The 72089-nt window shown below is 37.0% G+C and overlaps 2 protein-coding genes across 2 annotated transcripts; one reads left to right on the top strand and one right to left on the bottom strand.

Moving 5' to 3' along the window:
- Positions 1 to 31529: 31529 nt before the first annotated feature.
- On the bottom strand, positions 31530 to 34399 carry LOC149233248 (fructokinase-like 1, chloroplastic). The gene is made up of 6 exons (XM_089382132.1): positions 34306 to 34399; positions 34007 to 34142; positions 33453 to 33568; positions 32613 to 33248; positions 31836 to 32360; positions 31530 to 31714 (listed from the first exon to the last, which is right to left on the bottom strand). Exons 1-6 carry the CDS (start codon positions 34397 to 34399, stop codon positions 31530 to 31532), a joined length of 1692 nt encoding a protein of 563 aa, XP_089238258.1.
- A 1336-nt stretch (positions 34400 to 35735) lies between these two features.
- On the top strand, positions 35736 to 44064 carry LOC149233247 (putative anthocyanidin reductase). The gene is made up of 6 exons (XM_089376687.1): positions 35736 to 36023; positions 36319 to 36488; positions 36588 to 36788; positions 36903 to 36983; positions 43401 to 43696; positions 43792 to 44064. The coding sequence occupies exons 1-6, from the start codon at positions 35882 to 35884 to the stop codon at positions 43931 to 43933; spliced, it is 1032 nt and encodes a 343-aa protein (XP_089232813.1). The 5' UTR covers positions 35736 to 35881; the 3' UTR covers positions 43934 to 44064.
- Positions 44065 to 72089: the final 28025 nt, after the last annotated feature.

The raw sequence follows: 72089 nt of genomic DNA, 5'->3' as shown, positions 1-72089 counted from the left end.
TCTACCTAACAAAAACTCTACTCTAAAAACCTTGATTCATTTTTTAACGAGCTTGACACAAGACAAGGAACTATGCTCTTAAATCCTTGATTCATTTTTTAATGAGCTTGACACAAGACAAGGAACTATGCTCATGACTACTATCTACAATCTACCTACTTAACCTACCCTTGTTTCATTTTTTAACGAGCTTGACACAAGACAAGGAACTATGCTCAAAAAGTTCGCATGCCCCCAGCATAATGATGCAAAGCGAGGTACATGCCCCCCAGGCTTCATTGCATTCAACCGGCTGGACGAAATGAAGTTTTACTTTCAAAATTTAACTTGAAAAGGGAGTTGTTTCATTTTTAAAGAGGTTGACACAAGAAAAGAACTATCCTCATACCTGATTCATTTTTTAATGAGGTTGACTCAGTAACAGGAACTGTCCTCAAAATCCTACTTTCTACCTACTTAACCTAAAATCTACCTGATTCATTTTTTTTTTTTTAATGAGGTTGACTCAGTAAAAGAACTGTCCTCATGCTCACTGATTCATTTTTTAACGAGATTGATACAAGAAAAACTATCCTCGTACACACTGATTCATTTTTTAACGAGGTTGACACAGTAACAGGAACTTTCCTCGTACCTGATTCATTTTTTAACGAGGTTGACTCAGTAACAGGAACTATCCTCAAACACACTACTTTCTAAAATCTACTTGATTCATTTTTTAATGAGGTTGACTCAGTAAAAGAACTTTCCTCGTACTCCTTGTTTCATTTTTTAACGAGCTTGACACAAGACAAGGAACTATGCTCGCAACATCCTATTTCATTTTTTAACGAGGTTGACACAGGAGCAAAACTATCCTCGCAACACCCTATTTCATTTTTTAACGAGGTTGACACAGGAGCAAAACTATCCTCGCGCTATCCTGTTTCATTTTTTTAACGAGGTTGATACAGGAAAAAATTATCCTTGTAACTCCTTGTTTCATTTTTTAATGAGCTTGACACAAGACAAGGAACTATGCTCATGACTTCCAGTTTCATTTTTTAATGAGGTTGAGACTAGAAGAAACTATCCTCACCACATCCTATTTCATTTTTTAACGAGGTTGATACAGGAAAAAATTATCCTCGTAACTCCTTGTTTCATTTTTTAATGAGCTTGACACAAGACAAGGAACTATGCTCATGACTTCCAGTTTCATTTTTTAACGAGGTTGATACAGGAAAAAACTATCCTCGTAACATTGATCATGGCTTCCAACTGGAAGAAAGACATGTCAATGGACACACCTTGATCATGGCTTCAAAAAGGTCTTCATCCGAAGGAAGAGCATTTCTCTGGAAAGAACACATGTCAAGGGACTCAAAAGGGATAAGAACATCGTGTTCAAATAATCCCATAGAGTTTTCCATGTCAATTACCGGATCTAAATCAACAGTGAGAGGCTCACTTACATCGGTAACTGAAAACATGGGACCAGTTGCCACATAATTAACCCGTGGCAGGGTAGATACCACTTTAGACTCAGGAACATTTAGGGCTGTCATATTATTGGTAGTTGAGACAAGACTAGGGAACGAAAGCTGGTCTACAGTCACAATACTGCCATTGTGAGGGAAAGACATCACGCGAAAGAGTGTCGATACGATAGCTTTCATTGCATAAACATAGTCTCGCCCAAGGAGTAAATTGAAATCCAAGGGACCTCGAACCACCATAAGATCAATACAGACAGTTTTACCTTCCAAGGTAATAGAAAACTTAGGAAGGATCCCTAAAGGTTCACTAATGGTTCGGTTAAAAGCTTTCAGATTCTGCGTGATAGGCGCAAGCTGAGGGGAACCCAAAGCTTTCCAAACAGTTGAGGATAAAATACTAACAGAAGCACCTTCATCTACTTGAGTACGATGTATGTCCCTACCACCCGCCTTGACAATGATTTGGAAAGGGATGGAGGAAGGAAGACGAGGTTCTGTCAGTCTATTCCAATCAAAGGAAAAGACCTCAGTACTTGGAGGGGGTTCTGTAGAAACAGGTGAAATGCCCCCCGGCATAGAAGAATCCGATGTAACAAGAAGAACATCAGCGGTATGAAATTTACTCTCGAAAAGGAGAGTGTGATCGACCGAATGTGAAATTGAATCGACCACTTGATCAACTAATGGATCATCAACCTGAGTGACATGAGTTTCACTCTCCAATGGGAGAGTGTGATCGACTGTACTTGAATTTAGATCAATCACTCCGTCAGTTGACGGTAGGTTGGGAGAAAGTTTACGGTAATCAGTTGGAAATTCTTGCTGTGGAACAGTAAGGTTTTCCAACAATGTTGAGGCTTCATCCATGTGAGGGCAAATGTGAGTTTGATGACTCCCTTTGCATAACTTACAAGGAAACCTAACTTTACCCTTTTTCCCAGGAACCTGACTATCACTGGTAGATGGATCAACGGAAAGTTGATGAGATTTTTTTGACCATACTTCCAAGACCTTTGGAATACCAGTACAATTGACAAGGAAGTGGTCACCCTTACAAAGCCTGCAAGGGTATTTGGGTTTACGGTGCATGTCGGAATTTTCCTCAACACAACTAACACTTACAACCATGGTTGGTTGGTTGACTTCTTTCTTATCTTGCTTCTTCTTCTTCTTCTTCTTCTTCCCTTTCTTCTTCTTCTTAGCCTCCTGGTTACTAGCATCAAGGCTTTTACCAGGCGAAGAGGAAGAAATGGAGGAAGAAAAATTAGGCGAAGAAGGTAAAGGGTCAACAGAAGGTTGGTGATGTTGAGATGGTGAACTCTGTTGAGGTGAAGCATCCGGTTGAGGTGGAACAATTGGAGTATTTTGGGCCAACGAAGTTGAAAATAACCATATCGGTAAACCTATTGTAAATCCAGGTAATGACAAAGTAGCCATATAAGGAGGACCAACATTCCCAAAGTAAGGAAAAGTACTAGGATTCTCATTAGGAGGGGTTCCTAGGTTGATAAATTCTGGAACATTTGCCATTATATTCAACTTCAGTGAATTTTATTAACAATTTTAAACTAAAATTAACAATTCACAATTTACACCTAACAATTAAAATTCACAATTCACACCTATGGTCTCTAAAAGTAAAAACAAACAAATTAACACGCGCTATCAAATCTAGGAGTCAAACCACACACAAACAGTATTCTTCCGGACCAAAAACGCTAGTTGGTGATGAAGCCCAACCTCGCTGGATTCAGTACAGAAATGGCGGGTGGAACAGTTACCCCGACAACCTGCTTAATGAATAGACTGGACCAAGTTCCTCCACTTTAACCGTCTCGAGTGAAGTGAACCCCCCAGAAAATCCAAGTGAGTATAGCCGACGTCTGCTCCAGGTACAGTGGGACCTTCCCTCCACCGTCACCTTGGGTAGAATCCTAGAGATTATGGTCACTAAGGTTACCAACAGCCACAAGTACACCTGGGGGAACAGTCTAAACTCCGACAGCACGCAAGGGCAGAGTAGCAAGCTCAATCCCCTTACCGGCTCCTTGACAGTAATCCAAGGTTTACCGATAAGTGACCCCTAGCTCCTCGACAATGGTTAATCCGAGGTTTACCGTTTGTAATACGTACTGTCTGGCGTCGTTCCCAACGAGGGGGGAATGATCCCCTCACTGGTTCGGACACGAGCTCGTGCTTCTCCTTTAAGAGGAGCTTTCCCAGAGTGTAAATGTAACAATTGGATTTGATTCTATCACAAGATCGACTACTTGTTTGGTTTTACTGTCTTGGAGAGTTAAGTACTCACCTACTCCAAGACACTAGCCTAAGCTATGTTGGTGCTTCAGAGCCCTAGAAATGTAAAAATTACTAGATGAATTTTAATTAAGCGCTGTGTTATTAAGGCTATTATTACTCAAATGGATAAATGGAGATGAAACCAATGGTGTTATGACCCGACTCAACTGAATGCAATCGAATATGATAATGTAATCGTTTCAATTCGATGAATCCTAACTAGAGTAAGCAGAGAGTTTCCATTCACTTCCAACAATGCAAAAAATTGATCACTAAGAGAAAATATAACAAATTCTCTAATGCACTAATTTCATCAAGAAAAACTAATGCAAATCAATTCCAAACCATTTTTTTTATCTTTATTTTTGTGTAAATTCAAATCAAAGAAAGCTGATCTAAATCTACGATTGATTTTTTCAGAATGTAAACTATGCAATTGTAATCTATGCACAATTCACTTGAAAAGTATGCAAATGTAATCTATGCACATTTTTCAATAGTATTCTGAAAATGAGAATTCTAATTATGCAAATGTGATCTATGCAAGAGAATTCTCAAACACAAGATGATTCTAATGTAATCTAAGAACCAATCAAGTGCAAGTTGAGAAAATTGGGTGAGAGTTCCAAAGATCAAAACATAAAAACACTCAAAGGCGATTAACACTCATACAAAATTGTGCAAAAAGATGCAAAATTGTGAAAGAACTGAGAGAAATCTCCAAGTAATGACCAAAGGAAAATAAATCAAGAATTTCTCAAGAAAGAGACTCAAAACACCCAATTGATGAAAGCTAAGAGCAGGAACAAGCTCAGGTGAAAATTTTTGACAGGGTACTAAAGGATCTGGGCAGAAAACACTAAGTAAAATCAAAATCTAAAAGCAATTTAAAGCAAAAATGGAATTTTCTTAACTTTTACAGGAAGACGCAGGCCACCCGTTGTCACAGGTGCGGGCCCGCACTGTGCAGACGACAACAGCGCGTCCAAGGACGCACTGTGCAGTACACAGAGAGTGCGTCCTTCTGGAAAAAGGAAGAAAAACTAAAGCTAACTAAATCTACAGCTAAGCCACCCAAATACTAATTCTCACAGTCAAAAACCAGAAAATAAAAATAATTTTCTCAAAGCAAAGTTCATATAAAGGAAAAGACTCATTCATTAATGGAGTCCCCAGCGGAGTCGCCAATTTGTCACACGGAATTGGTCAAGGGTGCGGACACGGCTGACCTTCCTAGAAGTCTAAGACATTCTAATGACAAACAAGACAAAATGGAGTGATCTTTCTCTAAATACACCTTTTACAACATGAAAACTACAAGTGTTTAGGCTTACCTTATTCCAAAACGCTGTTGTTGAAGTCGGTTCTTGACGATCCGGATGAGCTCCTCCTTCAAGTCAATTCCTGCAACCACAAACAATCAAACAATTACCAAGCACTTGTATTTCATATAATAAAACATATATTCAACATGCAGACCAAGGAACACATGAAATAACTCATTAACACAAGCTATTGAGAAAAATAAACCAGTTTGTATTAATAACGAAACAAAGAAACTCTTACAACCTGGCCTTGGTGTTGTGCAAGTTCCTCCCAGGGTCCATCAAGGGTTTTCCTCTACTTTGACAAAGCTCACCCACTTCCAAGTAGAATCAAGCAAAGACAATCTCTCCTCACAAAGGCTCTAATGGAAGACCTAAATCCTGCAGCATTTACCCAAAGAAAATGTATAGCTCCAACCTCCTCTCCCTCTGGCTCAATGTCTTTATTTATAGTGCTGTAAAGAGGTTATTCAGGTCCACCATCAATGGGATAATCCCCCTCTTTGGGTGGGATAGCTCCCTTATTGATGGGATAAGTTCCTCCTTAATAGGGATAAATGAACCAACTGGAGGCGCATCCATTTCATCAAACCGACCTCTAGAAAGTTCTAGAAGTAACCACAAGTAACTTTTTTAAGATGAAACTTGCGCATTTTGCCTTTTACAGGAGGACGCACCTGTCCCTTAACATACAGAGCGTCCAAGGACGCAGCTTTTGTGAACATGGTCAGCGTCCCCGCAGGTAAGGCTAGAGAGAACCTGCGACCCCAGAGATAAACATAGTTTTTACAAGACTTTCTCTCTTCTTCGAGTTTGAGATGGATAACAGAGGCATGAGACTTGCCCAAGAGGGTAGCATGACTGTTGATTTGAGCCATACTAACTGTAAGTAGTCAAGGTGACATTTTTTAGTGTAACAAGTCTTTTCCTGCTTTCATTTCAATTCCGCATGTTCATTTTAGCGAGATAGTTAGTTGCAGTTCAATTTATTTCAGTTTTGCAAGTAGAAGTAGAAAAAAGCAAAAATCAAGCAAAAAGATTTCATTTCATGCCTTGTAGGAGTAGAGATAAGTTAGAAAAATGATTGCAAAACACCCCCACTGCTTCACACAGCCTTCTCTCTTCTTCGATGGCTGTGATTGAAGAACCCCTGGGTGGACATCAAGACATATTTGAAGAACCTCTAGGGGAGAAGAAGAAGAAAACATTCCTCTGGAGCAAATGGCTACAAGTAGAAATGTTGGGAGCAACATCTTGTTCAAAGATGAATTTGAAAATCAGATCAAAGATTTCAAGAGTGATATGAGGCAGTTTCTTGCCATGCAAGTGGATACCTTGCGAATCCAAAAGAAGCAAGAAGAAGCCAAGAGGGCTTTGGCCATTTTTTGTCCTAGGTGCACTAGAAGGCATCCAAGGAACGAATGTCCAATGCACTCCCTAGAAGTGTGTTTCATCTGTGAAGAATACCATCCTACAGATCAGTGCCCTTCCTCACCCAGATTCAAAGCTGCATATCAGAGAGCCAAAGGAACCACTGAATCACTCTATTACATGAACCAAAGTTGGCCACATGAACCTAGATCTTATCAGCAGGAACTGCAAGGGACACCCGAGACCTATTATGACCCCTATCAAGCCACTTTCATGCCTTCTTGGGGTCCCCCTGCTCATCCTTCCTGGTCTACACCTCCTCCTTGGTCATATCCGCCTTGTTCCTTCACAGATCCATATTATGCCCAACCAGCTGCTCATTCATTTCACTCTTATGCTCAGCCACAGCCTCAGTGGAATGCACCTTATCAGGAGTGGAGGCCCCAGTACAACACTCCTCCCACTTCGTTTCCTCCACCACCTGCTCATCCACAACCATCGCCTCCTCCTCCACCAAGGCAACCCCAAATGCCTACCCAACCACAATGCCATCCATCTCCATCTCAATTTCACACCTCCGCTCAACTACCCGTACCACCATTTCCAAAACCATACAATGGAGTAGCTCAACCCAATTGCAAATCTAAGGCACGACATGTGCAAATGACTCCTTTTGAGCTTAATGATGTTCACCAAAGCTCAGGAAGAGTGTTGCAAAAGAGAGAATCTATTGACAACATTGTAGGACCAAAAGAAAAAGAAGATTCAAAAGAGGAGATCACAGAACCATGGGCTGCACTTGATGAAGAGAAGGCATCAAAATCAGAGATCAAGAGAGTTCCCTCATGGTTACCATCAAATCCTCCATGTACTCAAGAGAAAGATCAACAAAAAGAGGAAGATGAGAAGGTCATGATAGAAGGTGACGTGAAGAATGATCCAGATCAGCAAAAGAACCAAGGATATCAAAGCTATATTGAGATATGGTTTCAGAAGGTCACTAAGTTGCAGCGGTACTTTCTTCCTCAGTTTTGTTTGATCCCTTCAACGCTAGATCATTTGGTCTCTGAGATCTGGATACCTGTCAGAGCATGCATTTCGAGCCTTCACATCATTTTTTCTCTAATCTCGATGTGCACATGGCTCCATTGGAAGTATTCTTATACTTGAGAACGATTTTGTTTTTCAAGTAGGGTAGGGTAGAAAAAAGAAAGAAAAAAAAAAAAAGAAAAAAAAAAAAAAAAAAAAAAAGAAAAAAGAGGAAAATAAAAATCTAAGGTGAAAACCTCCTCGAAGGCGCCTTAGATTGGCTCATTGATTGAAAAGCTCCATGAGGCGGTCAATGGGTTGGAAAAAAAAAGAGAAAAGAGAAAAAGATCTTTGGGTGAAAACCTCCCTTGGAGGCGCCCAAGGCAGGCAATTATAGTGAAAACCTCCATGAGGCGCCCTAGTTGTTTTTAAAAAAAAAATGAAAAATAAATAAATAAATAAAGATCCTTGGGTGAAAACCTCTCTGAGGCGCCTAAGGCAGGTAGTAGGGGTGAAAACCTCATTGAGGCGCCCCTATTGTCTTTCAAAAAAAAAGAGAAAAGGTTGAAAAAGATCCTTGAGTGAAAACCTCTCTGAGGCGCTCAGGGCAGATGGCAAGGGTGAAAACCTCTATGAGGCGCCCCTGTTATCTTTCAAAAAAAAAAGAGAAAAAAAAAAAAACAATAAGCAAAATATGGTAAAATTGCATGCAGGTTGCAGATGCTCTACGGAGGAGAGGAAGCCTTCAACTCAAAGCCAAGGGTCCTTACCATGCTGTCAAGGAACCTCACCAGCACCTCCTCCAAGAGTACCCATGTTTTTTTCAAGGTATGTGCAATTTTATCATGGTTTGAATCTTCTACAGGAAGATGCTGTCTTTCTACAGGAAGATGCAGTCTTTCTACAGGAAGGCGCGGATTTTCTACAGGAAAGTACAGACTTTCTACAGGAAGGCCGAACTTTCTACAGGAAGCTCTTTGTTCTATAGGAAACTTCCTGTAGGAGTTTTGGACGGCCAGAATTCATCTTAAAAGAAGATTTAGCGACTATGGATTGGTATGGATGCATGCAAGCCTCTGTTGGCACCCTTGCACATTGCTGTCACCTTGCTCCACCATCCTTGTCGACATGCGACCAAGTTCCCTGCACCAACAAAGAAGATCGATGAGTTCTCGCGGGAAAAGCCATTTTCAAAGTTAAACAAATGTTGGGATCTCATACCACATGCATCAAGAGCTCCGGGATCGTGATTGAAATGCCAGAACCTCCGTCGTGCAGCATGCAACCAAGGAGAAAGGACTGTTACGAGACACCTCGCGGGCATCCGGTAACAGTTCAACCTGCTCGAGTGGATACCATTCACAGCACCGCCATCTGAAATGCAACGCGGGCGCATGCAAGCAACACATCCACTCCATCTTTGGCAGCCCGTAACCACGAGCCTCCGGGTCTGTGTAAGTCGCATGCAGCAGGTAGATCCACTCACCATCGTCCAAGAACTGGAAAAATCGTGTGCAGCCACGTAGGTAAGTGTCTCAACCCTTCCTTCCATCAAATCGCATGAATTTTACTTTGAAATCGTTTGCAAAGCGTAAAATTGAATGGTTGAGCGGCCGTATGGCCAGTCGACTAGCCACGTCGGCTAGTTAAAGTGTAATCGGATGTTTGGGTGGCGGCCACGACAAAGAGAATGAACGGCACGCACGTGAGAACACTCTCGTCAGAGCATGAGTTTAACAGGAAAAGACGGCGGTAAATCTGTGGGAATGGATGCGGTAGCAAGTGAATACGCAGGCGGATGATGGATGACGTCGCCCAACGGTCCGGCGGGGACAGCTCATCCCCCGCGCCATGGATTGCGCCGATTCAAAATCTAATCGGCGAGATCATGCGCATGCATTTATCATCCAACACTTCAAACTCGGGTGGCTATTCTGATCTCCTCTGCACTTTGATACGCCGAGCTGTTGGCTACCAGAACGCCGGTAAAGCACCTTTCGAGCACGGGCCAACTACAGTCCTCCCCGAGAATTGCGCACTGCTTCTAGAGGAACGCAGTTCTACAGGAACGCAGTTCTACAGGAACGCAGTCTACAGGAACGCAGTCTACAGGAACACAGTCATCTACAAGAAAGCGGGTGCCTCACGAAAAAGGTGGCCAATTAAAGAGGTAACCCTGAACTCTTCATGCATCTGGTTAGTAAAAGTGGCAAGACCATCGTCCACAGTCGGGTTATAAAGATATTGGTGGAATTGTTGTTTGCTGTGCCTATTCTGTCGTTCTACAGGATGTCAGTTTAGGTAGACTGTGTTGAATTTTGTGGATTATATGCATGCTCTGTCTTAATAGACCAAATCTCTTTTGCATTTGCCACCTTTAATTAAACCGACCGTGTTCATCATGCTGGGTGGGTTTATAAGACGGGAACCCACTGATTCAACTAAACTAAGGAGAAACCCGGCAGTGGTAGAGCTCTTCACCAGAGCACAATGGATGCCTTTTTGTGATAAGCTGCAGGGTTACGATGATGAGGTGGCCGAAGAATTCTTGCAGGCTCTGAAGCCTAAATCTCAGACACTGGCCACAGTGAACTTCAGAGGTCTAAGCCTCAAGCTCACCCCAGAACATATCAGTCGGATCACAGAGCTTCCTATGGATCTGCCGTGGGATAAAGAGGAGAGAAAGCTGAGTCAGCAGGCAAAGAAAGAATTCTTTCCACCTGAGGAAGAATTCTCGGAGGACAAAAATGGGATGCGAAGAACGAGCCTGTTGCCACCTTGGAATGAAGTCAGTTTGCAAATAATGAAATATATTACTTGTGAAGGTCGTTTCAGCATCGTGTATGCATATCACTTTCGGCTGCTCACTGAGCTGAGGCACCGAATTGACCTTCCTGTAGAACAGAAGCTGAGCATCCCTTATTACCTCCTGCAGTCTCTAATGGAGTGTGCTACAAAGCTGAAAGAGGGAATACCAGATCAGATAGCCCACCATGGGTTGATCAAGCTTCTTGTGGAGGATGCATTGCATTCATATAAGGTCCCCCTCTCATGGGAATCCTTCCGGAATTTAACAAAAGATGGGGACATTAAAATGTTGATCGAGGAAACGGGTTCCTCCAGCAGTGAGGAACAAGAAGCAGTGGCCGAGGAACAGGAAGAAGAAGGCCAAGAGACCCCGACAACAGTACAGAAGAAGGAACCAAGGAAGAAGCATGAGGAAAAGGAGGACCAAGAAAAAGGTGGCACACCTATCTTGTCAGCAAGGGAAAAGAGGATGAAGAGCAGAATGGACAAAGCTGAGGTGGTCCACGTCAGCCCAAGTACCTCAACAGCACCTGCAACCAAAGCAAAAAGCAAAACTCAGGCAGGCAAGCAAGCAGAGGTGGAGACACCTGTGTCTACAGGAAAGCAAAAACAGGCTTCTACAGGAAGCCCAAAAGCAAAAACAAAGGCTTCTACAGGAAGCCCGAAGATCAGTGAGAAGCAGGCTTCTACAGGAAGCCCAAAAGCAAAGACCAAGGCTTCTACAGGAAGCCCGGAAATCACAAAAACAGGCTTCTACAGGAAGCTCGAAGACAGAGACAAAGGCTTCTACAGGAAGCCCGAAATTGGAAAAAGGGGTTTCTACAAGAAGCCCGAAAGTCATTGAGACACAGCCTCCTACAGGAGGTCTGAAGACAGAGAGAGGGCCTTCTACAGGAAGCCCGGGAGTGGATAAAGCCGGGTCTTCTACAGGAAGCCCAAAACCGGGAAAGAAAGAATCTTCTACAGGAGGCCCGGAAGTGGGCAAAGCAGGGTCTTCTACAGGAAGCCCGAAATCTGAAAAGGAGGGGCCCTCTACAAGGAGCTCTGAGAGAGCGAAACGCAAGAAAGAGAAGGCTGGCATTCTCGAAAAGGAGGCAGTAGCGGCGCTGGCCGCCCTCAGTACACCTCCAAAACCGAAGGAGAAAAGGGAGAGGGAGACCCCTCTACCATCTGAAGCCAGGAGAAGCAAGAGGATGACCACGGGCAAGCCACAGCCTCCACCCAGCAGCCAAACCATTTCAGGGGATGTCCCTACTTCACCCAGTGCAAGAACCCCCTCTAAAACATCAGCCACCCCCGAAAAGGGGAGCCCAAAAATAACTTCCTGGACACGAAAAATAGGCCAGTCGCCTTCCGAAGCCCGGCTCAAGGAAATAGGAAAGGGGGAAGAAGCATCACCTTCGTCACCACTAGAGGCAGCAAAGGCAGGGCCGCCGAAAACGGGAAAGGAAGAAGCGCCACCCTCGGTAGAAAAGGCAAGGCCACCAAAAACAGGGAAGGAAAAGCGTGCTCCAGGCTCTAGTTCTCGGCCAAAGACGAGGAGCCAGGGCAAAGTTTCTCAAGGATGAGCAAATAGTTTAGCTGGGGGGTGATGATGAGCCCCAATTTTTGGTACAATTTGGGCTCATTTGGCCTACTTGCTCTGCTCAAACCATTCATTTTTTATTGCTTATGCATTCATTTCTTGGTTTATTCGTGTTGTTTGTAGGAAGAAGGGTAGGCATTCTATCTACGTGACTAATGCATGATGCTTTCAGGTTTTTGGCATTAAAAGGGAGAAAAGACCACGAGAAAGGAGACAAGGAGACAATGAGGTGGCACTGCTGGTTTTTAGGAGAGGATGTCCACGGTCCTGGGGACCTTCCTCGTGATTCCCACCATAGCTCCGAGCTCCAATCCATCTCCCCACCGAGCTTAGAAGCAGCCAACTGTTCTACAGGAACAACAGCTATAACTATTCTACAGGAACAGCAGTTATGACTGTCCTACAGGATCAGCAGTTTAAACTTCAGTTGGACAGCCGAGCTCCTAAAATCAAGGACACCTGTTGGATGATCATTTGGCATAAATACTGAGGCCGTAGCATTGGATAGAAGCTTTTTTAACTTTGGTATTACTCTTGTAATTTGGAAGTACGAGCTCTAGCTCGGTTTTTGTTCCTTTTGTAAGCCATTTTGGCATGTCATCAGACTTTCGTTTATGAATAAAGGCAGGCAGATCTTGATATCATTCTGAGTTTCTAAGGGAGCTATAGCTCTCAGGTTAGGGCCCAACTTGAGAGCAATAGATCTCCTCGGTGTTGTAATGTGTTTGCATTTCGTTCCAGCACTTTGAGTTTTTACTTTCACATGCAATTCGAATTTACAGCTTGTTAATTTAGTCTTTTTCATGAGCTTAGATAGGATTAGTTTATGGTGAATTTGTTTTAGTTGCTTAGATTCGATAGGAGGATAGTTATAAATTATTGGAGCTCCAGCAAAAGGTTGTTAAGGCTCACTGCCATCTCTCTTAGGGATTGGGGTGCAGCCCATAACCAACCACCAAAAAGAAACGCAATTCTTCTCACTTCCATACAAGCTGCAACATAGAAATTTTCGTTGAAGATCCATCCATGCACTTTTGACATTGAACCATACTTATACATTTCACTTCCATGCACAAGTTTCATTTCTTGGTTTTCCATTGTTGTTCATAGGTTTCATAGCACAGTTATCATAGGTTAAGGAATTTCTCGTTTTTGGGTGCATAAGTCATTTGTTTCATTTACGCTTCTCCTTATCATTCCACTTTCTTCTTTTTCTTCTTGATCTCTCCTCAATCCACCTACTCAGCCTCTGTCCAACTCATCTACCCTCCAACTCATCCATTAATCACTTAGCTCCATTTACTTACCCTTTCGTTGATCCCATCCTTCCAACCATCAAACCACTACATGCACTCTTCCTCCATCTGATTTCTCTGCTCCTGAGCCATCACCAGCTCCATCTCCATCTCACCTATCCTTCCACACCACTCCAACACTCCACCATCTCCCAAAACTTCCACGGCCAAACATCCTGTAGAATTGCACAGACTTCCTGTAGAAACCCCTGAGTTTCCTGTAGGATCCCCTACAGACTTCCTGTAGAAACCTGCAAACTCGTTTGCTGAGCATCCGAACGTGGTAGGCTTCTGTGGACTGATGCTGGAGACCCTCTGGGACCTCCCTTAGCCATCCTGACCTTGCCCATGCTTTCCTTCCATTCCAACCGCTCCTGCATAACCAAACCCTAATCAAAAGCATCATCACAATAAATCCAACCACTTAATGAAAAAATACAAAAACATGATTTTTCAGATGCAAGTAGCTTAGATGCATGTATTTCAGTTCACTGCAAGTAATGGCATTAGTGGTAGTAGTTTCATTCCCAGTTTTGCATAGTTAGGATCTAGCCTAGTCAAATTAGGGTTTACTAGGGTTTTCATGCTTTGTTGGCTTTCAGTTCCTTTCTGCAACTAGATTAGTCTTCTTTCAGTTAGCTTTCATCCATCATTCATAAAGCTTCTTCTGTGAGCCTATAGAAGTTGGCTTGAGCCCTAGCGGACTTGTGCCAGCTGACCAAGTGACAGCTGCGACAAGAGCTAGTACTTGTGCATACAGCACCGTCGCTTCCAAGTTTGTACGAACTACTGGGTTGATAAAATTAGAGATAGGAAGCTCCAGGAGTTGTAGCATTATTGCTACAATACTGGAGTCCACCAATCATGTGGAATTTAAATTATATTATGACACCTTCCTTAATTTTGGTAAAACATTTTGGAAAAATTCACTTCCTCCTTCCACTATCCACGAATATCCCAAATTCTATATGCAAGAGAAAATCATGAATTATTTTACCAAAAGAAATGCGTTGGTGGTAAAAAATGCGATCATTGTGGAAATTTGACTTTATTTCACGATAAATATCCTATTGATATAAATGATCAATCATTGTCTAGCATAAAAGTGAAATGGAAGAGATATGAATATATTCATAGATCGATTGGTTAAAGTAGTAGTACAAGTGCTAAAAGGATTGACTTAGAAGAAGAAGAAATTTATGTGATAGAGTTTTTAAAGAAGTTTGAGACAAAAATTTATAATACATGAATCATTCTCATAGAGCTCGATGGTGGGACCTGCAATTCAAAAAATACCATAAAAAGTTTCCACCAAGGACTATTTTGTCAATAGAAGATTTTGTAGAAAATTACACATTTGTTGCACAAAATGAAATAAAGAGTGAATACTATCATTCTAACTAAGTCTCTATGCTTGTACATGTTCTATATAGACACACTGAACAAAATATTGTTCATATAGAAAGTGCCAGTCGGAATCGGCATGTTATTAAAGAATATCACTTTTATATCAGCGATGATTGTACGCACGATACACATTTTGTACAACATTGCTTTGATAAGATTTATGACTCATTTAAAGGTCGTGGAATAAAATTCAATGAACATTGGATATGGTCAGATGGATGCACATGTCAATTCAAATCTTCATGATCATTCTTTTGATTGTGTCGTCTTCATATGAAAACCAAAATTAAACATTGTTGGAATTTCTTTGTGCAATACCTCATGGTGTTCCCCTTGTATTTCGCCCTCATGGATTCCCTGTATACTACATGTACATGTATATATTAAAAATTTAAAATTGCACATGAAAATACATAAACTCACAATATTAAAAAAATTCTTAGACAACTTTTTCAAATTGTTTAGACAATCCTATACCCATCGCTGACTCCATTGCTTAAGACCTTAGAGAATAGAAACCGTCTCCACATGCCTAAAATTAAAAAATTTTAAAACTATAAGATAAAGATATTATATTTTAATGAAAATTTCTTCAATTTATAACAAAACAAAAGTGAAATAATAATACTTGTGACAAGTGAATATTTGACACATCTCCTAATAGGGAGGAAGAGGGTGGCACTATGTTGAAAACGACAGATGGAATTAGAATCTGTTAACTTATATATGTAATTATTTCTTTTAAAAATATACATATTCACGATACCAATATAATATCAACTTGAACTCTTAAAAAAAAACTAACATCTCTCAACATATATATATATATATATATATATATATATATATATATATATATATATATATATATATATATATATATATATCTATATATATATATATATATATATATATATATATATATATATATATATATATATATTGGAACTTGAACCTCGGACCGTGATATTATCAAAATTTTCATTCAACAGACAACTTATCTTCAAATGGTGAACATATGACACACTTGTGTTAGATTATATCTAAAAAAATTAACAAAATCTATGCGAATCAACATTAACACATACATTACATTACATTAAAATATCCAACTTAACCATTGACACATACTGATCCCATGCCCTCTTCCTCATGACAAATTAGGTCTTGCCAACCATCACAACAACCCTTTGCATATGATTTAACCTCTTCAATATTCATATTATCAATCTCCTCATCTGTTTTATATAAAAAATTAGCACGTGCACCAACTGATGCTCTTTGTCGATTTAGACCGACATCAATTACAGTCAATGCAGTGTAGATGTTGTCTATAATGACATCCCTTGCTTCTCAACCAATTTGATAAGTGGCATCCTTCTACGACCATAAACATACCAGATGAGGAGGTTGAGGTATCAAAGGTGGCGAAGGGTGGGACAATTTTGTATCCCTTAATGCACCTTTATGTTCATATGTCTTAGCTCTCCTAGTACCATAAAATTCAAATGGAATGTCAGTATAATCAGCTCTAATACCCAAAAAGAATTATGCATAAAATAATTTTTCAAAATAATGTGGAACCTCATCATTCCATGGCATATTTACATACTCTGTAAGGAACCTATTATGCAAATGGTGGGCTATTTCAGGGTGCTTGAAATATTGCACCTTGAACATCTTTCTTTTCGACCCTTCTTTGAAATTAAGCATAGATTTTGCATGTACTTTTGTAACCCTTCTACTTACCTTGGCCCATTTATCGGGATCCATCATTGCTTCCTTTCTATGACTCAACATATCTATAAATCAATCAGTTGTTGGCCCAATTTTCTTGTAAATATCAAGAAATGAGCTTAGAGAGTGCACAACTATTTCTAAGCTTTGTCGACTCTCTCCAAGGAGCTCCAAACCCACAAGATATTTCTTCAATTTTGAATAATGACATATGCACCTCTGTAATGTACATTGTTGCATCTTTGTTTCCCAAGGAATTTCATGAGGAATATTAGATAGATAGGTGATAGTTGGTTTCTAGTCTTCTTCTAGAATTGCCCTGCTTCACCTACGTTTACTTCGATCAACATTTTCAGCCCCTACATTAATATAATTACATAAATATAAAAACATGTTCAAATGTATTTATACACATGCAAGATAGACATGTACATGTATATGTACATACAATTCATTTACATATAAAAATTTGTTTTAACATAAGCTTTTATTATTATATAATTTACGAAAATGATGAGAACCATGATGATCCGATTGAGATTGATAACTACCAAAAGATGGTCGAGCGCCATCATGCCAAATTACATGAGTTTATTGAGCTTTTTGACCACTGGGAGAATGTTGACCACCCTCACACAACGACATAGTGAGAGAGGCTTCTTAAAAAAAATAGAAATTATAATAAATTATTTAAGTTTAATTGACAAAAAACTATTCAATATATGTATGCACATATAATTCTACCTATTTATCATTTAAGTAAATTAACATAAACATATATATACCATACCATGATGATGTGAATGATGGATCTCCATTAATTGATTTGATACTCTCTTCTACCTATTGAGAGATGCTCCTAAAAAAGATGAAATTTATTATAAATTGATAAAGCTAAATCGAAAAAAAATCAATTCCATGTGTATGTACATATGATTATTAAAATATCATTTCAAACTTTCACACACACACACACACACATATATATGTATATATACCATGCTCATGATGTAATGAATGATGGACCTCCCCCGATTAATCTGATAATCTCCTTGATCCATGACCAATACCATCAACATGCATAGAAGGTCACCCTCTGGTTGATGCATGAGACTGAATTGATGCTCGCCTTAAAGAATAAGTGGAAAATGTTCATGTGATGATCCACTTCGTCGATTCGTGAAATATATATATATATATATATATATATATATATATATATATATATATCTATATATATATATATATATATATATATATATATATATAGATATCATCTTAGAAAAAACCATTGAAGTTACTTCATGCATTTAAAATTCTTTTAAATCCCTATTTAAAAAGATCAAGAACTCGTAAAATTAATGTAACTATGTGAGGGTTTCTTCAAAATGATTTGGTGTAAATTCTTCATTTAAAATATATTCAAGACTAAAAACACAAGCGTTGAAGTGCACATTTTGAGATTTAAATATAAAATTTTCTAAAAGATGTCAAGTTCACCAAGTTGTGCTCACATAGTTGGGGCAAAGTTAGTATAGTATTGAAAAACCACATGGTTATTAAAAACACTGCATTTATAACTAAAACACACACACATATCAAATATATATTACAACATCCATCAATAAATCTTGATGGAGAGCTTCTTAACACCAATTCATCTTTCACACACAAATATTGAATTGGCATTTCCCCATACAATATATCACTAGACATCCTATTAACATTTGCAGAATGTCTTATGTTAAATGATTGAAATTGACTAACAATATTTTTTTATTATCCGTGTAGTTGTTTTAACCTCTTCTTTTTTACTTCGTACCATCTGGTTGCACACAAGTTCAGAATTGGTGAAGACTACAATTCCATTGGATCTATACTCCCTAGTTGTTCCTAAGCCTTCTATTAATGCAATATAATATTCCTCATTGTTTGTTGTCCTTCTAGGTACATTCCTTTTCCTTTGGAGGACTTTGTTCGTCGCAATATTCCATAGCATATAATTAATCACTGCTTGCCTTGGATTGGGATAATAAGAAACTTCTATGCATAATGTCCATTTTTCAACCATGTTTAATGGGTTTTTTGACCTCTGTAAAAATCAAATTCAATAAAATGAATAATATATTTATTTATTGCAAATTCCTTAGTTTATGAGAGAACAATGAAAAATAAGTATCTATTGTGATTGAATGATTGAATATTACAAGAAGGATTTAGCCTAGAATTTTATATCTGACACTTGGATATGATAATTAACACCAACAAAGGAATATGATGAGGAAGAAATCATTATATTGACTTATGTGGGCGCATCAACTTTGGTATGCAAAATGGATCCTTAGGACTTATTTCCCAAAGTTTCCTTAGATGCATATCAGATCTTACTGTGTATATGTAAAGTCATATTTGATTTTCTAGTGGTGATAATTCTATATATAAAATATTACTCATTTTAAAATATTACTCATTTTAAGCAAGGATATAAAGTATGACATATTACATCTCAAGGGATAACTACTTGAAAAACCACCCCAAAGAGTTATGTTATTAAAATAATTGAAATTTCTTTACTTACATACTTACGCATGATGAATGATCACTTGAATAAATCCAAATAGTAGGTAATTAAATGATATTGAAGAATGGAAGCTTAATGCTCTAATCTTCCTTAAAATTCAATTGGAAGTGAAATATACCCGTAATGAAGCGTGGGACAATGTTTAATGGTTAATTGTGCAGGCATATCCGGTTTCCAAGACGCTTGGAGAACAGGCAGCGCTGCAATACGGAAAATAATATCTAGGGCTGGATGTGGTGACCATCATTCATGTGCTAGTAGAGGGACCTACCATTATGCCCAACGTGCCCTACTCAACTAGGTTAACCCTTTCCCTCCTCACCGGTGACCAACAAAATATACAAGCTTTGAAGGGTATAGAGATGGCATACTACAACATTCGATTGGTACACGTGGAGGACTTATCTAGCGCTCATGTTTTCTTCATGGAAAACCCCTCTGCACACCTACGACATCTTCTTCCCTATAATCACCACCGTCCCACAGTTGGCAGAATACTTATCCAAACACTATCCATAGTACAATGTGACAACCCAGTGAGTGTGACTATCAATAAAGTATGGCATTTCTATATTAGTATGGGTATGAATGTCTATATAATTACCAAATTCTAATGGAATTGCTTGAACAGGTTTGAGGATATGCCACCGGTCCCAAAGGTATACCCTTCGTCGGAAAAATTGGTGGTTCAAATTTGGCATCGACGGGATTTTCGATGATGGTGTGGAATACCTGAAGAAGAAGGGATTGATTGATTAGTTAGTGAGCTGTGTTTGCTCGATTATCAAGGAAATTATATGGTCATGGTAATCATAAGATCAAAATGTTCAGTCCAGTGGGTGCAAGGAGTTTAAAATAACAATTGATATTTACTCAATTTAATATAATTGAGTGTTAATTTATACTTGGTTATTTGGTCCGTATGAATTCAATTTAATATAATTGTTAGATTGATTGGGTTTGAATAAGTTGAGATTTTAAAAATGAATTCAATGATATGCTTTTGACTTTATTGATGGTGATAGTTGAAGAAGCAAGCCCTAGCCTATGGACCCCATGCAATGGTGCACCCGGAGCTATCGGCAGGACATCAAGCATGCAAAAATTATGCAAGTTTTAAAAACATCTTGATACTGAATTATATTAAAACCAATTATATTAGTTTTAATACATAGTATGATGCATGTTGATTAATCGAATACTCTTACACCGCATGGTATATAACATTTAAGAATTTGTGCAAACTTTAAAACATTTTACGTCATTATATAATATTTGATTCAACGTTAAATGTAAATTAGCCTGTTTGTTTATCAAAAACTTTTGCATATTTATCATAATATTCCGTTAGTGCTACAAACAAAAGATATAATGACCACCACAACGTCAAAGTCTATGTACAACTTGAATGGCTGATATTCCAATGTCAGAAATGGTAGGAGCCATAAGAGAATTTCATAGTGAATTACAGCACATCGTAAAGTCGTAATCAAATTTCGCGGATACATTGAATTACAGGATAGTGTAGAGTCCCAATCAAATTTGGTGGATACATTTGAGTGAATTCACCATGGGCTGGCTTGGTGAAACAGGAACCATGCCGAGCAAGCCTAATATTGATCAAATTTTGTTTGTTTTCGCACAAAATGCTAACTCCTGACCCTTTCTGCGGGAGTATTATATTTACCATGGATATATTCATTCGACATAAATGTAAATATTATTGGAAATTGTAGTTACTCAAGTATTTAAGAGCTGGTTAAATTTGGAAAGTCAATTAATGTAGTCAAGTTTATTGAGTTCAGAGTTAAGTTATATTTTGGGAAAATTCAAATTTAGTTAAGTTATATTTTGGGAAAATTCAAATTTAGAATGTGTATTTGAAGTTATTTTGAGGGAGTTGCTAATTGAAAAAGTTTAAATACCACTAAAAGGTTCATTGTAATGTGTGAAATTTTATGGTTTTCTTCTCTTCTCTTTCCAACCAACCAATTGATATCAAAACAAAATTAAACCAAAGCTTTCAAAGAGTCAGAATATGTCAGAATATCTGCAACCACAGCTTGGAGAGCCGATTGGTAAGTGAGTCTAAAATTTCTTAGCCACCATAGCCGAGTTCGTTTGCTCTGCGGGCAATGTAAATAGAGTTTGTTGAACAAGTCCATGAGATTGAGCATCCGCAGCTCTTGTAAACAACCCTTGCGTGGTTGTGAGCGTTTTGAAATTGAAGAGTCAAAGCCACATTTCAAAAGGAAAAGGTTTATTCATAAAAAATTTACAAGGAACATGAGAAGGTGGGAAAATTTATTTGGTGGGCCACTCGGCATGAATACAGATTTATCGGTGGGGGCGTATAAACTGTATTCATCGGTGGGGGCGTATAAAGGTTGTATTGTTTTTAAGATTCATAAAGTTATCCATTAAGTGTGAGGCCCGAGGGTTTAAAAAGTTTGATGCCTTATATTGAAGAGGCATTTTATTGTTTGAAAAGAGAAGGTTTATAAAGAGATTAAAAGGGTATTTTATTTTAAAAGTTAAAAAAAAAGTGTTTATGGTTGATAAGATTTGGAAATGGTTATGCAAGTCCATAACCATTTCTAAATCTTATCAACCATAAACACTTTTGCACTTTCAAATTTTGCAGGGATCCAGTACAGCGGCAGCGGACGAAGCACATAGAGATCCATATGCACTACATCAGAGACTTAGTACATGATCGGGTCATTGATTTGCAGTTCTGTCGTTCAGCAGAACAGACTGCGGACATCTTCACCAAGACATTCACTGAGCAGAAGTTTCGCTTTTTGCGCGATCGTCTTGGAGTGAAGGACACGATTGCTTAGCAACTGTATTTTTCTTCCTCTTTTCTTTTGATTACATTGTATTTTGAGAGGGGGGGGGGTTCCCACGAGGTTTTCCCTCTTTCCTCAATTTTAGTACAAGTTGCACTGTATTTTGGGTGACCTTTGGCCTTATTTGCCAGGGCCCATTTTCTATTTTTCCCCATAGTGGTGTTCAGGGGGGGTGTTGGAACTACTACACACCTACATGCAGACTCTTAGTTAGAGCATGGGACTGCATGCAAGATTCCTTTTGCATGTTGGAACTACTACACACCTACATGCGGACTCTTAGTTAGAGCATGGGATTGCATGCAAGATTCCTTTTGCATGATTTACTCCTTGATTTGCTCCTTCTTTAACTCCGCAACTGACTAGTTATCTCCGGAACTTGTTGTAGGTGTTGAGTCTTCTCATTGATCACCACTATAGTGCATTACCTTGGGATCTTCACCCAGTGATGCTATATCATGAGCATTGTAACATATTTTCGAATGTATCATTCTTTTCTTCTTTCGATTTTCTTTTAGTGTTTTTGCTCTGCAAAGCTGTGTGTTCAACCTTTACTAGCTAGATTCATCTGTGCAGGTTTTCTAACACATTTACAGCTACCATACAAGAGGCAGTGAGATTAACCATAGTGAATAGTGAAAGGTTAAAAGAAAAAACTAAATTTATATGGTAATAAACTAGCAATTGTCCCAAAAGCTACAAAGAGTGGCCGATAAGATTATTAAATTGGGATTGTTGAATTTTTCTAGAAAAGTTAATTGGTTTGTGGAAAACCTTGTTTTCTTGCACTGGATCATTGTGCAATTACTTTTTTTTAGATGTTCTCTTTATATCTATATTACAAGGAACACATTGAATGTCTTATTTCATTTCTGCTATCCTTACTAATATCCTTTCCGTGCTTTTTCTTGATCAATTTGATGAAATATTCTATTATCCTTTGGTCAAAGTCTTCACCTACATATTAGTGTACATCCCGTAAGTTCAAAGCTCGAAATCCAAAAAGTCAATGATAACCATATTCAAATTCGTCAGACAGATTACCTCCAAGATGGGTATCACCATTTGTAGCCAAAACCTCAAAAACTCCGTTGTCAATAGTCAGAACGCTGACATCAAACGTGCCACCGCCAAGATAAAAAACAATAATATTTTTCTCTCCACCCTTCTTGTCCAAGCCATAAGATATCGTTTGTGGGTTCGTTGATAATACGAGCTACATTCAAGCCAGCAATAACACCAGCATCCTTCGTTGCTTGGCGCTGTGCATTAGTAAAATAAGTTGCGCAAGCCCACAAGTTAACAGTCACAATGCAGTCAACAATGGGTTACCCACAAATTTGACTTGGTATGTCTGGGTGAGTCAACTTGGCAGACCCACAGGCCATCCCCTCAGACCCAATAGACCCACAGGCCATGCCCTCAGACCCAACAGTTACAAAATCATTGAAAAAACAAGCACAAATTTCACTCACTGAGTCTGAACAAGTCGACTTGGCAAACCCAGCACCTCAGACCCAACCAAGTCTTGTAACAGATTTTCTTTTCTCCAGTGTTTTAACAAACTCAATACAATGCATTTTCAATAAGATAACTACAAAGACTCCATTAATGCTAATGCCTACACATTGAAACCTAATTTTACAAAAAGTGAAATAATTATAGAATGACTAAAAACATCATGCACAAATCTAGCAGACTTGCTGAGATCTAAGAAAAGGAATGTACCTCGAAGAACATTATAATTACAGATGACTGATAGTAGCGGATTCTTATGTGTTTCGTAACTCATTGTTTAATTGTTGGAAATAATACTGAGAGGGGGGGTGAATCAGTATTATCTAGCAATTTACCAAATCTTCCTTATTTGATCTTTTGAATTATTCTTGCATATCAGTACCATAAAACAATGAGCATGAATAAAGAAAATAGACAGTCACACCAAAGAACACAAGATGTAAGGTGGAAACCCAATGCGGGAGAAAACCACCTGCTGCAATATGTCTCTATCTTCTTTCAAGAAATTCTTTTTACAATGATTTTGTACTGGTGCAGTCCTTTACCAGCACGCAGGCTGCAACCTGCAGAGAGCTACAACTCTCTCTCGTTTTCCAGTCTCTCCTGGAAGGGAGCTACAACCCCCTAATTCTTTTCATGAAGAATCAAATGATCAACAAGTATACAACAGATATAGTCCACTACAGATATCAGATCAGTAATTGCAGAAATAACCCAGAACACCTTACGAATAGAAATATACAGTCAACAGATCATCTCAAGACAGGGACGCATATTTTATTTCTGTGGCCTGCGACTGGACGCAGTCTACCTTCCGCTGCTCTGCGTGCAGACGCACTGTTCCTCTATGCTTAGCTGCGACCGGCGCACCCAAAGACACTGTTGCGCCGCGTCGTTTTCTTTAGAGACGCACCCAATAACACAGTCGCGCCGCGTCTTTTGCTCCAGAGACGCACCCAATAACACCGTCGCGCCGCGTCCTTTGCCTCAGAGACGCACCTGAGCCTTTACTGTACTGCGTCCCGGCGCACTTTCCCTTCACTGAATCTGCGTCCCTTCAGATATAGAAGATAAGAGGACTTCAGAACCAACTCAAACACTCAGATCCACAGATCTGATCATGCGCCATAGAGATCACAGTCCATTAGAAGATTCGCCTTCATAGATCTGGACTAGATCTCACCAAAAGATATTCAACTAAGATGATTGCTAATCCAAATGAACTCCTTTGCTTTATATAGGCAAGCTTCTCCCCAAAACATGGAACAAAACCACGAGCCGACACCATAGAAACACAAAACCGTCGGCTAGATACCACACAAGAAACCCCCACGTGCTTTTCTCTGCCTTGAAATGTGTGCACTGGGCGGACGCACCTCCTGAACGGCTGGCCTGCGTCCCTGGACGCGGGTTCTGTATGGTATACCTGCGGGGACGCACTTGCTGAACATATTTCCTGCGTCCTTCTTGATTTATCTCCTGAATGGGTTTGCCATCAAGGACAACACCTGAATCATAATGCCAACAATCTCCCCCTTTGGACTTGATGGCAACCACATAATCTTCAGCTTCATTCTCCCCCTTTGACATCAAGGGCAAAGGGTATGCTCCCCCTATGCTCATGCATTGCCAGATCTGTAACCAGAAATCCATCATGAAGGAGATAGAGACATATTGCAGCTATTTCCAAGATCTCCTTTTCCATAAGGCCAACAATGCATTATGTGCTCCCCCTGAGCCTATACCACCAATAGGAAGATGATCAACAGTAAGATGATGCATCAACAACCCCCAGCTTTTGCCTGAGGTATTCAAAAGTGTCCCTGGGCAACGGTTTGGTGAAAATATCAGCAACTTGTTCCTTAGAAGGAACATACTCCAACTTGACCTTCTGTTCAAGTACTTGTTCCCGGAGAAAATGGTACTTGATTGGTATGTGCTTGGTTTTTGAATGCATAACCGGATTCTTTGAGATGCTGATTGCACTTGTGTTGTCACATAAGATAGGGATTGGAGGAGTACAAGTGATTTGATAATCCTGCAAATTCTGCATCATCCAAAGGAGTTGGGTGCAACAAGATGCAGCAGCAACATATTCTGCTTCAGCTGTAGACAAGGCAATTGAACTTTGTTTCTTGCTGAACCAAGAGACCAGTCTGGGACCCATAAAGAACGCACCACCACTTGTGCTTTTCCTGTCATCCACGCTTCCGGCCCAATCTGCATCTGTATAGGCATGAAGAGTAAGATCTGTATCTCTAGGATACCATAAGCCATAATTTTGAGTCCCTTGAAGATATTTGAAAATTCTCTTCACTGCTTGAAGATGAGTCTCCTTCGGATTTGCCTGAAATCTTCCAACTATTCCAACTGCATGCATGATGTCTGGTCGGGTACCTGTCAAATATAGTAAACTTCCAATCATAGATCTGTAGGTTGGTTGATGTACTGCTGCAGAATCATCATTTGCACTGAGACTACATCCTGTGACCATGGGTGTACATACTGGTTTTGCATCTTCCATGCCATATTTCTTCAAAATCTGCTTGAGATACTTGGTTTGAGATAAAAGGATTCCTCCTTTCTTTTGTTGGATTTGCAAACCAAGGAAGTATGTCAGTTCTCCTAGCAAGGACATTTCAAATTCTTTCTGCATGACTGAGGCAAAGCTTTGGCTCATAGCTTCTTCATTGCTGCCAAAAATAATGTCATCTACATACACAACAAGTATTAGCAATTTGTCATTTTCAATTTTTATATATAGATTGCTATCTGCTGAACCTTTTGAAAAACCTTGTTGATGAAGATATTTGTCCAACCGGTAGTACCAAGCCCTTGGGGCTTGTTTGAGACCATAGAGAGCCTTTTTCAATCGGCATACAAGATTTGGATCATTTCCAAGAATGAACCCATCTGGCTGTTCAATGTACACTTCTTCTTCCAAGTCTCCATTCAGAAAGGCTGATTTTACGTCCATTTGAAATACTTTGAAGTTCTGAGAACTTGAGAGAGCAAGGAACATTCGGATGGCCTCAAGTCTTGCAACAGGAGCAAAAGTTTCTTCAAAGTCTATTCCTTCTTGCTGTGCATACCCTTTACAAACAAGTCTGGCTTTGTTTCTAATTACTTCTCCATTTTCATTCAATTTATTTTTGAAGACCCATTTTGTTCCGATAACATTCTTATCCTTTGGTCTAGGAACCAGCTCCCAAGTGTTGTTCTTTTCGATTTGCTCAAGTTCTTCATCCATTGCTTTCACCCAACATTCATCTTTGCATGCCTCTTTCACATTTTGTGGTTCAGTAGAGGAGAGTAATGCCAAATAAATTGAAGCTTCTGCAACTGTTCTTCTAGTTTGTATACCTGCTTCTTTTTGTCCCATGATCTGAGATTCTGGATGGTTCTTTTGAACATATCTGGATGGAGTCTTTTCTTCTATTCTTGTTCGTTCTTCTGCTTCTTCGTGAGGTTCTTCTTGAGATTCTTCTTGCGGTTCTTCTTCTTCATCATTCTGTCTTTGAGGGTAGCTTTCATCTTCTTCGATGTCTTCACGATGTATTTGCCTAGGAATATATCCCTTTTCATCAACCACTACATCAATGCTGTCAACAATTCTGCCAAGTCTTTTATTGTAGCATTTGTATGCTTTGCTATGTGGAGAATAGCCAAGAAGAATACCTTCATCTGCTCTAGGATCAAGTTTGCCAAGCTGCTCCTCAGTATTCTTGATATAGCATTTGCTCCCAAAGATTTTGAAGTGCTTTACCGAAGGAGTTTTACCACTCCAGAGCTCATGAGGGGTTTGAGTGCTGTTCACCCGGACATTTGTCTTGTTGAGAATAATAACCGCAGTATGTGCAGCCTCACCCCAGAAGGTTGCGGGGGTTCCTGATTCATCAAGCATAGCACGAGCCATTTGTTGGATTGTTCTGTTCATTCTTTCAACAACTCCATTTTGCTGAGGCGTTCTAGCTGTAGAGAATTCTCTCCTTATCCCATGTTCATCACAGAAATCGAAAAATTCATTTGAAGTAAATTCCCCACCTCTGTCAGATCTGAGGCACTTAATTTTGTGACCTGATTCATTTTCAGCCAAGGCTTTGAAGGTTTTGAATTTTTCGAATGCTTCATCTTTGTGCTTCATAAGTCCTAACCAAACAAACCTGGAGAAATCGTCAATAAATAATATCAAGTATTCCTCTCCTCTAGGTGTTCTTTTTCTGAATGGTCCACATACATCTGTATGTACTAGCTCAAGAGGCATGCTAGCTGATCCTTCTTTCTCTGGAAAGTTAGTCCTGGTTTGTTTTCCAAACTGACATGATCTGCATATGGTGTTGTCAGGAATTTTGATATCTGGAAGATCGCGAACTGCCTGATATTTACATGCTTTCCTTATTTGTGGGAAGCTTAGATGTCCCAACCTTCGATGCCATAACCAGTGCTCTTCATCCTTGCTTAGATAGCATTGTTGTTGTCCTTCTTCAAATATGTACAAATTATTTGGAGTTCTTTTCCCTTTGAGAACTGTTTTCCCTGTATCAAGATCACGAACAAGACATCCATTTGATCTGAATATAACCTCGGTTTTTTTATCACACATTTGGCTGACACTTAGTAGATTATGCTTCAATCCATCAACAAATAAAACATTTCCAGCCTTAACATCTTCTTTTAAAGGAGCAATACCTTTTCCTTTTATAGTTGCAGGAGTATCATTTCCAAAAGAGACTTTCTTTCCCTTTTCTAAATTAGAATAAGACTCAAGTTTTTCTTTATCACCTGTCATATGCTTCGAACATCCACTGTCAATGTACCATAGATTTTCTTGTCCTTCTGCATAAAATGCTATCCCACATCTTTCTGTTTGAGGTTCCTTTATTCTCCATGTTTTGGCGCCTGAGGCTTGTTCCTTTTTCTGCTCTTGTACCTTTCTTTCCGGAAACCTGCTTCTGCATTCAAAGTCTTTATGTCCAAAATTATTGCAAATAGAACATTCAACTTCATTTTCAAGAGCTGAAAAGTTGTTATAGGTCCTTTTTGTAATCCCTGTCATACTTCTTTGTTTTTGAGCTTCCCTAGTCATGATTGTTTTATACGCAACACATTGAGCTGCTTTGTGACCAAAGTTATGGCAAGAAAAGCATTGTCCATTGAAGAAGCTTCTGCGATTATTGGATCTACCATCCAACTGATTGTAATTTCTATTTTCATCTATTCTTGAACCAAATTGAGAAGATTTTACCTGTGGCTGGTTGTGGCTTTTGTTCACTCTTGAGCTGGATTGCCCTTGATAGTTTCTGTTTGACATTTGTCCCTGCTTTACCTGATGATCTTCCTTGTGCTCTTGCTCATTTCTTCTTGCTGCATCAAGATAACTTTTTGAAGTGGATGCTTGAGAAGTTTCTCCATTATAGCCCAAACCTGTCTTATTTAGTGGAGACCGCTGCACACTGATAATCTCATCCAAAGTTTCAGATCCTTTGACAAACTTGAGATTAATAGTTTTTGTTTTCTCAATTTCTTTTCTAAGACCAACAATTTCACCTTCTAATTTTTCAAGATGTTTTTCTTTTTCATCAATTTGGAATTGTAGAGTATCAATAATCATGTTCTTTTCTTCTATGCATCTCTTGAGTCTAGTAATTTCATCATAAAGGTTATCCACATCTACAGCATCCTCATAATCATCATCTTCAAATGCCATTAACAACCTATATTTATTACCTTGTTCATCTTCATCACTGTTTGATAAGCCATCACTATCTTCATGGGTGTAGTAGCTTTTCTTATTTGCACTCTGTTTCTTGTTCCATCTAACTGGTTCCTTTCCTTTATCCTTATAAGAGCATTTTGCAGCATAATGACCTACTCTTCCACAAGCAAAGCATTTGAAAGGTAGCTTACCTCTGAACCTTCCAGAACCCCTTTGAAGATTTCTGACAAAATTTGATTCTTCTTCCTCTTCTTCTGGAACATGACTTGCTTCATAGTGATCTTCTTTGCCTGATGCTTTAAAAGCAGCTTCCCTTCTGTCTGATGGACCTCCCTTTCTCATTTCATAAGCAGTTAGAATTCCATGCAGCTGAGACATAGTGAGAACACGGAGATTTTCCTTTTCTTCTACGGCAGATACTTTAGATTCAAACTTGGGGGATAATGATCTTAGAATCTTTTGAACTACTATAGTCTCTTTTATTTCTTCACCCAAATTTTTCATACAATTAACAATCTCATCTACCCGAAGAAAATAATTAGCCACACTTTCATCATTGTACATCTTGAGAGTCTCATATTGAATCCTAAGAGTTTGAAGTTTAGCTTCTTTTACCTGTTCATCTCCTTCATAGCTAGTGATCATTTTGTCCCATATCTCTTTTGCTGATTTGAAGTGCATGACCTTCATGAACTCTGTTTGGGATATACTTCCTAATAGAGTACTGACTGCTTTTGCATTTGTTTCATACTGCTTTTTCTCAGCTGGATCTGTAGGAGTAACTGAAGGAAAGGCATAGCCTGTTTCTACAATGTTCCAAACTTCTGTACCAAGAGATTGAAGATATGCAGTAATTCTTACCTTCCAATAATTGAAGTTTGTCCCATCGAAGACGGGTGGCCTGATTGATGCTTCTCTCTCGTAGTGGCTCATGATGAACGATCTACCTTCAAGCGATCAAGCTTTTCTGAAGGACCTGCTCTGATACCAATTGTTGGAAATAATACTGAGAGGGGGGGTGAATCAGTATTATCTAGCAATTTACCAAATCTTCCTTATTTGATCTTTTGAATTATTCTTGCATATCAGTACCATAAAACAATGAGCATGAATAAAGAAAATAGACAGTCACACCAAAGAACACAAGATGTAAGGTGGAAACCCAATGCGGGAGAAAACCACCTGCTGCAATATGTCTCTATCTTCTTTCAAGAAATTCTTTTTACAATGATTTTGTACTGGTGCAGTCCTTTACCAGCACGCAGGCTGCAACCTGCAGAGAGCTACAACTCTCTCTCGTTTTCCAGTCTCTCCTGGAAGGGAGCTACAACCCCCTAATTCTTTTCATGAAGAATCAAATGATCAACAAGTATACAACAGATATAGTCCACTACAGATATCAGATCAGTAATTGCAGAAATAACCCAGAACACCTTACGAATAGAAATATACAGTCAACAGATCATCTCAAGACAGGGACGCATATTTTATTTCTGTGGCCTGCGACTGGACGCAGTCTACCTTCCGCTGCTCTGCGTGCAGACGCACTGTTCCTCTATGCTTAGCTGCGACCGGCGCACCCAAAGACACTGTTGCGCCGCGTCGTTTTCTTTAGAGACGCACCCAATAACACAGTCGCGCCGCGTCTTTTGCTCCAGAGACGCACCCAATAACACCGTCGCGCCGCGTCCTTTGCCTCAGAGACGCACCTGAGCCTTTACTGTACTGCGTCCCGGCGCACTTTCCCTTCACTGAATCTGCGTCCCTTCAGATATAGAAGATAAGAGGACTTCAGAACCAACTCAAACACTCAGATCCACAGATCTGATCATGCGCCATAGAGATCACAGTCCATTAGAAGATTCGCCTTCATAGATCTGGACTAGATCTCACCAAAAGATATTCAACTAAGATGATTGCTAATCCAAATGAACTCCTTTGCTTTATATAGGCAAGCTTCTCCCCAAAACATGGAACAAAACCACGAGCCGACACCATAGAAACACAAAACCGTCGGCTAGATACCACACAAGAAACCCCCACGTGCTTTTCTCTGCCTTGAAATGTGTGCACAGGGCGGACGCACCTCCTGAACGGCTGGCCTGCGTCCCTGGACGCGGGTTCTGTATGGTATACCTGCGGGGACGCACTTGCTGAACATATTTCCTGCGTCCTTCTTGATTTATCTCCTGAATGGGTTTGCCATCAAGGACAACACCTGAATCATAATGCCAACATTAATTTATGACTAAAGTAATAGCATGGACACAAAAAATACGAACTTTATCATATCAAACATCTTAAAATGAAAAAGGGTACAAAGAGAACTGACAGGAATTGTGAGAATCCATAAATTTGTCTCTTAAACTATGTGACAAAGCTGGATATCGAATCCTCAAAAGCAATGCCCATGAGAAGAACCTGAAAGGCAAAGTTCATGATGTTGTGTCCAGCGAGACAAAAGGTACCTTAATACTATATTACATTACCTTGCAGCATCAATGGAGCTATGCTAAACCTCTAAATAGCCTACCACAAGGAAGGTACATATACTTGCTCCTTCAGATTCTGTGTTGCGCTTTCAGTTGGGAATCCCCGGACAGCACCAGTTGTCCATTGTGCGATAATCCAAGCACAAATAGCAAATCGTAATTGCTTCTCCAAAAACACTTGATCATCATATAACTCCAGTTGTGAAGTCTTTCTGATAATGCCTGCAAGACATACGCAGTTACTAACAATGTTGAACTCTGCATCGACATATCATCCTTCTATTGGAAGTATAAGGACTCTTCAGATAGATCCTTGAGCAATGTGACTGCATTCAATGACTACCTGCTACAATAGCATCACCTGAACCAGTCCTATCACACGTGAATGGCGTGACCAAAACATCTTCTGTTCCTATTACTGCACCCTCAACTGTAGGTGTGTAGTAGTGTATGCGGAAGGTGCCATCAGTGACAAACAGAATCTTTATGTTATCATGCCATAACGGCGCAATTTCCTCTTTTGTGTAATGATAACACCTCCGTCGTCGTTGCCTTTTTCTTTCTCCGACTGACTGTTCATAGGAATGTGCATAGTATTGAGGCCTGTAATTCCTCTTTCGCTCAAAATAATCCTCATCAATAAAAAATTCCAATTCTTGCATGGTTACCTCAATGACATTTGCCTCATTCCATGCACTCTGGATAAGTTTCCTTGTCTCATCTCGAGACCTCCAAAGTGGCAAAGGGAGGTTTACATCAAAAAATATAACTCCCCCAAATTCTTTTGACATTTTGATTGGAGCAAGAAGAGTGGCATGCATGAATTGTTCAAGAAGAACCATGGAATTGAAATGAAACATCCTGGCTTGCGTGAAAAGTTTAAATATTTAGTCACAGATAAAGAGAATTTAACTCAAGCCTGTGGCTATCAGCACATAGTGATTACAAAGCAGTGTGCTTCTGTAACATGATTGAAAAATTGGACCAAACCAAAAAAATATAAAAAAAATGGGAAAGGTCAAATATATAAAAGGGGAAACTAATCAAGCACATGAGATATGTTGCGAAAAAAGAAAAAGTTAGAAGTATACATTTTGTGTGGATGACTATAAGAATACCTCTTTCAGTATGTCGATGTTAATATCAGAAATGTGAAAACCATCTTCTGCACATGGTTTGACACATTCCGTTCCTAATTTTCCTTCCTGATGGGTTACCTTCATGTAGGAAACTGCTGTGGATGCATAAGGATCAAATTTAACACCACGAGTTTGGACATGTTCCTTGTTCATTGTGAGAGCCATTTGATAACCAGTGGGATCATCACCTACTTTACCCATAAATGCTACTCTACCTCCCAACCTTACAAGTGCAAAAGCAACATTAGATGGTGGTCCTCCCGGTGCCCTGACAAATTCTAGAGGACTCCATTGCAAGCCCTTCCATGTAGAATACTTATCTTCATCCATATGTCTATCTGATACCCTAACAGTAGGAATAAACTCATTCTGCGCCAAGCCAAAACAGCATACCAAAGGAGGCCAATCATATTCAAAGTTATGATCATCCTCCTCACCATCTGCTTCCAACTCCATACTTTTTTCTTCTTTATTTTCAGCGGTTTTCTTTCTCCTACTCTTCTTAGCCACATCGCTCTCACTAACGTCTGCTAAAGTTGTTTTCTCTTCGCTTTTTCTTCTCCTCACAATCCTCTTGATAACAGGGGATGTCTTCTTTGAGCTTGAAACAGCATTACCTACTATTCCGAAAGAATCAGGTCAAGGGTAGCAAAGTTAGGTAGCGATTCATTGTAGCATCCCACAAGCCCTCGACAATGACTACAACAAAAGAAAAAAAAACCCGCAATGCGCTCATGGAGAAAAACAGAATACTTGAAACGAGTAGTGTACTCCTACTTTCCTCACAAGTGAAGGAAACATTTATGCAAGAAAACAACTACCTTTCTTTCTACGCTTTTGAGGAGCCTCTTGAACATCTGCGAGTGGTGTATTTGAAGTGGCTTCTTTTTTTGGGGATGTTGCTCTGACAATGCACAGTTTATGTAACTTCGCAGTCCTAGAGAGAACCAAATGAGGAACAAACAACATAGAACATTTTGGATTTGTCCTGCGCCAACAAAAATTGGGTGTCATATAAGGGTTGAATGCAATGCCCTAGCTTATGAAATATTATTAGATGTCTATATTTTTGTATAAGCTATGTATGCATGTGAATCAAAAAACATTCGAGGTCCTGTTTTAGTTTGTGGAAACGGAGTAATAAAACACACACAGAGATGGCAGCAGATGAGCAATGTTTTTGGTGTCCACTGTAGAAAAGAGAAGAACCTTAGAGGGTTAACCGCTCACCTGGGCACAACCGAGGAAGGAAGGGGAAGCGCAAGTAAGTTACGGTAAGTTGCGGTTGGTGAAGACACACTCCATGGGAATTTGTTGCGGTGGACTAGGGTTTGAGTCTGCAACTAGAGGAAACCTCCAACCCGATTATGTTTACCCTGATGTAGCAAGCTGGAGCGGGCCTGCATTTAGTCGATCTGACATCCCTCGCGAAGGAAAATCATAGATGACGAAGAAACGAGCGACTATAACACAGTCAGCACTGAAGGCAGCCCTATTTTTAATGGAGTAGTCTATAATGGGACAATCAGAAAAGTTGTGCTTGGATTGAATTTTTTTGCAGTGATTCAGAATGTCAGGGATTTATGGATCATTTTAAATGATCTAGGAAAATAATGGTTAGAGTCTTCTGTCATTCTTTCAGCAGCAGGGGAGTATCGTTTCCGTCCCCGGTACCTAATAGATTAAATTTTTTCTCAAAGATCCTGTCCTTCGTTGCAAATTGCGCCGCCCAGGCTAGGGCGATCTGCTCGTTTTGCCGTCGGCCCATGAAGTAATTGACGACAAAGGCGGTCAGGAAAGTGACGCAGAGGAACTCTATGTAGTAAGACTGAGGGTCTGTGGGGATCAGAGTTTTTGCATAACAGGGCAGGTTCAATGCACAGCAGAAAAGAAGGAACTCAACCGATATTTGGAAAAAACAGTCAAAGTGCAGTGCATGCTTGTTATATGACACTTCAAATCAATGGTTGAAAGTGTTGAAAGTGTCTCACTTGATCTAACGGAGGGCAGAGTGTTGACAATTGTTGATGCATAAGAAGGAGGGAAAAGTGTCGACAATTGTTGATGCATAAGAAGGCCTATTGGCCTAAATATTTACATTGTAATAAAGTATAATGAAATAATAGTTTTTTAATTTTAAATGGATAAGTATATTTATTTTAGAATAAGATTTTTAGAATTTTAATTTAATTATCAATAATTATAAAGTGGATAGTAGAGATTTAATATTTATAAAATATTTTAGAATATTTATAGTAATATACATAAATCAAAGGTTGAAATTTATTTTCAAAATAATTATGTTATTTTTATTATTTTAATTAAATTTATTAAAAAAATAATATTATGTGAAAAAGGTAAGTTATGGTTTTATGGTTTTTTGACAATTAATGTTTTTCAATTTTTTCCAACTATTTAATTTATATGATTATACTAATTTAAAAAAAAAAACCTTATATAATGGTACATGTCACATGTTCTACACATATTTGGAAGGAGGAAGTCTCCATTATTGTGCCCTAGACATTTACAATGTTATCACTGACATTCTGTTTGATATATGTTATGCTATGGTATTATATAAGAGATATGCAACATGAAGCATAGCTGGAGCATATTGTTTTCATTCCTAATTAAAAAAAAAACAAAAAAATATCCTTACTAAATATAAATATATAAAAGTTGTATAATTTGTTATAAGCAGGAACATGTACTGGTATATTATATAAACTAATGTTTTTTCATCTGAAAAAACCTATATTAATTTAAGTTAATTAACTTTATATAATTAAATATTTATAAAATAAATTAAACATTTTTAAATAAAATCAAAAACTTTAAAAAAATTTGAAATTTACAAATAATCACGAGTATGATCATTTTAATCCACACTTTAATTTCAGGACTACTAAAAACTACCGACACACTAAAATCCACCATTCCCACTAATTTAAGTAATCGAGAGTAGTTAACACATTCCAACAACTCCCAAGTAAATACATCAAAGTGACATGACGGATGTGGCATTTTTTCAAATCAATAAAGCCATTTTCAAACTTGAGGTCTTTTATTGGTTGATAAAGCTCGCTCATGGCACTGATGAACGCAACAGGAATGATTACTCAACTCACTTCACCTCCTTATGTAAACGATCTTTATCTTTCTCTCGCACTCTTAAAGAAACGCATCACCTCTATTTCTCATCCTCTGTCTATCTAATTTCATTGAAGGAACGAACAATCTCCTCAGAATGGCCGCTGCAGCAATCAATGGCAATGACTGTAAACCAACCATTGTCTGCGTGACGGGAGCGACAGGTTTCCTAGCCTCCTGGTTGGTCAAGCGACTTCTAGAGAAGGGATACACTGTCCACGCTACAGTTCGCGACCCGGGTGATTACCATCTCATTCTTGGAATTTGGTCACGCAAATTTCTGCTCAATTTTTTCCCTCTTTTCAGATAGATATAAAAATTGGGAAAAATTACAATACTGAACTTCAATCTCATTCTCTTTCTGTTGCTGTGAGAATTTGGCCATGCAAAATTCTGCTCATTTCTTGACTTTTTGGATAAATTGAGCAAAATTTCAGTGAACTTCATTCGTCATGAAACTGATTTCTAACCAATATATGTCAAAACTGTAACGGAAAAGTATTGTAGCTTATTTCTACCATTGGGTGGATACAGAAAACAACGCAAAGGTACGACATCTCCTGGACATTCCAGAAGGTGGGGAGAAGCTCAAGCTGTTCAGAGCGGATCTATTGGAAGACGGCAGTTTCGACGCTGCCATCCATGGCTGTGATGGTGTTTTTCATGTGGCAAGTCCTGTCGACTTCGCCCCTAAAGATCCTGAGGTAAGTAACTTCGCCGCTTCAATTTTCCCGAACGACATGCCGTTAAGATATATGCATCTGGGTATTGATATTTAGCAACATGAAATTGCTGCTGTGCAGAATGATGTTATCAAGCCGGCAGTTGACGGAACGCTTAATGTTCTGAGGGCTTGCACAAAAGCCAAGACCGTAAAGCGCGTGGTGGTCACATCGTCCGCGTCCACGCTCATAGTTAGGGAATCGAAGGAGCAGAATCAGTACATTGACGAAACTCGTTGGACAGACGTGGATTTCCTCCGAACCAAAAAGCCTCCCTCCTGGGTACATACATAACTAACCACCAGACACGCCGGAAATTCTTAAGCTATACAAGATTTCGCAGGTATTGCTGACAAAATAAAATGTGTGACAGTTGTTTATTGCTTGATTGTGTAGGCATATCCGGTTGCCAAGACGCTTGCAGAACAAGCAGCGCTGCAATACGGAAAAGAAGATCCAGGGCTGGATGTGGTGACCATCATTCCTGTTGTTGAAAATATAATTTCAACTGCCATCGCCGATATCGCATCGGCAAAATGAAGTGAAGGCATTATAAAGGAGCCTTTGTGTTTTGCGATAAGCGAACGCCGATATCGCATCGGCAAAGTCAAAGTGAAGGAGTTATGAGGTAGCTCTTGTGTTTGCGATGAGCGATCGCCGATATCGCATCGGCACATCACTATCGGCAATGTCATGGAGTTGAAGTCTTTGACATGAGTAAAGTTGCGATGCGATGGAGTGGACCCGATGGCTTCCCAAAACCAAATCGCATAATGTTTGAAATTCACCCGACGGCAAATATTAAATGTTGCGTGGAGTAAATCTAAGTTTTGATTGACCATACGTCTTGATGAAATGTCATAGTGGTAGGTAGAATATTAAAGTTTTACATAGAGTTGGTAAGTTTTTTTATGAGAAGGTATGGGCGAATGTACTTATTACATAAATTCTGCATGGGATAGGTGATGTAATTTATTACTGTGTTGACTTGTGTTTTTATGTATGGCACACGGGAGGTTTTAGTGTGTGTTCACAGTAGAGTAAAATTAGAGTGGTGAAGCGAAAACCATGTGTGGTATGAACACACAGCAGTGTGTAAAAATATAGAACCAGAGCGTGAATGCACAGCAGTGCACAAATGTATTTGGTAATTTTTTGTAAGGAATTGTAAAACAGAGGAATAGCAAAAACCATGTGTGGTTTTGCATAAAGGAAATGGTGGAGCGTGAAATTTTGTAAGCCTGTGTGAATTTTGTTTTACAGCAGTAAGTTCATGTAAACGTTTGTTACAACAGTAAGTTATTTTTCACAGCAGTGAATATAAAAGGGATTTTACAGTGGTAAATCTTTGTATCAATTTTTAATGAATAGAAAGTTTTAATGGTGGTGAATTACTCTGTTTTCTCTGTGAAATTTTTGAGTCTTCCTGTGCACAAAAGATCCTGGAGTAAAGTAAAAACAGAGCACTGTCTCTGTGTGTTTGAATATTTGGTTTTTGGTATTTTCCCCATTTAAAAAAAAAGAAAAATACCCAACAGTGGTATCAGAGCTGGTCCAGGCTCTTTGAAGACTCAAAGAAGCTGAAGGGAGAAGGTTGTTGTTGCAGCAAAACCTCTCAGGGAGACAGAAGACTCAGACATCAAAGGATTAAGGTATTTCAAAGTTTTTTTTGTGTTGCTGAAGAAGCAGTGATTTGTTTTAAATACACAGTCAAGGAATGGCCAGCACAAGCACTGGTATGGGTTTGTTTAACACCCAGCTCCCACAGTTTAATGGGAAGAACTATGATTATTGGTCAATAACTATGACAGCCCTACTTGCCTCCCAAGACTTATGGGAAATAGTTGAAGATGGCTTTGAAGAACCAGCAGATGAAACTGAGTTCAATGCATTAACTCAGGGAGAGAAGGATCTGCTGAAGAACAATAGGAAGAAGGACTCAAAAGCCCGTGTGTTGTTGTATCTAGCAGTAGACCAGAGTATGTTTCCAAGGTTAGCAGCAGCTAAGACAGCCAATGAAGCATGGCAAACCCTCAAGACAACCTATCAAGGCATGGAGAGAGTGAAGACAGCAAAACTTCAATTGCTGAGGAAGGATTTTGAGAATCTGAACATGAAGGAGTCAGATAACATTGACTCATTCTTCACTCATGTGATTTGTGTAATCACACAAATGAGAACTCATGGAGAAACCATTGAAGACAGAAGAATAGTTGAGAAAATATTGAGGGTCTTACCCTCAAGGTTTGATGCCATAGTAACCACCATTGAAGAGACAAAGGATCTCTCAAACTATTCAGTTGATGAGCTACACGCATCACTGATAACACATGAACAGAGGTTGAGTAGGAATGAAAACTCATCTCTTGAGCAAGCCTTCAAGACCCAGATGTCCTTTGGAAGAGGCAGAAGCCAGAACAGAGGAGGAAGGAACAACCCATCAAACGCACAAGGAAGAGGCTGCAATCCAAATCAGAACCAAAGTCAAGGCAGCAGCCAACAAAGAGATCAACATCATGCTCAAGGACAAAGGTATGATAAATCTAATGTTCAATGCTATTATTGCAAAAAGTATGGACATTATGCTAGTGATTGCAGAAAGAAACAACATGATATGAACAGCAGACAAAATGCAAATGTTACAAGAGAAAACAGCAGTCAAGACAATGTCCTGTTAGCTTGTAACATGGCTGAAACACATAGTGAGGACATATGGTTTTTAGACTCAGGTTGCAGCAACCATATGACCGGAAATATAGCCTTCTTTTCTGCCCTCGATAAAAATGTGAAATCAGAAGTCACACTAGGAACTGATAGTAAAGTGTCTGTTATGGGAAAAGGAGAAATAAAAATATTTACAAAACAAGGAGAAAGGAAAACCATAGCAGATGTCTACTATGTCCCCGGAATGAGATGTAATCTCTTGAGTATTGGACAGCTTGTCCATAAGGGGTACAATGTTTTCTTTAAAAATGATGTGTGCACCATCATGGACATACCACCCAGCAAAAGATGCATTGCTGAAGTGAAGATGACAAGGAACAGGATGTTCCCTCTCCGGATCAGGACTGACATGAAGAATAAAAGGGAAATGGCAGCAGTCACCCAAGAGGCCTTCCAAAGCGTGCCAAAGGATAAAAATTGGTTATGGCACTTGAGATTCGGGCATCTCAATTTTGGAGGCCTAAACTTATTGAGCAGAAAAGGAATGGTAAAGGGATTACCATTGATAGAGAAACCGGACAGCCTATGTGAAGGCTGCATTTTGGGAAAACAACACAGAGAAAGTTTTCAATCAGGGAAAAGCATAAGGGCAAAGACACCCTTAGAGATTATCCACTCAGATTTGTGTGGACCAATGCAAGCTCCATCATTAGCTGGCAGCCAATATTTCCTAACATTCATTGATGACTGTACAAGAAAGACTTGGATATATTTCCTCAAGAACAAAAGTGAAGTGTTTGAGAAATTCCAAAATTTCAAAGCACTTGTGGAGAACCAAAGCGGGCTGCATATAAAAGTCTTGAGAACTGATAGAGGAGGTGAGTATATCTCCAAGGAATTCCTAAGATTCTGTAGAGAAAATGGAATTCATAAACAGTTTACAACTCGGTACACCCCACAGCAAAATGGAGTTGCTGAAAGGAAGAACAGGACCATCATGGACATGGCGAGGAGCATGCTGAAAGCAAAGCATTTGCCGAATGAGTATTGGGCTGAAGCTGTAAATTGTGCAGTGTATATTTTGAATAGGTGTCCTACAAAAGCAGTCATGAACAAAGTGCCGGAAGAGGCATGGAGTGGGAGAAAGCAAGGAGTCACCCACATGAGAGTTTTTGGGTGTGTGGCCTATGCACACATACCAGATCAGCTAAGGAGGAAGTTGGACAGCAAAGGGGAGAAATGCATCTTCATTGGATACAGTGATGAATCCAAAGCCTACAGGCTGTACATCCCATCTACCAAGAAGTTCTTTGTCAGCAGAGATGTTCAATTCATTGAAGAGGAAGCTTGGGATGGAAGCATAGAGAAAACAGTGAATGTCAAAAACTGTTTGTCTCATGATGAAGATGAAGAGGAGGTGGCTGAAATGAATCCCCAAACAGCAGCACCAACACAAGGACAGCAAGGTACACCATTGAGGATCAATGAGAGTGCTTCTCCAAGCACACCACAAGGAGGAAATTCAAGTGCATCTTCAAGCACTTGCACACCAAGTGAACGAGGTAAGAAGTTTAGAAATCTAAGTGACATTTATAATGAAGGAATGAATTCCTTATTTGCCTTGTATTGTCAAGTTGATGATCCTATTCATTTCGAAGAAGCAATTAGAGATAAGAAATGGATAGAAGCTATGGATGAGGAGATCAATGCCATAGAGAGAAACAAAACATGGGATTTGGTTGAGCTACCAAAAGGCAAAGAAGTCATTGGTGTGAAATGGGTCTACAAGACCAAGAGCAATGCTGAAGGCAAGATAGAAAGGCACAAGGCAAGGCTGGTTGTTAAAGGCTACAAGCAGCAGTACGGAAGAGATTATGAGGAGACTTTCGCCCCGGTTGCAAGGATGGAAACCGTGAGAGCAGTGTTGTCCATAGCAGCACAAAACAAATGGAAAGTCTACCAAATGGACGTGAAGTCAGCATTCCTAAATGGAGTGTTAATGGAAGAGGTCTATGTGGAACAGCCTCTCGGATATGAGAAGAAAGGTGAAGAGCACAAAGTGTGCAAATTGAAGAAAGCTCTTTATGGGCTAAAGCAAGCGCCAAGAGCATGGTACAGCAGGATAGATTCATATCTATTGGAAAATGAATTTGACAAATGTGAAGGAGAACCCACAGTCTACATCAAGGAAAAGGATGGTAAAATTTTAATTGTTGTCTTGTATGTAGATGATGTTATTTTCACTGGAAATGATATTTATCTTATTGAGAATTTTAAATCAGTCATGAAGGATGAATTTGAAATGACTGACATGGGTTTGTTGAGATACTTCTTAGGCATAGAAGTAGATCAAAATGAAAAAGGAATTTTTATATCTCAAGCAAGATATGTAAATCAAGTTTTGGGCAGATTTAACATGGAAGAATGCAAGGCAGCCATCACTCCCACAGTGATGGGATTAAAGCTCAGCAGAGAGGACAGCAGCAAGGATTTTGATCCTAGCTTGTATAAAAGTATTGTGGGCAGCCTTATGTATTTAACAGCAACTAGGCCTGATTTAATGTATGCTGTTAGTTTAATTTCCAGGTTCATGGAGAGGCCAAAGGAGGCACATTGGCAGGCAGCAAAGAGAATTTTGAGGTATGTCAAGGGTACCAAAATGTTTGGCATATTATATAGCGTCTCAGAAAGTTCAGATTTAATTGGTTACACTGATAGCGATTGGGCTGGAAGTGTAGATGATCGGAAGAGCACTTCCGGTTATGTTTTTCATATGGGTTCAGGAGCCATTTCATGGGCTTCTAAGAAGCAGTCCATTGTAGCATTGTCTACAGCAGAGGCTGAATATGTGGCAGCGACAGCAGCAGCATGTCAGGCAGTGTGGATGAGAAGAATGTTGAGAAGCTTAGGCCAAGAGCAGGCAAAAGCGACAGTGATATTTTGTGACAATAGCTCAGCTATTGCATTGTCAAAGAATTCAGTGTTTCATAAGAGAACGAAACACATTGATACAAGGTTTCATTATATCAGAGAATTGGTAAGCAATGAAGAAATCAGTTTACAACATTGCAGTACTCAGGAACAGGTAGCAGACATTTTGACAAAGCCATTGGATCAGAAGAGCTTCGAATTTTTGAGGAAGTGTTTGGGTATGATTGAATGCCCGACAGTTGAAATTAGAGGGGAGTGTTGAAAATATAATTTCAACTGCCATCGCCGATATCGCATCGGCAAAATGAAGTGAAGGCATTATAAAGGAGCCTTTGTGTTTTGCGATAAGCGAACGCCGATATCGCATCGGCAAAGTCAAAGTGAAGGAGTTATGAGGTAGCTCTTGTGTTTGCGATGAGCGATCGCCGATATCGCATCGGCACATCGCTATCGGCAATGTCATGGAGTTGAAGTCTTTGACATGAGTAAAGTTGCGATGCGATGGAGTGGACCCGATGGCTTCCCAAAACCAAATCGCATAATGTTTGAAATTCACCCGACGGCAAATATTAAATGTTGCGTGGAGTAAATCTAAGTTTTGATTGACCATACGTCTTGATGAAATGTCATAGTGGTAGGTAGAATATTAAAGTTTTACATAGAGTTGGTAAGTTTTTTTATGAGAAGGTATGGGCGAATGTACTTATTACATAAATTCTGCATGGGATAGGTGATGTAATTTATTACTGTGTTGACTTGTGTTTTTATGTATGGCACACGGGAGGTTTTAGTGTGTGTTCACAGTAGAGTAAAATTAGAGTGGTGAAGCGAAAACCATGTGTGGTATGAACACACAGCAGTGTGTAAAAATATAGAACCAGAGCGTGAATGCACAGCAGTGCACAAATGTATTTGGTAATTTTTTGTAAGGAATTGTAAAACAGAGGAATAGCAAAAACCATGTGTGGTTTTGCATAAAGGAAATGGTGGAGCGTGAAATTTTGTAAGGCTGTGTGAATTTTGTTTTACAGCAGTAAGTTCATGTAAACGTTTGTTACAGCAGTAAGTTATTTTTCACAGCAGTGAATATAAAAGGGATTTTACAGTGGTAAATCTTTGTATCAATTTTTAATGAATAGAAAGTTTTAATGGTGGTGAATTACTCTGTTTTCTCTGTGAAATTTTTGAGTCTTTCTGTGCACAAAAGATCCTGGAGTAAAGTAAAAACAGAGCACTGTCTCTGTGTGTTTGAATATTTGGTTTTTGGTATTTTCCCCATTTAAAAAAAAAGAAAAATACCCAACACCTGTGCTGGTAGGGGGGCCTGCCATTACGCCCAACGTGCCCTACTCATTTAGGTTAACCCTTTCCCTCCTCACCGGCGACCAACAAAACATACAAGCTTTGAAGGGTATAGAGATGGCATGCGGCAGCATTCGATTGGTACACGTGGAGGACGTATCCAGCGCTCATATTTTCTTGATGGAAAACCCCTCTGCACACGGCCGCTACATCTGCTGCCCTATAATCACAACCGTCCCACAGCTGACAGACTACTTATCAAAACGCTATCCGCAGTACAATGTGACAATCCAGTGAGTATGACTATCACTAGAGTATGACATTTCTATATTAGCATGGGTATGCATGTCTATATAATTACCAAATTCTAATGGAATTGCTTGAACAGGTCTGAAGATATGCCACCGGTCCCAAAGGTATACCCTTCGTCCAAGAAATTGGTGGAGAGCGGTTTCGCGTTCAAATTTGGCATCGACCAGATTTTCGATGATGGTGTGGAATACCTGAGGACGAAGGGATTGCTCGTTTAATTAGTGGGGGGTGTTTGCTCGATTATCAAGTAAATGATATGGTCATGGTAATACTAAGATCAGAATGTTCAGTCCAATGGGTGCAAGGAGTTTAAAATAACAATTGATATTTACTTAATTTAATTTAATTGAATGTCAATTTATACTTGGTTATTTGGTCAGGATGAATTCATTTTAATATAATTGTTAGATTTATTTGTTGTGAATACGTTGAGATTTTAAAAATGAATTCAATGATATGCTTCTGGCTTTATTGATTGTGATAGTTGAGGACGCAAACCCTAGCCTATGGACCCCGTGCAATGGTACACCCGGAGCTATAGGCAGGACATCCAGCAGACAAAAATTATGCAAGTTTTAAAAACATCTTGATGCTGAATTATATTAAAACCAATTATATTAGTTTTAATACACAATATGATGCATGTGAGTAATAGAATACTCTTACGACCCATGGTATATAACATGTGCAAACTTTAAAACATTTTACGTCATTATATAATATTTTATCACCGTTAAATGTAAATTAGCCTGTTTGTTTATCAAAATCTTTTGCATATTTTGAATAATATTGCGTTAGTGCTACAAGCAGCAAATATAATGGCCACCAGAACGTCAGAGTCTATGTACAACTTGAATGGTTGATAGTCCGATGTCAGAAATGGTGGGAGCCATAAGAGAATTTCATAATGAATTACAGCACATTGTAAAGCCCTAATCAAATTTGGTGGATACATTGAATTACAACACATTGTAAAGTCCCAATCAAATTTGGTGGATACATCTGATTGAATCTACATGGGCTAGCTTGGTGAAACATGAACCATACCCAGCTGGTCTATATTGATCAAATTTTGTTTGCTTTCCAACAAAATGCTAACTCCTGACCCTTGCTGCTGGAGTATTATATTTACTTTGGATATATTCATTGGATATAAATGTAAATATGGTTGGAAATTGTAATTAATCCAACATGTAAGAGTCCGCTAAATTTAGAGGGTTAATTAACTGAGTCAAGTTTATTGCGTTCAGAGTTGAGTCAAGTTTATAGCGTTCAGAGTGAAGTTATGTTGTGAGAAAATTCAAATTTAGAATGTATTGATTTGAAGTTATTTTGAGTGAATTGTTAATTCAAAAACTTTAAATGCTTCTTACAAGTTCATTGTAATCATCAATTTGTAATCATCCATTTTTGATTGACGAATAAAAGAACAATAGCTTGGGTTACTGTATGTGTGAGAAATTTTGCATTTTTCTTCTTTTGTCTTTCATCAAAGCAAAATTAAATAAAAAACTTTCAAAGGGTCAGAATATCTTCAACCGCAGATTGCAAAGCCGAGTGATAAGCGAGGAGAAAAATTCTTAGACGCCATAGCCGAGTGCAGGCCGTTTAAATAGAGTCTGTCAAGGGTTTGTTGAACAAGTGCATGAGATTGAGCATCCGCAGTTGCTGTAAATGGGTATCTTTATGTCTATTACTGATTTTCTGAATATTTGGGAATTTGACGGACATAGGTGTGGTCAATTTTTTTACCACACCCATGTTCGTCCAATTCCGAATATTGAGAGGATCAATGCCATTACTGATTCTCAGAATATTTGAGAATTTGATAGACATAAATGAAGTGAATTTTTATCAATTTTTTTAGCACACTCATGTCCAACCAATTCCGAATATTCAATAAATCAACAATCGGGACTTAAGCTCAGTGGCCGTCAACAAGCCTTGCGTGGCCGTGAGTGTTTTGAAAAGAAGAGTCAAAGCCTCGTTTCACAAGGAAAAGGTTTATTCATAATTTTTTTACAAGGAGCACGAGAAGGTGCGCAAATTTATGTTTTGGGCCGCTCGGCATGAATAGATATTTATCTGTGGGGGCGTATAAATGTTGTATTGTTTTTAAGATTCATAAAGTTATCGATGAAGTGTGTGGGGGCGTATAAAGGTTGTATTGTTTTTAAGATTCATAAAGTTATCCATTAACCGTGAGGCCCTTGGGTTTAAAAAGTTTGATGCCGTATATTGAAAAGGCTTTTTATTGTTTGAAAAGCGAAGGTTTATAAAGAGATTAAAAAGTATTTTATTTTAAAAAAATGTTTATGGTTGATAAGATTTGGATATTGGTGTGCAATATGTTATGAAGTGTTTTTGTTTTGTAAAGAGTTTGTCTTTTTCGGACATAAGGAAATAGGTTAATGACCCAAGACCCAGAGGCATCTGGCAGGAGTGAAAGCCCACTTTCTTATGGACCACCAACGGGTTATTCCAGGTCGCATTGTTTTCCTTGAATAACGATGATGAGTCAGCATGCATTCGCGAATAGCAATCAAAGATGGCTGTCCTCATCACTCATTTGACAACTGAGTTATGATAGCTTTTCCCACCCTATTAGTATTAAAAACCATATTAGTATTTTTGGGTCGATATGGAAGATAACCTCATGCAATCATGAAAGTAGCCCCAAGAAAAAGGGAATACAATAGTCATGGGTCGCAAAGCGCAACTAGAGAATATTAAGAAAAGGAAATGAAAAGAAGAGACATATATTATTGCTATGTTTATTCAGGTTCAAACCGCAGTCGAGGAACTAAGAAGTCTAGCAAAAGACAAACAAGAAATCGAGGGTGATTGATGTAGCTTTGATATGTTACCACCTCCTATGTTTACTCTTAAATATTTTGATCATTATGTTATCAAAATGCTAACTTTTATTGGAGCTAAAGACTTAATTGAGTATTGGTCTAATAACCCATATGATAAAGTATGCAATGTTTTAGCATAGAATTTTATAAAATAGCCATTGGATGAGAAGTTTTTGTGTAAGGTAGCAAAAGCTACATCTTCCAAGGAAGCATTGAAGATCTTGGAAGAAGAATTTGGTGCAAGGGGGAGTGGCATGCAGCAACAGCTTATGTCACATTTTTTTGAGCAAGACACAGATCTGAGAGCAGACGAAAAAGACTCTGAGAGGACCAGAGAGCTTGAAAAATCCCACTCCAAAGTGGATGATGGTCGTGAAGACTATAAAAGTGAAACCCATAATGCAGACATGCATATTGATGAAGAAAATGCAACAAATATTGCATAGAAAGAAATTGAATCCTCTGCAGGTGAAACAAATCAAGAACATATAAATGCTCAAGGACTCCACTGTAACGTGGATGGTGCAGATGATGGTGAATCCCACTGTGATGAGAAACATGTGGATGATGACTACAAAGTGAGATGTGCATTGGTGAATCCAGCCGCAGCTGATGAATTTGGTGAAGTTGAAATTGCTAATGAGCATGTGCATGCTCATATATCCCACAATAGAGTGGATGAAAATTATGTTGATGTTAAATTTGATGAAGAGCCATTAACTCGTGATGAGTGGTTCCACTTGATGCAATAAAAAGAACATATTGATATGTTTTTATTTGGTGAGAGAAACCCACTTGTGATTCGAAGCCAAGTGGAAGACAACATGTTTGCAGTAGCAGAGGTTGGTAAAAGTGCAAAAAATGAAAGTTATGAAGCAGTGACAGAACAAAAGAAGGTAGAGAAGGAAGGGATGGAGTCAGAAGCTCTCACTGAAGAGCATACTGAAAACAAAGTTGCTAATAACTTTGATGCAAATGTGAAGCTTATTGAAGAATGGATTCAGAAACAAATTGAACAAATTGATTCGAGTCTTAAAAGAAAAGTTGGAATAAAATAATTGAATGAAATGGTGAATAATGATTTTGAGTGTGTAGATTACACGAAAAAAGCAGTAATACATGATGATGAAAGTGAAGAGAATGATATGGAAGTTTATGCAAACAAGGAAGAATTCATTAAAACCATTTTAGAGCAATGGAGTCAAGAAGAGATAAGATTCTGGTATCAAGAAATATGGCAAAAAGAAAGACAAGAATATGAAGCGCAAGCAACAGAGGAAAAAAGACAGTTTGAAGATGAAGAGTTGTGGCAACAGTTCATAGTTGAATGAATCTTTGAAGAGGAAGTTGTTAGAAGATTGACTCGGATCAAATTCAAGAAAGGTCAAAGAAAAATTGTAGCAACAGCAAGTAAAGAAATATGGAGCCTACAACAAAAAAGTGCAACTAAGAATGAAGCAATTACGAGGATATAGAATCTAGAAGAAACGAAAAAGAAAATGAAAAATTACAAAATTTTTAAGTCAATGTAAGCCTAGCGGAGACATAGACCAGCATACATGTTTGAGTGATGGTTGAGTTAATTTCTATTGTAAGCCTAGCAAGCATAGTTGAGTCATGTTAAGTCATGTTTGAGTTATGTTGAGTTGTACAATCATAATTAAGGGGGAGTGTTGGAAATTGTAATTACTCCCGCATGCAAGAGTTGGCTAAATTTGGAGAGTCAGTTAACTGATTCAAGTTGAGTGAGTTTGAGTTAAGTCATATCTTGGGAAAAGTCGAATTTAGAGTGTGTGGATGTAATTTTGGTGATTCGCTAGTCGAACATTTTTACTAATACCTCTCATTGGGTTCATTGTAATCATCAAGTTTTGGTTCATCAATAGAAGAGCCACAACTCGTGTTATTGTGTGTGTGTGAAATTTTGTGTCTTTCCTCCTTTGTCTTTCCAACAAATATATCAATCGCATTGGGAAATATCTATCAACCTCCAATCCCATCCTTATTGAATCTTTATCTACTTTACTAAAAAATAAAGGGAATTTTGCCAAAATTTCTAGAAATCCAAGTTATAATTGTTAAACTTCAAGATTTGGAGTGACTTGATGATACTAAATCCATTTCGATCGCCAAAAAAGATTCAAACACCTGATAGTTTTGAAAAAAAACCCAAATTATAGCCCCACATAAAGATAAAATAATCCTCGCAAAATTATCGTCTTTGTAGACAACATTGTAGATTAGGGTGTAAAATAGAAAAGTTATGCTTAGGCTAAACCATTACATTTATTCAATTTATCTATCATCGTGTGTAATTATGAATGTCGTGTTAGCTATTTTTACACCAAAGATGTTCCCCTTTTGAAAATGGTCAAGCTAGGCATTGTGTACCTTTTGCATCTCCATTTGACTTTTGTTTGTGTGCTGTTATCATGGATGAGCTTATTATAATTGGAATAATCTCAAATCCCTAGGAAATTGGTGGGCATAATAAAAGAAATTGTTAAAAATGTTAACATTCAAGTGATGGAAAAATTATCACATCAATTAAATAACTCACTTTCATTTAAACTAAATATTTCCATTTAAAAAATATATTATAATTATTTTATTTTTTAAATATAATTACTTTTTAAGTTATTTATAAAAGGTTTCCATTTAATCAAATTCACTTTTAATTAACATTATTTTAAAAAAATTCACATCTAAATCTTTACATTAATAAAAAAAATGCTTTTTACAATTATATTACATATTTAAATTACTAAGGAGGCTCATGCATCACTATAATATGACATTCAAAATAAAATATAAATAAGCAGAAAGTCATAAAAACTATTACAAGAAAAAGGTTCTTATTTTATTAAAATATAATGAATTATCTTCACCTTGGAATTAGGAAAGGTGCAAGGGTTTTACATAGGTTGATTCTAATACGTGCAATCAAATATTTGTTTATATATCATAAATAAAAACTAAATATATTCATTTTTAGGATGTGGTTATGGAGCTTCATGTTCAAAATCCATGATACCTATGATGTAGTGGGGAACATACACCTTAAATTAAATTTGATTTAAACAAACCATTTTCGGCATGATGTTTTGCATTATTCTTGATGCTAGCATATTAATAAATATGATAAGATTTACATTAAATTATGTATTTTTAAAGATTTCCTTTAGGTGTTTAAGGGATTTTCTTAGGTATATAAAATGTTTAATTGAAAAATTAAATGAGCTTCATTTTGATTTTTTTTTCAATCAATTTTTTTATATAACAGAAAATATCAAAATTTTTGGTCAAGTTTGTATAGAAATTCCAGCTTTGGGGATTCTTAAGATAACTCCCACACAAAATTTCTTTAACTAACTATGATAAAGTCTCACCTTAAATCATGTTCAAATTGACATGTTATTGGATATTTTTTTGTTTAGGAATGACAATCCTTGACATACGGACTTCTTAACTATGATTAACTTACATGGTCACTCATTATTCTGGGACCTGTGCAAAGGCAACCATAATTATTTCTGGAAAGATGAGAATGAAAGAAAGAAATTTTTAACATCCATAAGGCTAAAGATAGCCTATGGGACCTATTTTAGAGTGCAAAACTTGAAAAAAATATGCACCTCAAGAGATTTAATCCTCTTCAAAATGGATCTATATTGGTTCTATATATGTATATAACATGTGTAACATTTCATTTTTAAAACTGTATTTTTGAATGCATAAATGGATACAATGCCTTGAAATTTTTCTTGGACAACTAGATTGTGTAAAGTACACCAAGTAAATTTGCAATTCCAACAAATCTTTGCTTGACAAAAATTAAATTTAAAAGTGGAATTAATGGCTCCAAATTAATTTAAAGTTTTTAAAAGGAGATAGCTAAAATTAAAAAACAAACCCCTTTCTTTATGTTGATAGAAGAATATCATGGAATCTGAAGGTCACCAGTGAAAATTCTCTTTATTTAATCTCATTATTAACAAACACTGACTAAATTAGTACCACGAGGACCTATGGTAATGTTTCTCCTCATTACCTTGCATGTTATAGCTTGGATATAATATGTACATAAGATTTTAACATAGTGGTATGATTCGAAAAAATGATTTAGCCATGTGGTTCGAACAACATCTGTTAGAAAGACATTGACACAAGTGTGAGTTTATTGTAAGCCTGAACGCATTTCCTCCCCTCCATCCTCCACCCTTTAGGTTGTCATGTTTCCTTTGTTGCAACAATTTTGCAGTAACATCATAGGTATGTTGAATTCATTTGGTGTATTGTTGCACCTTCAGGGGAAATTGCTAGTATATATACCTATTTTTGTTAAACGCGTGACATGTTTATCAAATTAATTAATTAATTTGTCATACCTCAAGTAGCATGGACACCTCACTATTCGTTGATTAAAAAGCTAAGATTCAAAAACTACATTTATTCAGGTATAGTGGGTAATTATGAATGTCGGGTCAAAAAGAAAAAGATTAAACGATTTCGTGGTTATTATGAATGTCCGATCAGCTATTTTAAATTATTTTTATCTTATATTTATTAGATATCATTATTTGGGATTCAAGTGCGTTAAGTAAGTCATTCACCTATGACAATATCCATGAGAGGTAGTCGTAACTCACTAATTTCTCATGATTTTTGAATAGTCCACTTAGCACTCATTGCATCAGGTGATGCTCACAGGGATGAAGAAGTGGGAAAACCTTGGCAAGTATTGTGCCTCATGAACCATTCAAGTAGAGCTCCCATCACTCTTTTCTATTAAGTATTGAGGGCTTTTCACAATGCATTATATTAGATATCATTATTATGGGATTCAACTGCATTAAGTAAGTCATTCATCTACCCAATGCAATGAGTGTTAAGTGGACTATTCAGAAATCATGAGAAATTAGCCAGTTACGACTACCTCTCATGGATATGGTCATAAATGAATGATTTACTTAATGCAGTTGAATCCCAAATAATAATATCTAACATAATGCATTGCAAAAACCCCTCAATACTTATATTTATTACTTATTATATCATTATTTTTAAAACTATACTTATTACTTAAGCACATATACATAAAATTTATATTATTTTAAACATATAGGGTCTTCTTTATAGTGTATCTAAAAAATATACTTTAATTACATGCACATAAAACCATAAATTTTTTAAATTAGTTTTAATATGTAAATAATCCTCTATATTGTATCTTTTGAACCACCAATTACCTTATGCACATACATGATTATTGAAATTGCTGAGTCAGTGTGTTTCAAATACATGTTTAGAAGGTTGGACCAACGGATGTATCCTATTTCATCTCGTCGTGGCCATTGAAAACACCATGAACAGTAAGTCCAACTTTTAAAACAATGGTGATATGGGAGTGAGAAATAAAAAATCTAGTCAATTTGGTTTTAAGCGGCCTCTTGAAGGCTTTGTATCTAAATACCATATTTTTGTTTATTACTAGCAAGGTGGTTTAAAATTTATCTATGAGAAAGAAGAGTAATAGTTGTAAAATAGTTAATATCTATTTTTAAAATAATATTTTATATTGTTTTATAATGATTATATTAGCATAATTATATTAGGAAATGTAGTTGATATATGCTTATTGGTATTATTTTCATATTTTGATTAGCATATAAAAGGTGGAAAATGTTATCGATAAGTGTACGTCAACCACATTTATTAATGTGGTTATGTTAGTAAATAGTCAACGCACATGGGGTAGATTCGTAGATCATGGTTGGCTATGGTTCATGTTCGCTAACTATGGTTAAAATGGCTATCAATGGTTTCTCATGGTTAGCAAGGTTGACCGACATTGAAGAGAGTTGATTAAGGTTGACCATGATTGACTGTGGTCAACCATTAATGCAAGGATATATTTATGTTACATTAAACTAACAATGTTACATTAATGTTGATGATTGTTACATTGTTACGTTCACGTTACGTTATGTTGACCATGGTTGACCATTCTCAACGATGGTAGAGAATTGTTAATGTAACATTAATGTTAATGTTAAAATAATGGCTACATTAATGATTGAAGAGGGTTGATAAGGTTAACCATGGATGATAAGGTTGACCTTAGTTTACCATAGTTGACCTTAATTGGCAATGGTCAACCATGATTGACCAAGGATGTAGATGATAGATTATGGTGGACTAAATGTGACCATGTTTGACCATAGTGACCATGGTTGAGATAGTTTGATAAAGGTTGACTATGGTTAACTAAATGACCATAGGGAAACATGGTTGACCATGATTGTCAACATTTAACAATAAATGAGGATGATCAACCATGTTCACGATGAAAACCACCTAGCCATGTTTGACCATGGTTAACTATAACTATGTGCTATGTTGACCATGGCTAAGCATTATTTAACCATGTTCATCGTGGTTCACCATGTTGTCTATGGTTGTTTATGGTTAATGATGGATGAGCATGGTGACCATAGTTGACTATAGTTAAGCTACTATCAATATGGTTGACTATGTTTGAACTTGTTGACTATGCTTAGCAATGGTGAGCATGTTTGCACGTGGCTAAGCTTATATGACCATAGTTGACTATGGTGACTTATGGTTTAATGTGGTGAACATGGTTTTCAAGGTTTTACTATAGATCATTGTGGTTATCCATGTTGACTATGGTTAATCATTTTTTACCATGATTGATTTTGTAGACCAATTGACCATGTTTGAGAAAGGTTGCTTTTATTACACATGTTGTACATCGCTAAGCATGTTTGACCAAGTTCATTGTGCTCGACCTTGTTGTCTATGGTTTACTATGGTTGACCATGGATGAACATGTTGGCCAAGTTTGGCCATAGTAAACCATGGGTGAACACGGTTGACATACTCAACTATGGTTGACCATAATTGACAAAGATAATTATAGTTGACTAGCATTAACATTGAATTTGTAATGTGTTGTGCATTTAGTCCATCTCATTGCAATGCCAATTTTTGTTAGTCACAATGACAAATTGAATTTTCTTTGTTACCTTATGATGTTAGTAATTGTTTGTAATAATTCAACATCAATTTTTGTTCATCATATGTCAATTCTTGTTCATAACATTGCAACATCAAATTTTATTCATGACATTATTGTGGCAATTTTTTTTTCACCTCCAACATTGAATTTAGTTCGCTAAATGCACTGGTGACACTTTTTGTTCAAGACATTGCAATGTCTATTGTTGTTCATTAGATTGTGACATTGATATTTGTTTGTCACATTGTAATGTCAACCATTTTAATCACATTGCAACGTTGATATTTGTTAATCACATTGCAAGTCAAATTTTGTTTATCATCTTACAACATCATATTCTTTAACCATGTTTGATGATGGTTCAACTTCTTTGACCATGGTTAACGTTGTCAAACCATGGGTGACTATAGGAGAATGTGGTTGACCATGGGTGACTACAGATGAAAATGGTTGACCATAATTGTCAATTTTTAACTATAGATGAATATGGTTGACCATTGTTGAGTGGGTTAACAGGGGTTTAAAAGTGTTGTGCTGGTTTAACCATGGTTGACCACTGAAGACTTGGTTTGACCATTATTGAGTTATTTTTCCCATCATTATCAATGTGTAACTATAAATCTATATGGGTGATCACATTGATGATGGTTGACAATGAATGACCATGGTCAACCATTGTTGAGCTGGTTTTACCATGGATGAACTTGTTGACCATGATGTACTACATTTCTCCATCGTGAGCATGTTTGAATATGGTTTAGCTTGTTTAACAATGATTAACTATGGGAAACCATGGTTGACTATGGGTGAACATAATTGACCATGGTTGTTAATGTTTAACTATAGCTGAAGTTAATGTGGTTGTCAACCCCATAAACCTAATAAATATAGTAAAGATAGGTCAACCTAATGAATATAGTCAACTTGGTGGATCCATGTCAACTTAGTCAACCTAGGTTAGCCTATTAAAACTAGTTTAGCCTAGTAAACCTAACAACCCTAGTTCAACTTAATAAAACTAGGTCAACCTAGTAAACCAAATAAACTTAGGTCAACTAAATAAACCTAAGGTCAACCTAGTAAACCTAGGTTGACCTAGTAAAACTAGGTCAAACTAATAAACCTAGGTTAATCTAATAAAACTAATCAACCTAAGTAAACATAGTAAGCCTACATCAAACTAGTGAACCTAATAAACCCAAGTCAACATACTAAACCTAAGCGAACCTAATAAACCTAGGTCATATTGGTAAACCTAGTAAACCTATGTCAACTTAATAAACCTAGGTCAATTTAGTAAGCTTTGTAAACCTAGGTCAATCTAGTAAACCTAGTTCATCCTAGTAAACCTAGAAAACCTAGGCCAATGTAGTAAACCTAAAAAACATAGGTCAACCTAGTAAATTTATGTCAATAATGTCACATTATGACATTGTTGTTATTCATCACATCGTGATGTCATTTCTTATTTTTCAAGTTGCGACCTTGTAATCCTAACTCAACATAGTAAGCCTAATAACCTTGGTAAACCTAGTGAGCTTAATAAATCTAGGTCAACTTAGTTAACTGTAAGTCAACCTAATAAACCCAAAAAACCTAGGTCAACTCAGTAAAATTAGCTCATCCTAATAAACCTAGGTCCACTTAGTAAACATAGGTCAACCTAGTAAACCATAGGTCAACCAAGTAGGACTATATCAACCTAATAAACCTAACAAAGTAAGGTCAACCTAGTAAACTTAGGTCAACAACGTCACTTTATGACATTGCTTTTTATTCATCAAATTGGATATCATTTCTTGTTCTTTAGATTGTGACATTGTTTCTTGTTCATCACATTATGGCATCATTATTTTGTCTAGTTTCAACATTATTTGTTGTTCATCACATTGCGACATCATTCGCTACTCATCATATTGTGACATTGTTTATTGTTCATCACATCGGTATGTTGTTTGTTGGTTATCACATTGAGAATAATATCAAAGTTAATAAGCATGGTGACTATGGTTCACATTGCACCCACATTAACTATGATTGACTTTGATGCTCATGTTGACTATGGCACTCATGTTAATTATGGTTAGCTTTGATGCTCATGTTGATGTTGATTTTTTGTTTGTCATATTGCAATGTTCATTTTTAATTTACTATATGGCAATGTTGAATTTTCATCACAATGCAATGAGAATTTATTACTCATAAAAGTATTACTAATGTTTAAAAAAAAAAGCCTCGACTATAGTTGACTAACTATGGTTAACCATTGTTGATTAAGGTTGACTATAGTTTAACATGGTTGAATAAGGTTGACTATGGGTATATTGGGCATTATGTATATGGTTAAATATAGCCATGTTGAACATAATGCTTATTGTTAATCATGGCTAAACATGATGTCCATGTTTGCCATGGTTGACTAACTAAACCATGATTGACATTGTTGAATATGGGTGAAAATTGCTAACCATGGTTTTCAAAATTTAAGTATAAATGAATATGGTTGACCATGTTAACCATGGATGGACATGGGGACCATGGTTAGCACTAGTTGACCTAGTTTGACCATGGTTGAATATGGTTGCATTGTTGAAAAAAGTTATAAAATTATTAGTATTGATATTATTAAACCTTTTTAAACATTGAGTATGGGTGAAAAAATAAATCATAATTGAGATGTGTTAATGTATAGATTAATATTGTGAGTAAACCTTATTATTAAATAGTTATAACATCTTAATTAATGAAGTATTGTGTTCACTAAGAGATCCAAGATTCAAATCCTGCAGAGTAACCCAATCTATGGAGAGGAGGACGGATCGTAGGCTCAGGAGGTATAGTGGTAGTAGTCGGAATTGAACTCATGTCATGTAAGCATGAACCCAACCTAGTCATTGATTCATTTGATTACAGGAAAAAATATTAAGGTATGTTATTAATATTTTTTTGGTGAGTTAAATTTTGTATTTACCTTAAAAAATCAAGATACATCATTATAGACCATTTTCCAAAAATATACTAACCTCAATCTTCCATAAAGGAAAACAGATATGTTAGCTACTAAAAGGAGAGATACAGTTTCAACAAAAAGAGATTACACTTGATCATAGTCGTACCATACCATGGTAATATTGCACAATATACATAATATCTACAAAACAACACTCATGAATCCGAAGATGTCATAGGAGCAAGGTCCCTTACACTTGTACTGATTGGTTCCGAGGGCTTGAGCTCACATTGGAGGTGACTCTCCAAGTGGGCCAAGTGAGCATCCAAACTCTCTAGACAAGACCATTGATAATGTCGCACCCTCTATATCTCATTCAGGGAGGAAATGATACCATTCATATTTTGATGTTTCTCCTACAAAACTTGGCCTAACAGGGTTTTCAGCTACCAGTGTAAGATGATGTAATGCATGTATTGGCTCCTTCTTCCTTTGGTATATCCAAGGTCAGGAAGCCAATTAGAAACCTCCTCCATAATTTCTAAATTTGAATAAGCATGGTGATCTTTAATGGCATAGTTCTCTAGGTGATGAATCTCCTCTTGCATGTCAGGATAAGTCAATGAATGATAAGTGGAAGTTTCTTCTTAGGCCTGGGACTGGGAACATGACTAGCCTTGCTAGCCACATCTACTAGCCCCTCTATTGGAGCCCAGGAATTTTTTGAAATTTTTTGCCATGGTGGGATTGTGTAGCAAGGATGAGGAGCGCGAAAAGGACAAGAGGGGCTATGACATAGGGTTGGCACATTAGGTAGGGAACAACGAATATGGACGTCACGTGGAAGCATGGAAGTCACATATTAGGAAGAAGGACACATGTAAGGAATATTATCAGTTATGATTTTGCATAGGATGGAGTCGACTCGGTAGATCATGGCAAATAGATAGTGGGAGTTATTTTGAGGAAAGGAGAGAAAAGGCTGAGTGGAGACAACCAGGGGAAGATATATTTTGGACAACTGTTAGCCCGCATGGGACAAATCAGGGGGATGAAAGGAAATGTCTTAATGGTTCTTTAGGATAATTGGACTAGTTAGGTGGGAAGCTAAAAAAGTTCGAGAGGGTTCCAAGCAACTAGAAGATGACCCATAAAAGATAAAAAAAATGTTGGTCAAAAGCATTAGCCACAGTAGATCGAAGTGGAATGTTGAGAGGTCGTTAGATAGTTGAGAATAGAAGGAGTTGAATTTTAGATTTTTTTTTTTTATGTACCAATGTTGTTTAGATGTAATATATGGGCATGTAGTTGAATCTCTCGTTGCTTCACAATCTTGTTGTTATGGTTTTGGTCTTTGGTGATATGAACTTAATATGATGTTTATCATCTGGTTATTCTTACCATGTAGTGCTGTCATGAAAGGAAAATCAGCATATTGAGTTAATATATGTAATATTGGATACTGTTACTCTTCCATTAATATGAATATAAACTAGTGATTAGGAGTTATTTTAACCTTAAATTTTCTTGCATATCTGTGTGAATGTTTTGTGTGTTAACTTCTGGTATCATTTGTAACAGGATGATAGGTTACTACTCCAACTATTAATCCAAATGTTTATGTTATTATTATGTTATGGAACTGTTTTTTATGGCGATGATCTGGACTGGTATGGACCCATAATGTTTTTTGTGTTGAGCCTTTCTAACTCATTGCAAAGGACCAGATGACCGACAATGGATCAGAGTGCTAATAAATGTCAGGTGTCACTGGTAGCATTGTCAGGGTCTAGTGCCATCTCTGTCTTCAATGACTAAGTCTATGTCTGGGGTCATGTACTATGCATATTTGTTGCAAGATTGCACGATGGGTTGGGCAAACAAGGTTCAGTGCTCTGCGCAGTGCATGGTAACAATTAGGTGTTGTAGCATGTGTTAGTCAGGAATAGTGTGTTGCAAGCCATAAGACAATCTTGTTAGACTATGAAAACCTGGTTCTAATAGTCATTGATTATTGTCTCGTGTGAGACTTCACTCACTTCTTGGGTGTTTCCGAAAGGGGCGATGGTAAGAAGGTATTTTTTGGCCACTGTGTTGTAAATCTTAGGTCTATTAGAATCTCATGCACCAAAAAATGGCTCCATTGTAGAGAATGGGATGGTTGTGTGATAGGGTGCTTTTACAGGAATGTGGAAACCGTGGAACCTAACGAGAAAGGAAATTACTCAGTGGTTTAAACGAAAGTTGCATACATTTTCTCTAAAAGAGATCAGACACAAGAACTAGAACTTGGTTAAATGCCTACATAAGTATGTGCTTACCAAGTTTCAAGAGGTTTTCTTTGGAGAAATTCCCAATATTTTGATGGAGTGGGTTCAACGACTGAGAGGCAACAACTTGATATATCAACATGATGGGCCAAGGGAGGGGATGCAAGAAGAGGTACGTTAGCTCCAAGTGGTAAGCAACAAAACTTCCAATGTTGCTTATTTTTTGGTTTGAAAGTGTTATCGAATGATATATTGTGGATTTTGCAGTGGATGCGATGGTGTCATATCGTACAGGCGGGTGGAAATTTCTAAAGGGATGAAGAGGATGGTTTATAAGGTCAATCCCACTGCTAATAAAGATGATGTTGTATGACCATAGTGTTTTCCTCTAGAGTCTGAAACCATGAGAAACCAAGTCATCCACGTAGATGAGGAAGGTGGGGAGGCACGAGAGATGGTCTGGCAAGCAGGAAAGGGAAAGAGGAAGAAGGATTGCAATGGAAGTTATCAGTGGGCCCAAAACTGCGCATAAAAAGGAAAAATGGAAAGGATGGATCAAGAGAGTTATGAAGATGGCACTTTGAGAAGTGGTAGAAGATATCGTTGAGGTGACATGGGAGGAGGTTGGTAAATGTCAGTGCCTACAAAAAGAAGGAGCCCAGTGGGAGGGGCTAAGAGAGGTCATTGTAGCACACAAAGTAGTGTCACTGATGAGAGATATGAAGGGATGCAGTTCAACATGCCATGTAATGAGGTAGGAGAAAGGGAATAGTTGAGTCCATGCGCTACAGAAGATTCAAAGCCAAAACAACAGAATCAAACCATACCTGGGGTCGAACCCACCACCTGACATGCATCTACAAGTAATCAGTGCACTGATTCGACTAACATAGAACGTAATTATAGTCGGGGAGGAGGAAATAGTAGGACTAGTGGAATCAATATAGTTGTAGGGGGCGACACTAGTTATTTAGATCCATATGCAAAGTCAGGTGCACCATTCCCTCGCAGTATAACAAGCATAAGAGGAAGTACTTCGTTAGGGAGTACCACACAGACTACATTGGCTGGCATATATTTGAGGATGTCCATGTTTCATGGTGCTGGGATTGAGGACCTAGAATAATGTTTGTTTATGTGTGAGACCATTTGAACAACTAAGTAGGTCTAAGACGATGCCACAAATATTATTGTTGAAGCCACATTTAGGGATCACGCAATAACATGGTACATGAAGTTCAAAATCACGACTCTAGTTGGAGAGAACAAGGCCTTGGTGGAGTTTAAGTAGGCACTAATCTAGGGTGAAAATGTGAAGTTGGATTACACATTTTGCCCTATTTTGAGAATTTTTTTATTATTTTTAGAAGTTTTTCAACTTTTGGTAAGCCAAAGCAATTTTTCCATTTGGAATTTCTTTTGACAGTAAAAAGAAAACTTGTCATAAATTTTATTAGCTTTCTATTTCTTATTTTTAAAACTTCTTTATTCACATTTGATACGTAAACTTAGCAATTGTTTGACTGTGTGTTCTTTAAAAATCAAGGGATTCATAAAAAGTCATTTTTTTGGCACTAGTGTATTCTTTGTTAACCTTGCTTTTTTTGAAAAAAAAATTGTTGCAACAATCTAGACGGACTCTACTTTGATATGGCTATACTTACAAAACCAATAGATGCACATCATAGTTACTAGAATTTTTTGAATTGAACCAGTATAAAAAAACTGCAGAGTTTGAAGATGTTTAACATAGTGCCATGTTTCTCAACATATTAGTTAGAAACTATAAATATAAAAACTACCCATTAAATAAGACGGATCGACATAATGCACAATAAATGTTTCATATTTTTTGACAATGTATTTTGTAAGATACATAATTTTGATTTCACTGAATCATAATGACTTTCAAAAAATAATTGCAAACATTTTACTAGAAAACTAGTTAAAATTAGCAAATATGTATGAAATTCCATAAAATTTATATATACTAAAAGTAGATTCAATTCTGCAAACACTAGTATTGGTTCTAAAAGTAAATTCACCATATTTGATGGAGTTTAACTATTTTGAACTTGGAGAAAGGTGATCAAATCCGAGCAGTTGCAAGGTTGTAGGTTTTCAGCCAAAAAAAGAAAACGTTCGTTAGAACTTTTTTTACCGCAAACGAACGTTAAAATAAACAAAAAATTCTTCTGGCCATTTTTTTTTAAAAGTTCAGCCGAACTTTTTTTAAAGGTTTAGCCGAAAATGTTTAAAAGTTTGGCCAAAAAAGTTATCCATATTTTTTGTCGGCCCCAAAATTAAAACACTGTGACCCTTCGATATAATTGTTTCATCGAAACTCTCTCTATAAATAAACTCGGTCAAAAAATTATTTTCATACTCACATTCCTCATGTGCAACTTTTGAATTCCAAATTTCTTTGCATCTAATTTTTGGACAAAAAAATTGGTTTGGCTCGATTTTTAAAGTGAGTTTTTTGGGCTGAATTTTTAAAGTAAATCTTTTAGGCTAAATTTTGAAAGTGATTTTTTGGGCTAACTTTTGAATGGAAATATTTTGGGCTAAATTTTGAAAGTGATTTTTTTGGGCTGAATTTTGAAAGTGAGTTTTTCGACTGAATTTTCAAAGTGAGTTTTTTTGCTGGATTTTGAAAATGAGTTTTTTGGGCTGGATTTTGAAATTAAATATTCTGGGTTTGATGTTAAAAATCTACATAGATTGAACTACATGGGAAATCAAAGAAATTGCAAGAGAAAATATGATCAAATAAGAGACATTGATGCTTGTAGAGAATACTCAAGAAACTATTACAAAGGAAAGAGGGATAAACACTTAAATATTGAAAGAGATAATCAATCTCAACAAGAAGTTGAAGTAGGTATGTATATGTAAATATTATAATTAATATTTAAAATTTAATAGTGTATTGTGGAATTTAAATTTTATTTGATGAGCTAGTTTGAAAAATATTTTTCAATGTAAATAGAGAGAGATTTTCCTCATATCATTGATGATGAGATTGAAAATATTGAAAGGAAAAATGAAAAAGAAAATGAACCAATGATTGATGATGTTGTTGAAGATGTTGAAATAGATTCAAGTGAAGAAGTTGAATAACCATTATGTATGCATATATATGTAATGTATTATTGAAATTATACATATTTATTAGTTTCAATTTCATGAACTCTATTTTTTAATTTAATTATTTAATGTATATTTATACTCATTTACATTAAATTCTCATATCTACAGATGAAATCAATATCGATGATGAAATGTTAGAAAATGTTGACACTCGCACATATGGAGATAAAAAACCTAACCATGTTATACGATATCATGTTAAGCTCATTATTGATAAGTTCTTCAAAGATGAAAATATGACAGTTCAAGCTCAAATTTTGAGAGGTCTCTTAACATCAAAGAAATTAAAAGAAGCTACAACACTATTGGGTTTTGGAAAATCATCGAAAGATAAAAAGGCGAAGGAAAATGTGATTCAAAATATAAATATTACTCTAAAATCAATTGGAAGATCTAGAAAGAAAAATGATCTAGATGCACGTAGAGCAATACAAATGGGAGTGGTTTCATCAAGTAATAAATAAAATTGTTGGGTAAAATATATGACAAAAGAATTAGGGACCTCACGAAAAACATTGCACAAGCATAGGAAATTTCGATTGCAAATAGATGTAAATGATGAGCTTTCTTGTTGGAAAGTTATTTGTAGGCAACCATACAAAGATAGACTTGGAGAAGATGTTTAAAAAATAATATATGAATATTGGATGAAAAATTCACGTGTTTCACCAAAATTAAGGGATGTTATGCAGTGAAGAAGAGCATAAATTAGTACGAAGAATATGCAAAACATATCCTGGACACCACTCAGATAGAGTTGTTTAATAAGTTCATAGAAGAGAATCATGAAATTATTGTCTTAATGTGTTCTTTTGTGCAACAAAAACCATGGTATGTTAAACCTATCACTGTACGTGACACTTGTTGTATTTATCATGTGCAATTTAAATTATATTATGACACCTTCCTTAATTTTGGTAAAACATTCTGTAAAAATTCACATCCTCCTTCCACTATCCATGATTTCATATCCCAAATTCTATGTGCAAGAGAAAATCATGAATTATTTTACCAAAAGAAATGTGTTGGTGGTAAAAAATGTGATCATTGTGGAAATTTGACTTTATTTCACAATAAATATCCTATTGATATAAATGATCAATCATTGTCTAACATAAAAGTGAAATGGAAGAGATATGAATATATCCATAGATCGATTGGTTCAAGTAGTAGTACAAGTGCTAAAAGGATTGACTTACAAGAAGAAGAAATTTATGTGATAGAGTTTTTGAAGAAGTTTGAGACAAAAATTTATAATACATGAAGCATTCTCATAGAGCTCGATGGTGGGACCTGCAATTCAAAAAATCCCATAAAAAGTTTCCACCAAGGACTATTTTGTCAATAGATGATTTTGTAGAAAATTACACATTTGTTGCACAAAATGAAATAAAGAGTGAATACTATCATGCTAACTAAGTCTCTATGCTTGTACATGTTCTATATAGATACACTGAACAAAATATTGTTCATATAGAAAGTGCTAGTCGGAATCGGCATGTTATTAAAGAATATCACTTTTATATCAGCGATGATTGTACGCACGATACACATTTTGTACAACATTGCTTTGATAAGATTTATGACTCATTGAAAGGTCGTGGAATAAAATTCAATGAACATTGGATATGGTCAGATGGATGCACATGTCAATTCAAATCTTCGTGATCATTCTTTTGATTGTGTCGTCTTCATATGAAAACCAAAATTAAACATTGTTGGAATTTCTTTGTGCAATACCTCATGGTGTTCCCCTTGTATTTCGCCCTCATGGATTCCCTGTATACTACATGTACATGTATATATTAAAAATTTAAAATTGCACATGAAAATACATAAACTCACAATATTAAAAAAATTGTTAGACAACTTTTTCAAATTGTTTAGACAATCCTATCCCCATCGCTGACTCCATTTCTTAAGACCTTAGAGAATAGAAATCGTCTCCACATGCCTAAAATTCAAAAATTTTAAAACTATAAGATAAAGATATTATATTTTAATGAAAATTTCTTCAATTTATAACAAAACAAAAGTGAAATAATAATACTTGTGACAAGTGAATATTTGACACATCTCCTAATAGGGAGGAATCAGAATCTGTTAACTTATATATGTAATTATTTCTTTTAAAAATATACATATTCACGATACCAATATAATATCAACTTGAACTCTTAAAAAAAAACTAACATATATATATATATATATATATATATATATATATATATATATATATATTGGAACTTGAACCTCGGACCGTGATATTATCAAAATTTTCATTCAACAGACAACTTATCTTCAAATGGTGAACATATGACACACTTGTGTTAGATTATATCTAAAAAAATTAACAAAATCTATGCGAATCAACATTAACACATACATTACATTACATTAAAATATCCAACTTAACCATTGACACATACTGATCCCATGCCCTCTTCCTCATGACCAATTAGGTCTTGCCAACCATCACAACAACCCTTTGCATATGATTTAACCTCTTCAATATTCATATTATCTATCTCCTCATTTGTTTTATATAAAAAATTAGCACGTGCACCAACTGATGCTCTTTGTCGATTTAGACCGACATCAATTACAGTCAATGCAGTGTAGATGTTGTCTATAATGACATCCCTTGCTTCTCAACCAATTTGATAAGTGGCATCCTTCTACGACCATAAACATACCAGATGAGGAGGTTGAGGTATCAAAGGTGGCGAAGGGTGGGACAATTTTGTATCCCTTAATGCACCTTTATGTTCATATGTCTTAGCTCTCCTAGTACCATAAAATTCAAATGGAATGTCAGTATAATCAGGTCTAATACCCAAAAAGAATTATGCATAAAATAATTTTTCAAAATAATGTGGAACCTCGTCATTCCATGGCATATTTACATACTCTGTAAGGAACCTATTATGCAAATGGTGGGCTATTTCAGGGTGCTTGAAATAATGCACCTTGAACATCTTTCTTTTCGACCCTTCTTTGAAATTAAACATAGATTTTGCATGTACTTTTGTAACCCTTCTACTTACCTTGGCCCATTTATCGGGATCCATCACTGCTTCGTTTCTATGACTCAGCATATCTATAAATCAATCAGTTGCTGGCCCAAGTTTCTTGTAAATATCAAGAAATGAGCTTAGAGAGTGCACAACTATTTCTAAGCTTTGTCGACTCTCTCCAAGGAGCTCCAAATTCACAAGATATTTTTTCAATTTTGAATAATGACATATGCACCTCTGTAATGTACATTGTTGCATTTTTGTTTCCCAAGGAATTTCATCATGAATATTAGATAGATAGGTGGTAGTTGGTGTCTGGTCTTCTTCTTGAATTGCCCTGCTTCACCTATGTTTACTTCGATCAACATTTTCAGCCCCTACATTAATATAATTACATAAATATAAAAACATGTTCAAATGTATTTATACACATGCAAGATAGACATGTACATGTATATGTACATACAATTCATTTACATGTACAAATTTGTTTTAACATAAGATTTTATTATTATATAATTTACGAAATGATGAGAACCATGATGATCTGATTGAGATTGATAACTACCCAAAGATGGTCGAGCGCCATCATGCCAAATTACATGAGTGTATTGAGCTTTTTGACCATTGGGAGAATGTTGAACACCCTCACACAACGACATAGCGAGAGAGGCTTCTTAAAAAAAATAGAAATTATAATAAATTATTTAAGTTAAATTGACAAAAATCTATTCAATATATGTATGCACATATAATTCTACCTATTTATCATTTAAGTAAATTCACATAAACATATATATACCATACCATGATGATGTGAACGTGGATCTCCATTAATTGATTTGATATTCTCTTCTACCTATTGAGAGATGCTCCTAAAAATGATGAAATTTATTATAAATTGATAAAGCTAAATTGAAAAAAAATCAATTCCATGTGTATGTACATATGATTATTAAAATATCATTTAAAAGATTTTACACACACACACACATACACACATATATATATATATATACCATGCTCATGATGTAATGAATGATGGACCTCCCCCGATTAATCTGATAATCTCCTTGATCCATGACCAATACCATCAACATGCATAGAAGGTCACCCTCTGGTTGATGCATGAGACTCAATTGATGCTCGCCTTAAAGAATAAGTGGAAAATGTTCATGTGATGATCCACTTCGTCGATTCGTGAAATATATCTATATATATATATATATATATATATATATATATATATATATATATATATATATATATATATATATATATATATATCATCTTAGAAAAAACCATTGAAGTTACTTCATGCATTTAATTGATGTAACCCTTGAAGTTACATCATGCATTTAAAATTCTTTTAAATCGCTATTTAAAAAGATCAAGAACTCGTAAAAAATAACTATGTGAGGGTTTCTTCAAAATGCTTTGGTGTAAATTCTTCATTTAAAATATATTCAAGACTAAAAACACAAGTGTTGAAGTGCACATTTTGAGATTTAAATATAAAATTTTCTAAAAGATGTCAAGTTCACCAAGTTGTGCTCACATAGTTGGGGCAGAGTTAGTATAGTATTGAAAAAACACATGGTCATTAAAAACACTGCATTTATAACTAAAACACACACACATATCAAATATATATTACAATGTCCATCAATAAATCTTGATGGAGAGCTTCTTAACACCAATTCATCTTTCACACACAAATATTGAATTGGCATTTCCCCATACAATATATCACTAGACATCCTATTAACATTTGCAGAATGTCTTATGTTAAATGATTGAAATTGACTAACAATATTTTTTTATTATCCGTGTAGTTGTTTTAACCTCTCCTTTTTGACTTCGTACCATCTGGTTGCACACAAGTTCAGAATTGGTGAAGACTACAATTCCATTGGATCTATACTCCCTAGTTGTTCCTAAGCCTTCTATTAATGCAATATAATATTCCTCATTGTTTGTTGTCCTTATAGGTACATTCCTTTTCCTTTGGAGGACTTTGTTCGTCGCAATATTCCATAGCATATAATTAATCACTGCTTGCCTTGGATTTGGATAATAAGAAATTTCTATGCATACTGTCCATTTTTCAACCATGTTTAATGGGTTTTCTGACCTGTGTAAAAATAAAATTCAATAAAATGAATAATATATTTATTTATTGCAAATTCCTTAGTTTATGAGAGAACAATGAAAAATAAGTATCTATTGTGATTGAATATTACAAGAAGGATTTAGCCTAGAATTTTATATCTGACACTTGGATATGATAATTAACACTAACAAAGGAATATGATGAGGAAGAAATCATTATATTGACTTATGTGGGCACATCAACTTTGGTATGCAAAATGGATCCTTAGGACTTATTTCCCAAAGTTTCCTTAGATGCATATCAGATCCTACTGTGTATATGTAAAGTCATATTTGATTTTCTAGTGGTGATAATTCTATATATAAAATATTACTCATTTTAAGCAAGAATATAAAGTGTGACATATTACATCTCAAGGGATAACTACTTGAAAATCCACCCAAAGAGTTATGTTATTAAAATAATTGGAATTTCTTTACTTAAATACTTACGCACGATGAATGACCACTTGAATAAATCCAAATAGTAGGTAATTAAATGATATTGAAGAATGGAAGCTTAATGCTCTAATCTTCCTCTTAAAATTCAATTGGAAGTGAAATATACCCCTAATGAAGCGTGGGACAATGTTTAATGGTTAATTGTGCAGGCATATCCGGTTTCCAAGACGCTTGGAGAACAGGCAGCGCTGCAATACGGAAAATAATATCTAGGGCTGGATGTGGTGACCATCATTCATGTGCTAGTAGAGGGACCTACCATTATGCCCAACGTGCCCTACTCAACTAGGTTAACCCTTTCCCTCCTCACCGGTGACCAACAAAATATACATGCTTTGAAGGGTATAGAGATGGCATACGACAACATTCGATTGGTACACGTGGAGGACGTATCCAGCGCTCATGTTTTCTTGATGGAAAACCCCTCTGCACACGGCTACGACATCTTCTTCCCTATAATCACCACCGTCCCACAGTTGGCAGAATACTTATCCAAACACTATCCATAGTACAATGTGACAACCCAGTGAGTGTGACTATCAATAAAGTATGGAAGTTCTATATTAGTATGGGTATGAATGTCTATATAACTACCAAATTCTAATGGAATTGCTTGAACAGGTTTGAGGATATGCCACCGGTCCCAAAGGTATACCCTTCATCGCAAAAATTGGTGGAGAGCGGTTTTGTGTTCAAATTTGGCATCGACCGGAATTTGGTCCGTATGAATTCAATTTAATATAATTGTTAGATTGATTTGGTGTGAATAAGTTGAGATTTTAAAAATGAATTCAATGATATGCTTTTGACTTTATTGATGGTGATAGTTGAAGAAGCAAGCCCTAGCCTATGGACCCCATGCAATGGTGCACCCGGAGCGATCGGCAGGACATCAAGCATGCAAAAATTATGCAAGTTTTAAAAACATCTTGATACTGAATTATATTAAAACCAATTATATTAATTTTAATACATAGTATGATGCATGTTGATTAATCGAATACTCTTACAACGCATGGTATATAACATTTAATAATTTGTGCAAACTTTAAAACATTTTACGTCATTATATAATATTTGATTCAACGTTAAATGTAAATTAGCCTGTTTGTTTATCAAAAACTTTTGCATATTTATCATAATATTCCGTTAGTGCTACAAACAAAAGATATAATGACCACCACAACGTCAAAGTCTATGTACAACTTGAATGGCTGATATTCCAATGTCAGAAATGGTAGGAGCCATAAGAGAATTCCATAGTGAATTACAGCACATCGTAAAGTCGTAATCAAATTTCGTGGATACATTGAATTACAGGATAGTGTAGAGTCCCAATCAAATTTGGTGGATACATTTGAGTGAATTTACCATGGGCTGGCTTGGTGAAACATGAACCATGCCGAGCAAGCCTAATATTGATCAAATTTTGTTTGTTTTCCAACAAAATGCTAACTCCTGACCCTTTCTGCTGGAGTATTATATTTACCATGGATATATTCATTGGACATAAATGTAAACATTATTGGAAATTGTAATTACTCTAGTATTTAAGAGCTGGTTAAATTTGGAGAGTCAATTAATGGAGTCAAGTTTATTGAGTTCAGAGTTAAGTCATATTTTGGGAAAATTCAAATCTAGAATGTGTATTTAAAGTTATTTTGAGGGAGTTGCTAATTGAAAAAGTTTAAACACTGCTAAAAAGTTCATTGTAATTATCAATTTTTGATTGATTAATAGAAAAAGCTTGCCTTGTGTTATTATATGTGTGAAATTTTATGTTTTTCTTCTTTTCTCTTTTCAACCAATTGATATCAAAACAAAATTAAACCAAAAATTTCAAAGAGTCAGAATATGTCAGAATATCTGCAACCACAGCTTGGAGAGCCGAGTGGTAAGTGAGTCTAAAATTTCTTAGCCACCATAGCCGAGTTCGTTTGCTCTGCAGGCAATGTAAATAGAGTTTGTTGAACAAGTCCATGAGATTGAGCATCCGCAGCTATTGTAAACAACCCTTGCGTGGTTGTGAGCGTTTTGAAAGGGAAGAGTCAAAGCCTCATTTCAAAAGGAAAAGGTTTATTCATAAAAAATTTATAAGGAACATGAGAAGGTGGGAAAATTTATTTGGTGGGCCACTCGGCATGAACACAGATTTATCGGTGGGGGCGTATAAAGGTTGTATTATTTTTAAGATTCATAAAGTTATCCATTAAGTGTGAGGCCCGAGGGTTTAAAAAGTTTGATGCCTTATATTGAAAAGGCATTTTATTGTTTGAAAAGAGAAGGTTTATAAAGAGATTAAAAGGGTATTTTATTTTAAAAGTTAAAAAAAAAGTGTTTATGGTTGATAAGATTTGGAAATGGTTATGGAGTATATTATAAAGTGTTTTTACTTGGTTAAGAGCTTGTTTTTTCTCGGACATAAGGATACAGGTTAACGACCCAAGACTCAGAGGCATGTGGTAGGAGTGAAAGCCCACCCCCTTACGGACCACCAATGGGTTAGTCCAACTGGCATGATTTTCCTTGAATAACGGTGATGAGTCAACCTACATTCGCGGATAGTAGCCAGAGATGGTTGTCTTCACCATTGGTTTGACAACTGAGTTATGATAACTTTTCCCACCCTATGTAAAAAGATAAAATTTTAAAAGGGAAGTGTTTTTAATATAAGGAGAATTTTATAAAAATGTTTTATTTACAAGAAAGTTTAGGGCTTTGCAAAGTCCGTTAATCTACAAAAAATATTTTGGTGTTTTTTCAAGCATGACAATGTTTTTTGGGTGAAGATTGTGCCTAATGGGGGTGCATATTAAAAACCATATTAGTATTTTTTTTTGGCAATATGGAAGATAACATCATGCAATCATGAAAGTAGCCCCAAGAAAAAGGAAATACAATATTCATGGGTCGCAAAGTGGGACTAGAGAAGATTAAGAAAAGGAAATGAAAAGATGAGACATATATTATTGCCATGTTTAGAGAGGTTCAAACCGCAGTCGAGGAACTAGGAAGTCTAGCAAAATACAAAGAAGAAATCGAGAGTGATTGGTGTAGCTTTGATATGTTAACACCTCCTATGTTTACTGGTAAATATTTTGATCATTGGGCTATCAAAATGTTAACTTTTCTTTGAGCTAAAGACTTAATTGAGTTCTGGTCTAATAACCCATATGATAAAGTATGCAATGCTGTAGCATATAATTTTATAAAACAGACATTGGATGAGAAGTTTTTGTGTAACGTAGAAAAAGCTACATCTACCAAGGAAGCATGGAAGATCTTGGAAGAAGAATTTGGTGCAAGGGGGAGTGGCATGCAACAACAAGTTATGTCACATTTTGTTGAGCCAGCCGCAAATCTGAGAGTAGATGAAAAAGACTCTAAGAGGACAACAGAACTTGGAAAATCCCACTCAAAAGTGGATGATGGTCGTGAAGACTATAAAAGTGAAACACATAATGCAGACATGCATATGGATGAAGAAAATGCAGCAAATATAGCAAAGAAGGAAGTTGAAGCCTTTGTGGGTGAAATAGAGCAAGAGCATATAAATGCTCAAGGACTCCACGTGGACAGTGCAGATGATGGTGAATGCCACAGTGATGAGAAACACATGGGTGATGACTAAAAAGTGAGATGTGCATTGGTGAATCCAACCACAACTGATGAATTTGGTGAAGTTTAAATTTTCAATGAGCACATGCATGCTCAGATATTCCACAATGGAGTGGAAGAAAATTATGTTGATGTTAAATTTGATGAAGAACCATTAACTGGTGATGAGTGGTTGAACTTGATGCAACAAAAAGAACATATTGATATGTTGTTATTTGGTGAGAGAAACCCACTTGTGATTTGAATCCAAGTGGAAGACAACATGTTTGCAGTAGCAGAGGTTGGTAAAAGTGCAAAAATGAAAATTATGAAGCAGCGATAGAACATAAGAAGGCAGACAACGAAGGGATGGAGCAAGAAACTCTCACTGCAGAGCATAATGAATATGTTTTTAACATTGTTTTTTAATATGCAGGTGTTCAGAATAGCATGGGTGCAAAAGTTGAAAACAAAGTTGCTAATAAGTTTGACGCAGATTTGAAGCTTATCGAAGAATGGATTCAAAAACCAATTGAACATATTGATGCGATTCTTAAAACAAAGTTTGGAATAAAAGAATTGAATGAAATGGTGAATAATGATTACGAGTGCGAAGATTACAGGAAAAAAGCAGCAGTACCTCTTGATGAAAGTGAAGAGAATGATATGGAAGTTTCTGAAAACAAGGAAGAATGCATTAAAACCATTTTCCAGAAATGGAGTCAAGAAGAGATAAGATTCTGCTATCAAGAAATATGGCAAAAAGAAAGACAAGAATATGAAGCACAAGCAGCAGAGGAAAGAAGACAGTTTGAAGATGAAGAGTTGTGGCAACAATCCATAGTTGGATGAATCTTTAAAGAGGAAGTTGTTA

This window comes from Pinus tabuliformis, chromosome J, assembly GCF_031772625.1.
Source record: "Pinus tabuliformis cultivar Carrire ecotype Pingquan chromosome J, CPIR1, whole genome shotgun sequence".
Lineage (NCBI taxonomy): Eukaryota > Viridiplantae > Streptophyta > Pinopsida > Pinales > Pinaceae > Pinus > Pinus tabuliformis.
The sequence above is the reverse complement of the archived record's forward strand: the minus strand, read 5'-3'. Positions and strand labels throughout refer to the sequence as shown.

Coding starts and splice junctions, on each gene's coding strand:
- LOC149233248 (XM_089382132.1), bottom strand. CDS start 34,399: ATGGGCCGACGGCAAAACGAGCAGATCGCCCTAGCCTGGGCGGCGCAA. Junction 34,143..34,305: donor GAAAAAATTTAATCTATTAG/GTACCGGGGACG, acceptor GTCCCATTATAG/ACTACTCCATTAAAAATAGG. Junction 32,361..32,612: donor TAACATCGACATACTGAAAG/AGGTATTCTTAT, acceptor AACTTTTCACGC/AAGCCAGGATGTTTCATTTC.
- LOC149233247 (XM_089376687.1), top strand. CDS start 35,882: ATGGCCGCTGCAGCAATCAATGGCAATGACTGTAAACCAACCATTGTC. Junction 36,984..43,400: donor CAGGGCTGGATGTGGTGACC/ATCATTCCTGTT, acceptor AAAGAAAAATAC/CCAACACCTGTGCTGGTAGG. Junction 43,697..43,791: donor CAGTACAATGTGACAATCCA/GTGAGTATGACT, acceptor TTGCTTGAACAG/GTCTGAAGATATGCCACCGG.